Below are 72,089 nucleotides of genomic sequence, written 5' to 3' on the forward strand. Positions count from 1 at the left end.
AGGTGGATTCACAATGTTGAATCGCCCCTTAGGTCTGAAAATGTGTATGTGCATGGTGCCTTGTTATAGACTGGCATCCGATTGGGGTATTCCTGCCTGATGCCTAGTACTCCAGGGATAGGTTCCAGACCCACCACCACCATAACCAGGATCAGCAGTTACTGAAAACGAATGAATGAATAAATAAATAAATATTCATACGTCCAAAAAGTTCATTCTTTATCCTTCATTGTTCAGTGGTCTCTTTAAGCCTGTAGCATTTCCTTAGAATAAACACTTTTTTTTTATTCCAGAGGAAACGTTATTCTGTAATCTATATAGTCTATATTTTATTTATTTAGCACATTTTTATTTATCAAACACATTTAATAATAATAATAATGAAAACTGTGTTAATTAAATATTAAATATTCAGAGTTTTCCTCGAGCTTATCCACTTGGTTTGTGCCGCGCAATTACGCGTTTGACGGGTTATGAATTCAGGAAAAGTGATAGTAAAAAAAAAAATAATAAAAAATAAAAAATGATGAATACAAAGCAAAATAATGCTGAATAAGGATTGCTGTTTGTATTATTATTATTATTATTATTATTATTATTATTATTATTATTTACTTATGTCATTTTCATTTGAGTCTGACCTTAAGTGTTAAGTTAGTACTGAAGACTTTGCTGTGTACATCCGTGTGTACTACTTCAGATTCACGCGCCTCGTGCGTGACTGTATGTTAATATGATGCGGGGTGTGCGGGAGTGAGCGCGAGGCGGGGAGGTACGGCTGCAGCAGTGCGCTGCGCGTCTCTTGAACACACCGCTCACACCATCAGTCCTCTTCAGGAAAGCCACCCACTCTGCACACCACTGCTGTCACCGAGGGAGAATCCGGTGCTCGATTAATAATTAATCAGCGTAGACCCGAAATTATGTACCAGTGTGGACTGGTCGAATATTCTTAGACTAAGCATATATATGTTTATTCCTTTCTAAAGTCTCTCGACGCACACCTGAATGCTGAACATGACACTTTCTAGGAATTCGTTAACTTTCAGAGTCGTGCTGCTGACATGGTGGATCCACCACTGTACTTGGCAAACGGTAAGTAGAGTGAATGAACTGCTGGTTATAGTTTGGTGTGAACTGAGTTTACTGTGAGCTGCATGGGAGAGTGCGTTTTGTAAGCGGACTGGACGAGATGTCACTGTGGTCGTCTTCTCTTTAACACCCACTTCAAACTTCTGTTTGTTCAAGAGAAGCACAGGGTCAGTGAAAGAGCTGCACTCAGCTGTTTCTTTTGTGTTTCTACGTATTTTAAGGACTTTAAGGAATAGGAATAGAATAGAACAGAACAAAACAGAAGATAATAGAATACATTTAAAAAAAAAAACAGATTTGAACAGAATAGAGTGGAATCGAACAGAACTGAATAGAATATAACAAATTAGAACAGAAGAGGACAGAAACAAACAAAAATAAATAAATAAACAGAACAAATAGAACAAAATGGAACAGCATTTAATATGAAAGAACAGACTGAACTAGAGTGAAGTAGAATGGATTTGAACAGAACAGTATAGAGTAGATTAGAAAGGGACAGAATATACAGTAACAAAACGGAATAGAATAGAAGAGTGGAGTAGAATAGATATCTCTACTGCCATCGTACATGTATAGTGAAATTAGTTTTGCTAGAATAGAATAGAATATTGCAGAAAAAAAAAATCAAATGTAATTTAACAGAATAGAATGGAACAGAACTAAGTTGCATATAACAGGATAGAATAGAACAGAATGGAGTAAAACAGAAACAAAATATTTCATTGCCATAGTACAAATACAGTGAAATGAGGTTTGCTAGAACAGAACAGAAGAGAACAGAATATCTTTCTTGTCACTGTACAAATGGAAAAGTGAAATTAGGTTTTATAGAATAGAATAGTATAGACTTGAATAGAACTGGCACCCTGTCCAGGGTGTACCCTGCCTTGTGCCCGATGCTCCCTGGGATAGGCTCCAGGTTCCCCGCGACCCTGAAGAAGGAGTAAGCGGTAGAAGATGGATGGATGGATGGATGGATGGAGACTAGAATAGAATAGAATTGAGTTGAATATAACAGAATTAAAGAGAACAGAATGGAGTAAAACAGAAAATAACTAAATATTTGTATTATACATCAGTACAGTCAAATTTTGGTTGCTAGAATAGAATAGAATAAAGCAAAACAGAGCATAGCCTTTCTTGTGATTGTACCAGTTGTCATTCAACCAGTACAATAATTATGCTTGCATCTCCAATCATAATATGAATAGAGAATGTCTATGGAACAGAAATAATATAATCCATCCATCCATCCATCATCTACCGCTTACTCCCTCTTCAGGGTCACGGGGGAACCTGGAGCCAATCCCAGGGAGCATCGGGCACAAGGAGGGGTACACCCTAGACAGGGTACCAATCCATCGCAGGGCAAGAAATAATAGAATATTGTATAGAATAAAAAGAACTGTGCTATATACAGCTGTATGTACAGGCTTATAGCGGCATTGTAGGTTAGTAGTGTAGCGCACATGATGCTGCAGTGACACTATACTCAGAGGTGTAATAGTGCAATAAAACAGTAGCAGTGTTAAGTTTTCAGCTGACAGTGATATACAGTAATCGCCTGCTGCCATGTAAAATGTCAGAGTGTGTTAATGTGTGAATGTGTAAGAATAGTATGTAGTACAATCACAGGCAGGTAATTCAATAGTATTAATGACCGCAAAGAGAATAATTCATATTGTTTCAAGGACAGCAAAGCCACTGTGTACATGGGCATGCTGACAAGTATATACTGGTAGAGGAGAATTGCTTTGCTGATAGTACAGTGTGCTCACAGAGTGCCTTCTTGCATAAGTATTCACACCCTTTGAACTTTTTTCACATTTTGTATTGTTACAGCATGGAAGTGGAATTATATGTCATGACTCTACAAAAAATAGCCAATTGTATTGGAGTAGAGATTAAAATAATTAATGTGGTGCCAAGGAGACAAAATACTACATTACCCATCAGCCCCAGCTCTCACCTGTGTCTGGTTGCACCTTGATTAGCACCACTATATACAGTTGTAGTTTCTCAGTGTCTGGTTGTCAAGCTTTTGGTTGTAATGGTCTTGTGTTGTGTGCGCAACGGATTTGCCCATAGTCTGTATGTTCTTTGCTTTGTAACCACAGTTCATGTTTATGTCCTCGTTTTGAAGTCTTTTTCTGTTTGTTAGCACTTTACTTAATAAAATAATGTGTACCTGCATCCACCTTCACCTCCTTGACATTAATTCATTAGAATATCTCTTCTCTTCAGCCGTTCTCGGCCCACTGCAGGGCGTAGGCCTTTGTTGAATGCCGCCACCAACTACGATCCTGTGCCCTTTGTTGCCAATTGATTCCAGCGAACTTTCTGATGTCATCAGCCCACCTGGCCTTAGGTCGTCTTCTTGGGCGTTTGGCTTCCAGTGGAGTCCAATTTAGGACTGCAGACGTCCATTTTTGGTCTTTCATTCTTGCTACGTGTCCTGCCCACTTCCACTTTAATGTTTTCACCCTTTTGATTATGTCCATTACTTTGGTTTGACTTCGCACCCACACATTAGTCTTGTGGTCTAATAGCGATATGTTAAGCATGCAGCATTCCATGCTTCGTTGAGTGACCCTTAATTTTTGAATTATTTTAGTATTTGAGGTCCAGGTTTCACATGCATATGTAAGAGCAGGGAGAACACAATGATCTAATGAACATCTAATGAGATGAAAATATGCATTAGTTTAATTAGAACTTTGTCATACTAATTGCTTTGCTGTTGTATATTGTTTTTTTGTTGTTGTTGTTTTTTTAGAAGTGTACATTTTGCGTAGACGTATTTTCTGCTTGTTATGTTGCATAATGGCTTCTAAACTGAATTAATTCACTTGAAAAATGATTGGATTTGCTAATTATGTGCCAGCTCTATTGTTTTGTTAGCAGAAGAGTAGTTTATTATATACAGTAGTAAATAATTCAGTAATGCAGCTTTAATTTCCACTGCTAAGAAGAGTAAGATAAGTTTTATATCAGTACATAAGGCACATATAGGTGTATTTATTAATATAATTACAGTATATTACCTTATTATTGTTATATCGGACAGTTACACTGGCTGCCTGTGTAATCCACATTTAAGCACATACAACTTATTATTAACATTTAGACCACTGCAGGATGAATACAACACTTACTTTTCCAGTCTTTTGTTGTCCCACGTGTTGCAGCCATCACATCCAAAATTACCATATTTTTCCCTTAAAATGGTACATTTCCTCAGTTTAAACATTTGATATGTTTTCTAGGTTTGATTGTGAATAACATATGGGTTTATGAGATTTGCAAATCATTGCATTCTGTTTGCATTTATCTTTTACACAACGTCCCAAATGTTTTGGAATTGCTGTTGTATATATACTGTATACACAAGAGAGAAGGATAAAGACTAAGCAGTAACTGAACATTTACATTCATCAAATGCATGAGCTGCACATGCCATGCATGTTGAATATCTACCCCAGTCAGGGATTTTCTTGAACTCTGCAAAGATGCCATTGCTGCACAGAGTAAAATAGGTTCCAAGCAACAGCAGTGTGAAAGCATCATGAAAAATTTGTAATACATTTTCAAATCTTACCTCATGTTTAAATAATGCTGTAGGCATTCAATTCTGTTGCTATAGTGAAAAAAAAAAAATTAAATAAAGCGCCATGCTGACTTTTTGCCATTAAATGCTGTGGAGGACAGCCTTACCATGCGCTACCTCACATGTTAAAATAGTCATGTATAAAGAGATGGATGTTCTAATAAATTAAATTGGTTGTTTCTATCCTCCTGGCAATTGTTTACATGACTATTTCCAGTGAAAAGAACATTGGCTATTTAGCTGGGAAACCTGATTTCCTATTATACAATTAGTTCAACCCTGCAGTCCAAAATCAAGCCTTACTTTCAAATTATCGTATTTCTAAAAAACACATTAGGCAATCATGACCAGTTACTACCTCTGGCAAATGCAGGGGAGAAACCTGTCTTTATAAATTTGTCTGGATTATTCTTCACTACCATGCGTCACCAAGAACAGAAAGAAATCAATGCTATAATGAAATGTGTTGCTTAGTGAGCTCTCTAATGACCTGCCATTGTCTTTCCTGAATGGTGCTTCATTTCCTATGATAATGTTTTTCTGAGCCTCAGCCTTGGGACAGCTATACATTATCTAACCAGCAGCAGGATCCTTATCTGCCGGTTAGTTTTCTTCTTTGCTTGGTGCCACATATCAGTTTGCATTCTAGACAAGATTGTTGTGTGGTTACGTGCTAAGCAAAAGCCAACATACACTCGCCGTCTGCTTTAATAGGAACACTTGTACACCTGTTTCATTTATGCAGTTATTCAATCAGCTAATTATGTGGCGGCAGCACAATGCCGGTTGTTGGTGCCAGATGGGCTTGTTTGAGTATATCAGAGACTGTTGATCTCCTGGGATTTTCATACAAGACAGTCTATAGAGTTTACAAAGGATTGTGTGGAAAACAAAAAACATACTTAGTGCGTAGGGTCTGCAGCCTGAAACACCTTGTTTATGAGAGAGATCGGAGGATAATGACCGGACTGATCTGAGCTGACAGCGGGGGAAATAAGTATTGGACGCGTAAATATATTTCCAATGAGGCTATTCACATGAAATTTTCACCAGACATCAGTATTAACTCAATAAATCCGTAAATATAAAGAATTCCCAACATTAAAGTCCGTAAATGAAGTTATGTGTAATAAAGAGGAATGACACATACAACAGCAGAAGACCACATCAGGTTCCACTCCTGTCAGCTAAGAGCAAGAATCTGGGTTATCATGGGCACAGACTCACCGAAACTTGACATTTGAAGACTGGAGAAAGACCAGTCTTCTTATTTTCTGATGTTCAACTGTCCAGTTTGGGTTAGCCTGTGCCCATGATACCCTCAGATTCCTTTTCTTGGCTGACAGGAGTGGAGCCTGATGTGGTCTTCTGCTGTTGTAGCCCGTCCACCTCAAGATTCGATGTATTGTGTGTGTGGAGATGCTTTTCTTCTCACTACGGTTTTAAAGAGTGATCATATGAGTTACTATATCCTTCCTGGCAGCTCAAACCAATCTGGATTTTCCTTTGATCTCTCTTATCAACAAGGCGTTTCCATCCACAGAACTGTTGCTCAGTCAATATTTTTTTGTCTGTTGGTTTTTCACACCATTCTGGGTAAACTCTAGAGACTGTTGTGGGTGAAAATCCCAGGATATCAGCAGTTTCTCAAACTCAAACCAGTCCATTTGGCACCAACAACCATGCCATGGTTAAAGTCACAAAGATCACATTTTTTCCCCCATTCTGATGTTTGGTATGAACATTAACTGAAGCTCTTGACCTGCCACATGATTGGCTGATTAGATAACTAGGTGAATGTGTATAAGTGTTCCTGTTAAAGTGGATGGTGAGTGTGAATATCATTGTAATATATTATCATATCTATAGGAAAAACTCACACATGGTCTTGTAACAAGGATAATCTAAGCGTAGGGTAAAAATCTAATGAAGATTTCTGTATGGACACATTTTAAAGGACTCCCCATATCAGTTGCTATGTGACCGTCAGTTAGGGAAAGTCTGAGCACAGAACACTTTGGGGTTTCTTGGTAACATGACAACGATATCTTTTGTTATAATGCTCAGACAGAAGGAAGCCAGGAAGATTAATGATACAGAAAGCTGCTGCTAGGAATCTAAAGAATTCCCAAATGATTGAATTTTTTTTTTTTAAATTGCATAATACGTGCTGACCAAGCAGTGAACCACCACAATGCAAAATCATGAAGTTTGCTAAAAGACAGAGACACAGTTGCTCATTATATAACTAACATATTAAACGTTAGTTTTATGCACAAATGCTCCTTTAATAACAGACAAGGTGGCTGTTAAATTCAGGAATTATGGAGATGAATCTCTCCTCACCTTCGTGTTCACCTTTTGCAGGAATCTCCTTCCCTGTTGAGGTCAATGCCACCAACAGCTCTACCATCTGCTCAAGGGCATGACATGACAAGGAACTTACTCTGTTTCTTACTTACTCAAATACATATGCAGGTTCCCCACAGAGCCTTCTGCCCTTTGTGATTTCCACAAGCTGTAGACTGGAGCAGCATGTTCCCTATAATGACCGTGTAATGAAATGCCATCGGTAAATGTTTACCACTTTGTGTTAACACAACTATCAGAAATACTGTGAATAGGGCTATCGACATGAGACGAGAACTTTGTTTCACTACTTTAATACTTGGCACAACACACTGGTCAGCAAACTGGCTAGATGTTTCTTTTTAACCCCAGGCACATTTTTTTTCATTGCTATTCACCCACACCTGACTCATCACAGCTTTTTAATACAGTGTTGAGGTGAAATAGAGGCTATACACAATATAAATGCAACATTGCTCTTTGTTCCCTCTCTAATGAATAGCCAGAAAGGCAACCCATGCTAATTCCATTTATTCGAATGGATTCTCTCACTTTGTCTTTCTTGTGCTTTTTCTCTTTCTGTCTTTATCTAACTAACTGTTATACATATTACAGATATTAAGGGTAAAGCAGTTAGCATTAGGTTCATGGATTTCCTTGCAGATTATCTTTTGGTGTGTGTCTATTATAGACATTTTTGATGGATACATTCTGTTTAGAAAGTTAAAATTAGTTTAGAAAGGTTGTATCTCAATATAGAGGTCCTATTTTGGTTAGGCACAGGGGTATTTGACTAATATTTCTGAAGGTCCAGTTACATAAAAAAAAAACTGGTTAATGTTTAAAAGCCACTGAACGACAACTGCTCTGCTTTCATTTTTAATCTTCCTGTACTTTGCTGTGTCCGCATCCAGACTACGGTCCACCAGTTGATGACCCCTGCTTAATTATATACTTGTACACAAATTTCTGTACATTACCTGAATGCCCCATGTCTTTTGAGAGGTAATATAAGCTGTGTTTATATAACGTGTCAGCTTTATAGTAATACTAAATCACTTTTTACAGGGGGAAGCAATCCATCCAGTATGCACCATCGTGGTTCAGCATATGAAGGCTCAGGAGCAATGCAGATTCACACGTCGACAAGAGAACCACACCACAATGCCTGGTAATTTTCTTTTGATATCTATTTGAGATTGACTTTAGTTAATCCATCTCAGAGCACGGTTAGTACAGTTTGTCATATACACTTGCATATGAACGCTTAATTGAACACTTAATTGAACATAATTTACCATTCCAGTCATGCACATCAGTTATAAAGCTTAAGTGTGTGGGATCTTTCTACAAGTCAATCACTCTGGGGATGGCTTCATGAATGCCTAGTTTTGACACCACTCAGGACACCCTTTCTTGGTCATTCTGAAGTTTCCAGTAGAAATCAAAATTAATTACTTTCTTATGCTGTCAAGTACCATTACTGCCACCTGACTGGGGATTACATAACCATTTTATGAGTCTATCAAGACCAGGATATAGCAGTTACATCATTTGTTGGTTCAGTGTTTACTACCTCTCCTTAGATGCACTAGAATAAACCTGGCATAATTGTGCCCTTGACCACCACTACAGTCCAATTTCTTCTGTACACACATTGCACATTGGCATGGCAACAGTGCTGGCTGGTTTAATCAGCCACTCTTGAGCCTTTTATTGGAGTGACCAGCTGTTTGAAAGTCCAGGAAGTTCCTCAAGAAAATGTGCTTAATTCTTAGCAGCAAAAAAAAAGGTAGATTCATTTTGCTAATGCCAGGTGTGGTTGTATTATTATACAATAAGCCTGCTGCTATCAACTGGATCACTTCATTACCTTTAACATTTGTGATGGTAGATGAGTAGAGGTGTCCGCAGGACCGTTTTTAAGAGGGAATGGACCGATGCCATCCACTCCTACAGTTTTTATTTTTATATGCAGCTGTCTGCAATATTTTCTAACAAACCCGGTTAGTCCTATTTGACAAACTATTAACAAATTAGTCGTTTAAAAACACTGTGACACTGACTAAGATAAAGCAGTTCTTGAAGATGAATGAATAATCACAGTAAAATCACAGAACATTGCACAGTAAGTCATGCAGAACCATCCGATACACGCCCATGTTAATGAACATGACCTCTGTTTGTCCCGCCGGCTTTGTATGTTTGTACCCACTCCCATAACATTTTGTCATTCGTTTGCACAGATAAATGTGATGTTAAAACAAGAGAATGCATTTAACAATTTTCTGTGCCTCTTGGTGCAGCTTTCACCATCTTTTAGGCCTCTTTCACCATGTGGGCATTTTTCTGTGTCAGCTGCAAGCAGTATCCACACTAATCAAGTTTTCCCTATTTGCTTTAGTAAAACGTGTAACGTCCCAATTGCTGTCAATAGGAGTGTAAAATGCATGGCACACGTAAAATGCATGGCATCAAAGCGTCGATTTTTTTTTAACGTCGAGGGGTTCGTTTTTTTTTTCTTTTCACGTGTCGCGTTAGAAACTGGCCAACCAACAAGATTCACGCTTTTGTTCACGTGCCCTGAGCCACTGAAGTTACATAAAACTACGGCTGGGTCCAAAATCACATACTATGACAGTACATACTGCATTCATGGCAGTACCTACTGCATTGCAGTTGAAACAGAACGTACTAATCAGTATGCTTGTGTATTATGATTACAATCCCGGACATACTACATCCGCCATGTTAGCATTGTCATGTAACCTTCGATGTCATCATAAACTCTAAAATCTTAAACAAGTTAACAATTTATTCGGATATTGTTTAACAAGTCTTGTTTACCCAAGGTCGAATACTTAAAAGGAGCCGACACTGTCTTCCACGTTTTGTTTTTTTCCGCACCACTTCCGTTGCATTGTAGGGCTGTAGTGTCCATCGGTTGCATACTGAAAAATGTTGCCAGAAGCTGTACATCATCCAGGTGTTTCTCACCTACTGTTTCTCGCATACTTAGAATTCGGACATGCTACACCTTTTCTGATGCAGCCTGTGACTTGATGGCACTCAAGTACAAAACTTTCTTGCCGACGAAGAAGAGAAGCCAAAAAAGAAGCCATAGAAGAAGATGCAAGCAAGTAGCAAGATGAATGTTGGGCTGCTGGTGTCTTTGGTGTCTTTCTGAACGCCAAGTGCTTTATGAAAAACGCCACAGCGACTACAAGAATGTAGATAAGAGGGAATTGTTGTGGCAAGGATGGCTATTTTTTTGACGACACTGATATGCAAGCATATATTCTAAGTGATCCTACACTAGACTACACTTTCTACACTAAATAGCATTGTTTGTGTCTGTCTCTTCCTTGCAATTATACAAATGATAATCTGCTGATTGATAGACCATTGTATTTATTTTGCAACAGGCATATAGATGCATATAAGTATTCTTAACCTCTTATTCCAATAGCTAAGTGCCCCATTATTGAGTCGTTGTATTATCATATTGCCCATAAAAAAAGACTATTCATAGTCAACACTTCATCAATTTGCAGGAATATTACAGTTTTTGGGCAATAGTTGCCTTATACCCACTCCTTCCCAAAAATAATTTGGGTCTTCTCATAAGTACAGTATGTGAATGCTTTTGCTATGACTTTTAATTAATTCAAATCATTACTTATTTAAAAAGAGTGTATTGTTTAAAATGATATATTTTATTATTTAGTTTTAAAAAATGTATTTGTTGGCCAAATCACCAAATAAATACCTTACATTTCAGCAGAACACGTTATATCAAAAATATTATATGTTAGTTGCTGTATTGATTGCTGGTGCTTATAAATATTATGTATTAATCTATTAAAACTGGTTTCAGCACCAATATTTGGCTGATTTAGACCCAAGAATCACTGTTTTGACACTATGAGAACACACTGAACTACTCAAGGGATTTCTGTGACTACCAGTTAAATAGCAAGTTTTGGAAATGATTGTTAAATCTAGTAAATGCAATGAAAAATGCAATGAAAAAAACAGACAACACTAACACAAAATTAATGATAAAAAGATGTATTATTATATATTTACATATTTACATATACATACATTTATTATATATTGTTGGGGGGCATGGTGGTTAGCATGTTTGCCTCACACCTCCAGGGTTGGGGATTCAATTCCCACCCTCGTCCTGTGTGAGCAGAGTTTGCATGCTCTCCCTGTGCTTCGGGGTCAGAATTAAGAAGCTGTTATCCAACAATTTTTTTATGAATGGTACAGTTCAGGATGTCTTACGCATGAAAGGATCTGTAGTCGTCTCTGAAACTCCAAATCTTAAAGTATCTTTAAAATCAGTATTGAGATATAAAGGAAAATAATGCCTTTAAAATTCAATAACACATAAATGCATTTAAACAGAGATTATAATTTTATGTGCCTCAATTTATATTTGTTTTGTTTGAAATAATAATACATTATATTTTACAGTTCTATTTAAAGTATCTAGTCTAGTTTAATGATTAAAGTATACGCAGCAGAATCCTGACTTGGAGGTTTTATTTTTTATTATATATCTGCTTCAATTCATATAAGCTCTATATCATATTGGCCATATTTACCTTGATATTGCATTGATATTGCTTTTCAAGGAAGTGGTGTAGATTTATACTTGTTTATGTTTTATATATATATATATATATATATATATATATATATATATATATATATATATATATATATATATATATATATTAAAACACCTGTGATGGAATTAACATATTATATAGGCTAATGCCCTAGCCTGTATATATTCAGGCACTTATTAACCTCTAGAACAGTATTTTATGTGATAAACAGTTGAGGAAGTGTTGGATAGAATATGTTGACATATATTTTCCATATTTTACATTAAAAGCAAAAATATATGGGTAGTGCTATAGAGGTGTTATACAAGCACAAAAGTGGAGCATTAAAAAAGAAGAGCAGAGAGAACTGCTGAAGATTGATCAATTGTGTTCAGCTGAAATGATTGAGACTGTTGTTTATTCTGTTTAGGCTATACTTGTTTCACTGTTCAGTTGTTTTGGTAGTTTTGTTAACAGTGTAATCAATGGCACAGCAGGTAGTGCTCCTGCCTCACTTCTTCAGGGTTCCTGGTTCGATCCTGAACTTGTCTATGAGGAGTTTTATATGTTTTCCCTGTGGGTTTCCTCCCACCTCACGAAAGCATGCTGCTCAATTTCTCCTAGGTGTGTGTGTGTGTGTGTGTGTGTGTGTGTGCATGGGGCTTGGCGATGGACTGGCATCCCATCCAGTGTGTATTACAGCCATATGCCCAGTCTTGCCAAGATAAGCTCCTGATTCACCATGACAGGATAGACCAGGTTAAAGTGTTTAGTGAAGTTGAATGAATGCATGTTTAATTTGTATCAAATTGGGTAATCTAAAAATTCAACGGGGCCAATCATTTTGGCAGCAATCACTAAGACTAAAAGTATCAGATTTCCAGGTTTGTTATAAACACATCTGTTACAGGCTCTTGGTAATTGGGTCTGGCTCTTTACCTACTGAAATAACGAAGAGAAAATTCTTAATGTTATTTCCAATGTAGGCTCAGTCGGCCAAAAGTAATTATTGAAAGTAATCAAGTGTAAAGATTTTGGAGATTAAAGGCAGTTTCTCAAACAGAGGAGGTTTAATCATGGCTACTGATGAGGGAGGCGAGGGCCACCTGGGAGGACCAATATAACCCAGTTCTTTCACTGCAGCACTTTAATGACCAAACCAGTGACTCATACCAGCTCTACCGTGACTTGCAATAGTATTAACCCCCCTTGGTGTTTTCCTGTTTTGTTCCCTTACACCCTGGAATTAAAATGAATTTTGGGGGGTTTGTACCATTTGATTTACACAAATGCCTAACACTTTGAAGGTGCAAAATATATTTTTTTTGTGACACAAAAATTAAATCAAAAATCAGAAATCTTGAGTGTGCATAAATACTGCCCCCCCAACAGTCAATACTTTGTAGATTGACCTTTTGCTGTGGTTACAGCGGCAGTATATCTCTATTAGCACATCTAGACATTGGGATTTTTGTCCATTCTTCAAGGCAAAACTACTCCAGCTCCTTTGAGTTACATGGGTTGTGTTGGTTACAGTCATGCCAAAGATTCTTAATTGGATTGAGGTCTGGTCTTTGACTAGGTCATTCCAAGACATTTAAATGTTTCCCTTTAAACCACTTCAGTGTGGCTTTAGCAGTATGTTTAGGGTCATTGTCCTGCTGGAAGGTCAACTCCCATCCCAGTCTCAAATCTTTGGCAGACTGAAACAGGTTTTCCTCAAGCCCTGTATTTAGTGCCACCCATGTTCCTTCAATTTTGACCGGTTTTCCAGTCCCTGCCAATGAAAAAAACATCCCCACAGCATGATGCTCCACCACCATGCTTCACTGTGAGAATGGTGGTCTCAGGGTGAAGGGACGTGTTTGGTTTGCATCACACATAGTGTTTTCCATGATGGTCAAAAAGTTAAATTTTAGTCTCATTTGACCAGAGAACCTTCATCCATGTGTTTGCGGAGTCTGCCACATGATGTTTGGCGAACTCCAAAAGTGTTTTCTTTTTTTTCTTTAAGCAAATGTTCAAAGGGATGGTTGGGATATTTTTTATAACCCAATCCTGATGTATACTTCTCCACAACTGTGTCTATGACCTGTTTGGAGAGCTCCTTGGTCTTCATGTTGCATGCTTAGTGGTGTTGCAGACTCAGGGCAGGTATATTTATACTGACAGCATGTGACAGATCATGTGACACTTTGATTACACACAGGTGGACCTTAATCAATTAATTGTGTGACAATTTGGTGTATATTGGTTGGATAAGATCTTTTCAGTTTAATTTTTTTTTTAACAAGGTGTTTTGTTTTCATTCCCCTTCAACAATTTGGACTATTTTTTTAGGTCCACTGCATAAAATACAAATAAAAATCCATTTTAATTCCAGGTTGTAATGCAACAAAACAGGAAAAACACTAAGGGGGTGAATACTTTCGCAAGGCATGGACTATATCACATGATTGTCTATATCACAATTCTAATGGAAATGCTTTGCTGAGTCTAAAATCCTCTCTTTGAACTAATTTGCTTATGTGGATCTGCTTCAGCTTTTATGGCTAATTAAACTTTATATACAGCGGGGGAAATAAGTATTCAACACGTCAAAAACATTTTCAGTGAATATATTTCCAATGAGGTTATTCTCATTCCAAATATGTTTACTGAAAAAAATGTTGACGTGTTCAATACTAATTTCCTCCACTGTATGTCTGATATTTTAATTTATATCATATTTATAGCAGAAATTGGAACATTTCTTATAGGTCTGTATTATTTTTATTAAAGAACATGATACAATAATTATAATTGGGATTAACAGAAATTAGACTACATTCAATGTAACAAAATATTTGTTTAAAACTAGGGTTATATAATTTATAAAAAATTAATTTGTTCTAAATTGATTCTTTATTAAACACAATTACCAATTCTCAGTTTTGCACTGGGAAAAGTTTTTTTTTTTTTTTTTTAAAAATACAAAGTAGGGAAAAGCCTTTAATTTTGTTATTTATAAAAGCTGATATTTCATAGAGAGGGATAAAGAACACAAGCTAATGAAATGCATTTGCAATAACTACAGTTGGAGATACAGACCCTAAAATCTATTAAAGCTTGCAAGCAATTAAAATGGAATATGGGTTAATGTGTATTTCCCAGCTCTGCTCATAATATCAGTTAGCTTGATGAGCTTGATTGCAGTGAAATCATTTACACATTTTAAACATTTATGGTGCTAGGTGTTAAGGTTTAGCAAAGCAAAGATAGTAAAGAAAATAATCAGTGATGTGTGAAATTAAGTAAACAGCAAACACTGAAACAGTATCCCATTCTAGAGGCTTTCCATCTGAGCCTCATGAATATTCACAATGTGATAATATTAATAAACTTTTAATAAGCATTCATACTTTAACTCATGGGCCCTGTGCTTGTTCACCTGAGTAATTAAATTCCTCTCAGCTGTGTGGCTCTGAAAGCAAATGCTTTACAATGATGTCTGGACAGGAATGTGATCAGTCCACATTTATGCGCCTATGAAAATAAATCTCTTGAAATTTTGATGAGGTTTCATATGTAGTTTTTATATTGGTTTTCAACCATTTTAAAGACAGTCGGCCTCCGTTTTTACAGACATGAACAGATGTACCTGGTGTATCTCAGCACCAAGTGTGACTGGTATGCAGCCATACAGGCAAAACTGATGCTTAGACACCAATTATAAAACTAGTACTTCTGCGTTGTGTAGATGTGAAGCAGTGTCGGCGGTGAGTCATTCAAACATGACACATCAAGCATCGGATCATCTCGGTCTTTTAATCGCACCTGATACCACAAATAAGCAGCCTCTTTGAGTGAATTGCCCTTACCGTGTGCTCGATAAAATAAACATGATGTACGATGGTCACCATGTGCGCTCATTTCCACATTTTAAAACAAGATACAAAAAAAAAAAATTCAAAAAGTAGGGTAAAACAACAAAAATAATCGCACAGATAAGCAAAATAACATTATACACACAAATTAAAATGAGTATATATGTATATAAATGATGATTTAAATAAAGATGAAATAAGATTGAGAATTCAAAATTAAACCTACCTCTCCCCTTCAATTACAATGCAAAGCGAAGAGGAGGAGCCAGAACAGGAAATTACATATACCAATGACATCATGACAATTAAAGGGGAAAGTACTCACACAAGTAGACAGGTACTTCAGGTACCGATATGAGTAATTTTGTGTTAGTTCTACTTAATGAATATACTTAACAGTATAATTTCTATACCTGTTACACAGATTTATTAGTAGGTCACCCACAAGGCTATATTCATGATAATCCTCCTTAAAAAAAAAAACCTTTCTTATCCTACAAGAGTGCCTTAGTTTGGGCAAATTTTCAGCTTTTGTTGTCAGTTATACAGATTTTGTTGTCAAGTTTAAACGGTTGTAACTTTGTAATGGAGTAGAAAAAACATTTACACACAACTTTCCAAAAACATTGATAAATGAGGCCCATTTGGTTCATCAGCAGTGAAAGCTAAACGTAGTGACCGTTTTGCATGGCAATGAGATGATTTGATGGTTTTACATTCAAATCCTCTCATGGCCACTTTTCAACTGCTCAACATTGCCAAGACTCAACTGCTCAGCTCTGAGCTTGAACTGGATTCTGCCTCTTGGGATCAAGATAAGTCACTTGGGACCAAAGGGCCACCACATACATTTGGATTAGATTTGAGTATTTAATATGATTTTGTTAACTACTGAGAAGCAATAATGATGTTAACAAAGCAAATAAAGCTTCATATCATTTCTCTTCTGTTGATTCTTGCATCTGGAGCTCTGTGCTTGAGGAGATCAGGTTACCCAACATCCATTTGCTGGCTTTTATGGACAATCAAGCGAGAATGCTGTTGCTTTATATGATGAGAAATTGTGCATTTTTGCAGTTTTATAATGTATGAATGCTTTGCTAAACATCAGACAAGGTAAAATGAAATGCTGGTTTGTTTAAAAACAACAACAACAACAACAACAACAACAACAACAAAGAATAATCAACAATCCTTTCATTTGTTGACAGTGATGATCATGTAGGGAAAAATACTTTCAAAAGGTCTGTGATTTATTTTTCTTTTCAGTATCTGGATAGAAATTCCTATTTTCACTATCTATAGAGTAACTAGATATACAATACATGAGTATGCAGTGCTTACTACTGTATTTCCTCATCTTTTAGGTCATTTTGGATGTTTGATATGTAGATTCTCTATAGTTTATACAGTGGAAAGTAGAGAAAGAAGAACCTAATGAAAGCTAGAATCAAGGTGAAACCAATGAATCATAGTGAAAGGTAAAATTCCCCCCAAATTTAGCATTGGAGAGAGGATAGAATTAACAGTTGTGGATCTGCTGCTTGTAGTGCAAGACTTCACTGATTTAATAATAATGGATTTAGTCATGTAGTCACTGGAGTTTGGGAATTTTATGTATAAGAACATGTATATACAGTATGCTATTCATTTCATACAATAATGATGATATCTACATATATGAACACATATTGTTAAATTGAGCCATGTTTAGTGATCACATTTTTTAATATGATTATCATGACTCATGTTGATATGTCAATGCCGGAATCAGTGTTAAACTGTATTTCCCAAAACACAGCATGGCCTACAATCATCGCTGCCATGAACTACACCCAATACATATAAACTCTGTCACATTCACAATCACCAACATACAGATCACCTGCACCTGTACTCAGTCACAACCACATTATTTAAAGACTTCCTCACCACCACATCATTGTGAAGTATATGCTCTGTGCCTTTTATTACCAGTTGATATCCAGCTTGTGTATTTTGCTATTCTGATATTCTGGTTTTGATCCTTCTGGTTTTTGACTCTTGCCATGCCTAGTTTGCGTTGTTTGCCAATCACCTGACCATTGTCTGTTTCCTGTTCTTGATTTTTGCTCAGTGCATTGGATTTGTTGCAAGCTTTTCTAATAAAGTTTTGTGTACCTGCTCTTGCGTCCACCCCTGCCACTTGACATGTGTCCTATTCATGACAATCAAGCATTAATATGTGCACAATATACAATATTAGACAAATATCAGCTGTTTGTTTCAGTCTTGAATAATTCTCAATTGTATATATATATATATATATATATATATATATATATATATATATATATATATATATATTTGTCTCTTGTTTATGTTACTTTGGATTGCACTTGAGAGCAAAGAGGGGAAAATGCATTCTGCTACATCAGTCCACATTTTCCATGCCTCAGGCTTAAAGTCTTTAAAGCCGGTGGTGTAGACAGAGGTGAAAAGTAGTAATAAATAAAAATCTGAATGGGCTGTCAAGAATAGCCAAATTGATTAAGTCCAAGTCGATTTTAAAATATCTTGGGCGCTTGCCAAAATATCACTTGCAATGAGGTGACAGGGAAAAAAACATTTGAACTTCCACACGGACCATTTTCAGCCCAGATTAATTCTTCTTTAATAAGTTATAACAACAAATAACCTGTGTGGTTGAGGTAGAGCTAATCAGCATCCTGTCTACCAGGGAGAGCAGTGAGAGTGAGACTGGTCTGTATTCAGTGCAGCATTAAGTGCTGCTCTTGGATGTTTAATGAGAGCCCAAGCTGCTGTAATCCCTTCTCCATATAGACTTCAATTAACATTGAGCTTCTGGAGAGGGAATGGAAAGGAGTGGGGGTATTGTGTCTTCATGTGATTTATTACCCAACACCTCTGCAATGACACGGACAGAGACACTTAAAACAAAGAGTGGCAGAAAGACAATCTCCCAGAGATGCCTACTTCACTTTTTCAGGTGGATGTGCACAATGGTACAGTTTCTAAACCAAAATGATTATCTATGTAGCAACTTGAAGCACACAATGTATTAAATAAAAAAAAGTGGCACATTATAGATGTTCCCGTTGTAAGATCACTGTATTGACAAAAAATAATCATTATACAGTATTAAAATTCTCAAAAATCCTGTGCATGGATAAGGGTTCAACTGTTCTATAGTGAGCTTGAAAGAACATGGTAATACTGGTGTGCTTTACTAAAATTACCTACTTGGCTAACATTACATATTGTTTTTTATTGACTGTGATGCATTAAATAACAAATTCCCCATTCATTCAATCCTAGGAAAAAATGATTCAGTCTAAAACCATACCAAACCAATTTCACATTTCGATTCGTCTGAGCACAGAACAGTTTTCCACTTTGCCTCAGTCCATTTTAAATGAGCTTTGGCCCAGAGAAGACGGCTTCGTTTTTGGATCATGTTCACATATGGCTTCTTCTTTGCATGATAGAGCTTTAACCAGCATTTGTGGATGGTACGTTGAACTGTGTTCACAGACAATGAGTTCTGGAGGTGTTTCTGAGCCCACGCAGTGATTTCCATTACAGAATCATGTCCGTTTTTAATTCAGTGCCGCCTGAGGGCCCGAAGATCACGGGCATGCAATATTGATTTTCACCCTTGTCCCTTGCACACAGAGATTTCTCCACATTCTCAGAATCTTTTGATGATATTATGTACTGTAGACTATGAGATATTCATAGTTTTCATAATTTTACATTGAGGAACATTATTCTGAAATTGTTCCACAAATTGTAGACACAGTTCTTTGCAGATTGGTGAACCTCTGCCCAGCTTTACTTCTGAAAGACTCTGCCTCTCTAAGATACTCTTTTTATACCCAACAATGTTACTGACCTGTTGCCAATTAACCTCCTGCTGTTTCTTTTTAGTAACACTTACTTTTCCTGCTTTTTTGAGACATGCTGCGGCCATCAAATTCAAAATTGCCTTTTTTTTCTTCTTAAAATTTTAAATGTTTAAAATGTTTAAAAGTTTAAATGTTTAAACTTTTTTACTCAGTTTAAACATTTGATATGCTTTCTCTGTTCTATTGTGAATAACATATGGGTTTATGAGATTTGCAAATCATTGCATTCTGTTTTTATTTGCATTTATTTACATTTTACACAGCGTCCCAACTTTTCTGGAATTGGGGTTGTATTGATTGATTGATGTACACACTATCTGCACTCATAGTGGATTTACTGAAATCTTTAACCCTTAAGGATTCTTTGGTTTGTTCCTCTCAAGGAACAAATCTCATTATGGTTTTCTGGCTATCAGTTAATTGGTTGTCTAATTGTGTTTATACACAACATAACATGACTAAGGATCACTCTCATTTTGATTCACTTCTCCCTCTATCTCCCTCTTTCATATTCTTTCCTCATTTCTGTTCTCCTCTTCTCACTTTTTTCTCCCCTTTCTCCTCTACAACCCGAGTCTCCTTTTTGCTCAGATTTGGTACATGAATAGATATATAAAAAGAATGCCATTTTATAATGTATAATGAGGCCCATGCTGTCTTCTGTTCATTTTAAATGATACCAAGATAAACTGCAATAAAATATTTGTTCCTAAGTTGGCTAAATATTTGTAAAAATAATAATAAATAATAATAATAATAATAATAATAATAATTATTATTATTATTATTATTATTATTATTATTATTATTATTATTATTATTGAGCCATGTCATCAGCTGTAAATGCTAGAATTACATTATTTTTGACAGTCAGAAAGCAACACAATACCTGCGGTCATCTGCTCATCTTCCAACAACACCCCTGTCATTCCTTCTCTCCTACAGAGAAAAGAGCAAAAGTAAAAGAGAATCATTGATTGTCAAGGCGTTCTATTTATAGTATGCTAAGAGCTACTCAGCAGAGGAGCCCCACTGAATTTGAGATCAGAATCTTTCAAACACTGACTTGTGGGGAAAAAATACCTAATGAGTTTCCTGCTTCACCCTTGGCATTTAGACATGCCGCATTACTCACAATGTAGCACTTGCCCTTTCCACCTTCTCCCTTATGATGGTGATGAGTATCCTCCTCGTCCTCCTCATCATCATCATCATCATCCTCTCTCGGCAGAAACAGGAGACTATCTCCCTGTATGGGCTTGGATGAAGCTCAAAGGATTACTTCTGTATTAACAATTTATTGTAACACTTCGCAGCTATAGGCAGTGTATTTATTTATTTATTTCTGATTATCTTGGTCAGAATCCAAAGTGTGCTTAAAACATAAGCACACACAGTCATTGCATGCAAATCCATAATCATATCCACAAGCAGATAGGTAAAGGTCATCAGGAGAAATGAATGGATCTCAGAGACATACAGAGACGTAAGGTGATGGAACAACAAGAAATAGTGCAACCAATTAGACAGATACAGTGCTGTCCTTCTGTTTTTGTGTACATCTCATACTAAATTGTTTCAGAATTTAAAACAAAATCTAAGATAAAACAAAGGCAACCTGAGTAAACACAAAATACAGTTTGTAAATGATAATGTTATTTATTGAAGCAAAAAAGTTATCCAGTACCAACTGGGTCCGTGTGAATATATATTTGCCCCCTTTGTTACTAATTCCCCAAATCTATGAAACTGCATTCATAATGGAGTTCAGCTGGACTAGACACAACCAGGCCTGATTACTGCAAACCTTGTTCAATCAAATCAACACTTAAATAGAATTTTTTCAACAACATGAAGCTGGTTAAAAGGTCTTACCCAGTTACACACTGAAGGTGATTGAAATACATCAGTCTGGGAAGGGTTACAAAGCTATTTCAAAGGCTCTGGGACCCCAAAGAACCAAAGTGAGAGCCATTATCTCCAAATGGAAAAACTCAGCACTGTAGTGAACCTTCCCAGTAGTGGCTGACCTTCCAAAATTCCTCGAAGAACATAGCAACTATTCATCCAGCAAATCACAAAAAAAAAGCTAAGGATAACATCAAAGGACCTACAGGCATCTTTCGCATCAATATCCATGTGTCAGGGTCTTGGCAATCTTCTTATAGCCTAGGCCATCTTTATGTAGAGCAACAATTCTTTTTTTCAGATCCTCAGAGAGTTCTTTGCCATGAGGTGCCATGTTGAACTTCCAGTGACCAGTATGAGGGAGTGTGAGAGCGATGACACCAAATTTAACACACCTGCTCCCCATTCACACCTGAGACCTTGCAACACTAACAAGTCACATGACACCAGGGAGGGAAAATGGCTAATTGGGCCCAATTTGGACATTTTCACTTAGGGGTGTACTCGCTTTTGTTGCCAGCGGTTTAGACATTAATGACTGTGTGTTGAGTTATTTTGAGGGGAAGCAAATTTACACTGTTACACAAGCTGTACACTCACTACTTTACATTGTAGCAAAGTGTCTTCAGTGTTGTCACATGAAAAGATATAATCAAATATTTACAAAAATGTGAGGGGTGTACTCACTTTTGTGAGATACTGTATATGGCGGCATTATGCTGATATTTTAAATTGTGATGTAGACGTTTGGGGTAATAATATCTGGACTTCGATCGAAGCGTTTTAGGCAGGTCCGGAGCAGTGTTCTCTGTTATATAGAATAAATAAATCCCTTTCTGGGACACTGTGAGCTTTGTAACTTTGCAGATCTTCTACATGTACAAACAGATACATTACACACCAAAGGAAAACATTAAAAAGCATCATATGACCCCTTTAAGTTAAACAGCAAGGACCTGTGAAATTTCTGCTTTTTTATGTTTTAAGTTTTGTTACATACTGTGAAGTTTCATGTGTTTTCCATTTCATACATTTACACATACACATGAGCTTTGTCATTTTCCGGTGTAATCAGAAGACAGTTTCATTTCTACTGTATAAAAATAGTTGTAACAATCACATGATCATTTTGTGCTTGTGCCCTTTACATGGTAGCTTGACAGTAATGAAAGCCTATTACAAAACAAATAACATTATAGCTGTTCTGCTCCCTCACCGCTTATTCCGCTCGACTTTTGCTTCGCTCTGCTCACAGTGACACACACAGTCAGCTCACTGTTCAGTGTGTGTGTGTGTGTGTGAGAGAGAGAGAGAGAGAGAGAGAGAGAGAAAGAGAGAGAGAGAGATCATATAAATATACGTGAGACAACAGGTCTCAGGTGTGCTACGTTAATAATACCCCTCAAGCACATCCCCAAACACCTCTCTCGCAGTCCAGACCAGAGGCAATTGCTTTAAAATGTCATTAAAATGCAGGAATAAAATGTTTCTATATTAACTGTGAAACATTGCACTGTTTGTTCATTTAACACAAACTATTTGCAATGGTGAAATGCCTGTGTGAAAATCTCTGTAGCCCCTGACACACCATCCATAGAATTCTACGGGCTTCTACAGGCTCCTCTGCCAGATTAAATACATGGTTTAATGGGAGAATAGATATCTAGTTGTCACTACTTTCAATGAAACTGATATAGTTAGTTAGCAGCTTAGCTATCAAATACTAGTAATTGTGTTGACCTGATTTTGGAAAAGTTGTTTGATTCTCTTACTTGAAGAGCAGCTGAGAATTAAACAGGAAGCCAGACCAACAAATGAAACAGATAAAACATATGTAGACATATACTTCAATACAAACTTGCTACTCAACACCCACACCACCTACATTTATACACCTACACTGCTATTCATTCATCTTCAGTAACCACTTGATCATCACCCTGTATTTATATATATATATATATATATATATATATATATATATATATATATATATATATATATATATATATATATATATATATATATATGGGCAATTTCAATACAGCTTCAGCTTAATGTTGCACAGCATTATATTGCATTATATGCCCATCTTACAATATATTGTTTTAATACTTTCCCATAGTCTACTTCTGTGCAAATACTATTTTATGTCACGGACAGTCGTAAAAAGGATTTTTCTACATGTCATACTGTGTATGGTTGTGTGTGTGTCACAAATAAAACCTAGAACTTCCCACCATGTCCCCCAATCTAGAAGTTTAACGGTTTAACGGGTTAATAAGCAAAAGTATTTAAATATATATATATATATATATATATATATATATATATATATATATATATATATATATATATATATTAAAAAGAAAGATAGACAGAAAGACAGAAAAAAATAAAATCCTTTCCATTGTTTCAATGGATAACTCTCTAGTTGGGGCCAGGTTTGCCTTCAAAAAGTCCAAGGTTGAGCGCTGTAAGCACTTTCTTTCAACTGCAGACTAATTTGCATTTTTAGACTTAGTGCTGGTATTTGTTTTAGGAATGTAAATTACAAGGTGATTCCATCGTTTTTTTTTCTCTACTTGATCTGGAGAAAAAAAATCCATGAATTAAAATAATTTCATTTAACTTGTTTGAGGTATGTTTGATGAAGCCAGAATGTTCAGCTGTTGTTTGGGTTGTAGTAATTGTGGTCCAGTGATGAGGAATCAGTTAGTCATTTCCAACAAAGCAAAGATGACAATCTCTTTATGGAAAAATGAATAATAAAGAATAACAATGTTTAGAATTAATAACTATATTATATAAAAGTAACAAATGTCATTTGTAATGAATAAAGGTGATAAATTATTCATTATTTATGGCTTTTAATTTATTTATTTATGTAATTGGGCATTTAGCCTTCATCTGTGTTCTTTCACTTGTGGACTGTAACGCTATGATGTGGAGTAAGATGACAAAATCATTTATCATTGTTGTATAATTTTCTCTTGTCTTTTGGAACAGAAGAGAGTTAGGGAAGATAATACGTAGAGATTTTCGTACACCGCACAACCTCATCTGTCAAAGTGACAGCAAGGGAAGTTGAAGAGGAAGTCCTGTTTTAGTTATTTAAACACCTCTCTACACATGTCGTTGCTCACTTCTCAAGTCATTACTATGAATTATAGAAAATCTGTTAAAATCGTAGCTTTTTTTAATATATACAATATATTCAAATTTCCTGGACATTCTCACTTTACTTGACTCAGTCCCACGTTAATCCATGAGAGCATAAGAGACTAAAAGATTGTTTTTAAACAACAATATTCTGTAGATGGACAGTAGTATTTCATAGAACACAAACACACACACACACACACACACACACACATACACTCAAACCCACAGCAAAGCTGCAATTATATTACGACAGAGATGCGCCCTGGGATAGTAACGAAGATAAATATGGCAATAAGAATGTGATTCTTCAAGTGGTAAGACAAGCTTGAACCCAATGATGGAAGATTTTAGACATTTGAAAGAGATATAGCCTCATTTCCTGTTCGATAAACCTTATTAGAACTGAACACACAAAAGATGTTAGATAACCAATAGCACACAATGTCAATAAGGATGATTCAAAAGGTGCAAGAAGGGAAAATATGAGTTGTCATATAGCCATTGAAAAATAAAATCATATTAACACCTAACCAACCCTCATGCTGTGTGTTATCCAAAGCACCAGAGCAAGTATCTACCAAAAAGAAACAGTAAGACACTTATTAGCAGTAAACAGTAACAGAAACAGTAAGACACTTATTAGCACATTAGTATATTTTAATGATTTATTTTTCAAGAGTGTTTGTTAATTATGTGGGGATTTATTTACCATCATATCTTACTGATCACCAATTCCATTTCATATTTTCTTTTCTGTGAGCTGCTGGCCATCAATGGTATAGAAAACTAACAGTTGGTATTGTGTGTGCAAAATGATCACAATGTATACCAATCATCCAAACATCAGTGAACGTTTGCACCTTTTGTAATAGTTGTGTATGAGTCCCTCAGTTGTCCTCAGTGTGAAAAGATTGGTCTCAAATGATGCTGAATTATGATGAAGATGCCAGAAAAGCAAATCATGTGCAGGACCTGGAGGATTTTTCTGAAGAACATTGGGCAGTTTAACTGCTCAGGACAAACAATAGACTCATGAACAACTATCACAAAACATAAACACAGTCATTGATCATCCAGGTAACAACACACCGGATTAAGAATCAAGCGTATATAAACTTTTGAGCTTGTTTTCAGCTATTATTGTGTCTTGTGTACTTATGTAAAGATCCGTTGTGTGAAATAGCTTATTCTAAATAATACTAAATTAAAAACCCTCTTGTGTTTTTTTTTTTTTTTAATTATTAACATTTTGCAGATTCTGCAAGACACATGTAAACTTATGACCTCAAATGTAATGGGGAGAAAGTGTGCCATGTTGTTCTTTAATTAATACAAAATTGCACTTGTTTGCAAATTGCTGTTATATAAGAGGAATACAACACCGAGGCACATGCTGTTATTGGGAAAACAACACACCACCCCATTATGATTATTATTTATTATTATTATCTGATTATTTTTCTATGACAGTACATGCCATCATGCATTATTCCCTACATTACATGCTTGATGACTCTTAATAATTGCTGAATATTAATAATGTAAATCTTACTTTAGCTACACATTAAAGTCTCCATTATAATTATAGAGTTAGTCTTGATCTTGACACTAAGATCATTGTAATTTGAGCTTTCAGTCCTCATCGACTTTTATTCGTCACTTTTCCGCCTGATTAATGGAGCTCTGTGGGCTGCACAGTTCAGTTCAGCTGTGTGTGCTCAAGTGTTACACAATCTCAACCTTTGAAAGACATTACTTTCAGAGATGTTGACTTATATAAAGAATACTATTCATTGTTATACCCTTGCGTGTTGCATTCATAAAACATCCAGGTTTGGAGTCGAATTGTTGCATTCAAAAACCACTAACTGCACAAAAGTTACACAAGTAATATGCTTATAATATGCTTTGCAGAGAGCCTTAAAATAAGGCATACAATTTGGATTTTAATTTAAAAAGCATACGTAATAACCCTGTGCTTATCCCAGCTCTGACAGCAGAGACCAAGAGACAACTGAATAGCCTCGCCATGAAAAATAAATCTGCAGCTTTTTTTCACCAGCGCTTTGATAGCGGCTGTGCTAATGAAGCGACGTCAGGTCTTCAAAGTCTCTTGGTCCTGTGGGGGCCACTGCATGCTCACATGGATCACTGAGTGTGGGTCCTGCCACAGCACTGATTGAGATTTGCAAACGCACTCCTTTCAGCAGGATTTCCCAGCATTCCACACTGCTTTCTTCAGTCTTGTTGACACTCTTTATTCATGTCTCTGTTACTTGTATTGATTTCTCAAAGAACTGAGGATTGCACGTCACATTATTGGGTTGTTGAGCTCAGGTGTTGGGGTAGATTGACTGTAATCCAGTATGAAAGAAATTAATAAGGAGAATATGAATTATGGGAGAATGTGGAAATGGATTGATACATGCCCAGATGGTGGATTAAATAGAAAAGTAAGTAGATTTGTTTTTTTAGAAAACATACCTACCCTAGTGAATAATGATTTTAGATGCACTGGCACTGGTCTGTCATGGTGCCTCGTACCTGCATAAATCCCAGGTTATTACATTTTTGGAAACTGTTGGTGGTGGTTCTGGGGTGATGCATACTTTATATGTCAAACATACCCAGATTTACAAACATGTTCCGAGAACATTGCTTTGTGACAATCTCTACTGTAAAAACAACAACAACAACAACAACAAAAAAAACTATGTATATTTTTAAATTAAATTAAACATACAGTATTGGTGCATGAGCTTTGGCATCAATTGCAGAAAAAAACATGTTAGAAATGAATAAAATATAACAAGCCATGCTGTTACAGGAAAATAATCAAAGACTGCATTGTGTGATATCGCTCAACATGAAGCGATGTTACCAGCCTAAAGTTGATTCTTTTCCTATAACAATTGATCTCAAAAAGTTTTATTCCTCTTATACCAGAACAAGTTTCCAATAATTACAATGTTTTAATCTACTGTTAAATTTTGGATCATACAACACCATTTTGCAACTAATTAGCTTAATTATCAAAAGTTCAGTAACATGATTGGTATAAAAAGAGTATCTTAGAGAGGTAGAGTCTCTCGGAAGTAAAGATGGGATGGAAGCTGGAATTGGGGTTGTACTTTTAAACTGTTTATAGTTACATTTAATGTTGTGGAACGTCCATGAGGCAAGTTAGTTCTGTTATCAATTACATTGTAGCGGATATAAACGGTTGTTTCCTCACCAGCTTCTTTTTATTTCTCTCTCTAGACAAAATAAACAAAACAGAACTTATTATGTTACTGAGAAACGAGAAAACAGAAAGTCCCCTGCACTTAAGACTTTTCCATGGTTGAAAAAACATTTTTGCTCTTTCTAGTGTACAGTAATGGTTTTATGGATAAATATATTTATATGAACCTTGTTTCTCCAAATAAATCTAACAGTCTGTCCATGTGGAAACCGCTACCTGAGGCGAATTTAAACAGTCCACACTGATTTGATTTGACCCAAGGAGCTGGGCTGATGCGTCAGGGTGGGGGAGGGGTGCACTGATTCAACTGTCAGTGAAAATGGCCCAGCCACTAACCCAGCAGTTGGGTTACACAAAACTACCCAAAAACTACCTAAGACTGAAGAAAAAAAAACCTGATTAAATGACCCACAAGGCTCAACCCAGTATTTGGGTAGAAAAAATCACCCAGCATTTTTTAGAGTGTAGTATTGCAAGATGTAGAACAACGCAGAGATAAATATATTTTGCTTGTTTAATAGGAGAAAAATAACAGTGGTGTTATTAAATTGGTTTATATTCTTATATTTCTTGTTCTCCATAAGAATACCTTTGTTTAATAGGCTTCCGGCTTAGACAGTGCAAACTAGAGAGACCGATGCATACCTTTACACTAGCCTGTTTTCATGATTTTGCCAATTCTGAAGAGTTATTGATGAGGAACTCACAGCCATGCTGTTGTATAACCTGTACTCTTATCTATGTCTTTAAAGACTTGCTGTAAGAATATGTAGGAAGAATTACATGAAAGGGGTTAAAAGGTCTCTTATTTGGATTGTGCAAGGTATGACTCATAGTTTTAGACTTTTGTGTCATTGAATGAAATACAGTTTAACCGCACACTTTTATACCAAGTAGTTCATTCTGTACACAGCTGCCTTTTCATTAAAACCAATTAAAACGCATTAGTAATCAAATACTGTCAGTCTTCTTCTGACACAAGTCTTTATTCAATGAGTTACTTAATGACTTGCATTCCCTTTCTAAGCTTTTTAACAGCTCTGTGGTTGACCATTTCCGACACTTAACAAAGGCTTTTAAACTACAGTTTGCACTGCACACAGAGTGTATTTAGTATGCAGTCTCAGGCTCAGTTTGGATGATGAGCTGCATCCTTAGCAAACTGAATGTTAATTTCAGACCCAGTGCAAGCCCATTTTACTGACACATCAAGTTTTGTTTTGCACTGCGCCTCCTGACGTACAGTCTATACATCCTGCCCACAGTGTGTTAAAAGATGCATTTAATGTAGAAGAGTTTGTTTTTTTAAAAAATAATGGCACATAAAATAACGGTAACATTTTACAATTACAGTACATGAATTATAATGCGCGAATACCTGAATGAATACTTACTTAAATATGACCTAATGAGTTAAGGCGTGTACTAATCACAAACTAATGAAGAGCTAACTATGAGGTGAGTCTTATGAATTCATGCGCGAATAACGACACCCTTACATGTTAGTGCATGTACATGTTAGTACATGTTTGTTAGCTAATGTATTAATTAGCATGTAGTGGTGAACTAAATTAAATGTGCTCTATAAAAAAAGAATATCCATTAAATGTGCATTAATTCAGCTATTAGTGCATGATTATTCAGGTAATGTTATTGTAAAGTGTTACCAAAAATAAATTCCCATGGTTATCATAGTTCCAGTCAAGATGCAGTATATAGCTAAACAGACATTCTGTATTAAAGTATCTAAAAGATCCCAGGCCATTATAGATGCAAACTATGCATTATGCAATGCAGTAAGAATTATGGTATATTTTAGCCACTATCAAGCATGAAGCATGTGGCATAGAATTTGCCAAATATTAGCATAGGCTTTAACACACCAGAACGTCTATGAATAGCTCTTGCTTAAAGATTCCCTCATTCTGGCATCCTGTTGGGAATATCAATGTCTAACGTGTTTAGTGAGTGCTTTACATTTAACATTTTTTTCCATGACTGAGTTCCCAAAGCCATCAGAACCTCACCATGCTGTTGTCTCTCTCTCTCTCTGAGACCTGTGTCTTTTTTAAGAGAAGTGTACCAATATATGGATTAAGTCTCTGGATTATCAGGTTTAAGACATTTAGTTTTATAAACACTAAAGAGCTAAAGAGCTGTGCTCATTCCTGATTTTATGCAGCTTCTTTTATCTGTCTTCAGAGAACCCATTCCGTGTATATTTCAGCGCACATCCTGTCTGTCTTGTGTTCTCCTATCCTCAAAAGTTTTATTGCCATTTATTTGATGTTTCTGGGTGGTTTTTTTTATTTATTTTTTTTTTTTTTTTGCAGTCGTATTGTATTTCTGTGGTATACACTTTATTTAGAGCAATAACTGTTACTGCACCACAACACAAAAAAATATGGCTCAAAACAGTTATTGAAAAAGATGCATGTGTTTTTGTACTTTTTAGGCTGCCGAACAGAGTGGGATGAGGTTCACTGCTGGTACAGAGCTGAAGTTGGCCAAGTGGTTAATGTCTCTTGCATTGAAGTTTCCCAGCTCTTTGCCAACAACAACGGTAATCACTCAGTGCGCTCCTTTATCTCTGCTTACGCCACAACACTGTTGTCCATTTTGATTGGTCAGGAAGTGCTGATTAATTTTCTATAACAGCCGCTCTGACAGTAGTGCTGGCTGCATGGCTTATATTAATGCACTCATTCTAATATTAGTTATTGTTTCTACGGTAACAATTTACACAGCTACTTGTATGGTGGACACTCCACATAAACAGATTAAAACAAATGTAATTGTTGACATAGTCACCGTCACTCTCTAGAGTCTCCGTTGTCTTTAGTGTTCCCAAAGTTTTCAGGATGGAGGGCTTTACAGCTTCTCGATAACATGTAAAGCTGCGACTTTTCTGTCTTACGTATTAAATTGAAAGGACAAAAAAAAGAGGCTGGTGAGGGATCAACCATTTATAGCCGTTATAACACAACTGATAACAGAAACTATATCATCCCCTGTATAATATTGTGGATGTTCCACAATAATAAACATAACCATAAATGGATAAAATGTATGACATCGTTCCCTAATGAATAGTGTTAGCGTTAACAATTTGATGTGGAACAAGAGGAACAAAACACTTCAAAGTGTGCTGTTATGGAAAAATAATCAACTTTGGTGTGGTAACAGTATCTCCACTTTGTGTCGAGCTAATTATTTTCCTATAACACCATGCTCTTTTGTGTCTTATTCCATCCTTATTTAATGCAGTTTATAGCTTAGTATTGTTTAGTTTGTACAGATTACACACATGCAATGCATATCTGCTGATTATACACTGTGGAAGAACAGGAGAACTTGCTTTATCTAGACACTTGTGCTTTGCTCCTAGTGTATTTGTCAAACACTACAGCCACTTTAAACAGCTGTCAAATATCACTGCCATTTTCAGATTAGACTTGGATAAAATGACGCTTTGTCTGCAGCTCCATGTCCTTACAATCACAGAGCTTGAGTAACCAGAGGACTTTTACAGCCTTGCCCTATATACACAAAATTGTGGATTGGCCATAAATGTGCCAGGCCCAGGACACAGCTCTCGAGTGTTCTGTAAACATTTAAACAGTGTTCACCCAGATGCACATCCTGGAAAGATAGAAACACTGCTAGTTATTACAGCTCTTCTGTAATATGTTCTAATACGCAAAGCAACCTAGATGAATTGTGCAAGAGTGCACAGTACGTAAGTATGAAATATACAGTACTGTGTGGAAATATATAGTACTGCACAAAAGTCTTTATTTTAAGTCAGGAAAACTTTCAGACTTCCAAACATTACTTTTCCAACAAACAATTAAGTGTTGCAGAAAACTGTTCGTATGTCAGTAAAGAATGTAACATACTACCTAATAGAAAATTTCCTTATAAGTCTGCACAAAGTGTACCTGAGACTATTGATGCATTTTTAAAACACAAAAAGTTGTGAAACCAAATATGGACTTTGTTTAGTTTATTACTGTTTTCGGTTCATTATAGTAGTTTTTTTTTTAAGGTATAAAATGTTAGTTTAATTATTTTTGAAGACATCGTCACTTTACCACGTCTTTACATGTGCCTACGAAGTTTTAACAGATTTTTTTTCAATGTGTGAAAATAAACAAAATGTTAAAAATGCATAATACATGTCTTCTAAAACATTATAAAATTTCGTATCAGGGACATATCGCATAAAAATACAGTATTTTAAAATACTAAGATAATAACACGTTAATAAGTAATTCAGATGTTAAAAGAGTGATGACCAGTTAAAAATTTAAATACATGATAGATAGATAGATAGATAGATAGATAGATAGATAGATAGATAGATAGATAGATAGATAGATAAGCAGTTGTTCTTTCTGCTTGTCTCTAAAACCTTTTTTTTTTTTTTTTATTAAATGTGAGAATTACCAAAAGCTCAAAACAAGTCAAAAGTGTACCACAGCAAATCTTGGTGTTAAACACACGCACACACACACACACACACACACACACACACACACACACATAACACTATGACTTAGCAAGGACTTCCATTTCCCTGACTAAAAAAAAACAACAGCAACAAGCTGTATAAATGAGACAAATGTTGTAATATTGCTTTCTGCAGTGAAAACTGTTTGGTGCCAAGTAAATAATAAAATAATGAAAAATCAAAGGGGTCATGAAAGAAGGCAGAGCACTAGGAGCCAGAGGAGGTTAGTGCTGTTGCACTGCTTGTTAGCACTGTGATTCATTGCTAGCGAACGCTTCTTCATTCCTGTAGGACCTCACCTTAGACCTCTTACCACACAAGGCAACCGCATGCATTCAGCCAACTTTCAACCTACGTTAGCTTCAGGGTGATAGACCTGCCATGCTATGCTAATTCTAGTAACAACAGGCAAGAACAAAAACTCCCATTGGCAAGCTAACACCAAACCACCCACTTAGCATGACTTATACTGGTATACAGCTGAAAATGGCAGAATGGTACAATAAATATGAAATGCAACATACATAGATGAATCTAATACACATTCAGAAAAAAATAGCATATAGGTATTGTCTAAAAGCACTACACACATACTGGTGTACGATTGTTTTACATGATTTATACTGTGGGCTCTCAAACCTTTTTGTCCCCTGATACCATTTTACGGGCTTGTTCACACAATTCACATAACCCTAAAAAATGTTTAAAAAGCTTATTTTTGCTTCTCTGAGAGCTAAATAATATGCCATGGCTTTAAAGGCTTAACATGAACCAATTCACTTTTCAGAGTACTTACACATAACGTTCTGTAAATGATCTTTTTAAACCTGTATCTCTTAGTTCACTTTGCCTGACTACAGTATGTCCAGCTTGTTTTTTTCTTGTTTTTTTTTTTTTTTTTAACTGAATAATGTTTCATTGTCATGGGCAGATTGACATGTAGGCTGCACCAGGTTTACGTAAGGTTATAAGTGTGTTTGTGTGGGTCGCAGGTTGTCAGTGTTCAGTTTTATCTTTCGCCGCTGGATAAGGCATCAAGACGTCAGACGTCCTACCGCTCCAACATGCTGTCCACCCACAGCATCCAGTTTATTTCCTAATCAGGTTGAGTGCAGCTGCTTCTCGATAATGTTCACTGCTTTTATTAGCAGTTTTTCCATTTCCTGCAGTTACCCCTTCTGTTGTTTAAAGCTTCCTGGGAAAAACAATCATGTTCCAGGTCAAACTGATGGAATTTATGCACATTGATTTGCCAGTTTATTCGTTAAACAGGTGTACATGCTACATACGTGTATCATTGTTCCCAGGATTGGCTCTGGATCCATAGTAAACTTGACCAAAAAAACAGGTACTGCAGATGAGTAAGATATATTTACAAAGGTGCGAATATAATAATATAATAATTAAAACATAATACATTTTTCTCAAATTTATACTATAATTAATATCTAACAAAAGAAAACTTGATTAGTTGACAATACTTCTTAACTTTTTGAAATGACTTTTCGATTTCAATTTCACTTTTACATGCCTAAACCTCTAGGGAAATCAGTAACTATAAAGATAAGTCAAAGGGTCTTTAATGAAAATAATACGAACAGACGTGAGCTGCTGTGTGGGTGTCAGGGCAAGGTTGGCAGGGTTGATTGTGTGTGTGTTTCAACAATGCATTGTTTGGGCCCATGTGTTTGGAGACAAAGAGATGATAGACATGTACAGTATGTATTTGTGATGATTTGTGCAAATGTAGTCTTGAGGTCATTAATAAGGTAGGAGTTTATATTAGGACAGAAAGCTTCACTCCCCAATGATACTCAGTCTTTTTGCAAGAATAAACAGTTAACTATTTTCCTATTTTTTCCTTTAATGCTCAGCTCTGCACATACTTTTTTTTTTTTTATTAAAAAGGGTCATAAAAGGTTGTATTTTCCCACATAATAGGCTAAATAGATAATCAACTATCATCAGCATCACTGATTGATTGATTGATTGATTGATTGATTGATTGAAGAGTTAATATACAGGGTATTGTGTGATACTAAGACAGTGTAAACAATCGTTTTCCTCTCTCAACAGGAAGTGCAGTGACCAACATAATTTGGTGTGGTAGAAAAATGTGTTGGTAATGAGTCTGAAATTAGCGTTCAATTTACTACTCACATACAGTGATGTGAAAAAATAAATACACCCCATGGAAATTGTTCAGGGTTTTTTGGACAAGTAAACTTTTGATACTCTTTGAAATGACTTTTGGATTTCAATTTCACCTTTTTTTTCCCCTAAACCTTCCCCCGTGACCCTGTGTAGTATATAAGCGTAACTGTATGCACTATGGATGGATGGACTTATGAAGTAGCTGTTTATTCTCTACACCACTGTCTCTTCATGAAAACCACTGAGTAATCAAATGTCAGTATCATCTGTATTAAGTTCATCCAACCTGTCTTGCTCTGAACCGAGTATTTATTTAATAAGAACTTCTTATATGAACACATCACCTTCCTTCCTGAATATTTCCATTTCCATTTCCTCTGTAGTCCTGAGCATTTTGACAGCTCTGTGGTCCAACACTTAACAGAGGCTTTTAAACATTAACTTGCGCTTTTGATGCAGAGCACATTTAATATGTGGTCCCAGGCATAACTTACATGTACAGTTACAGTCAATTGAAAAAATAAGTACACCCCATGGAAATTGTTGGCTTTTTTGACATATTTGGACAAGCAAACATTTGATCATCTTTGAAACAGTGACTATTAATGAAGTTGATATATGTGAGCAAAACCACAAGGCTTTTTCGATTGTTTATTCAACAGAAATGTCAGTAGAGGTGATATACTTCTGTGGAAAAAGTAAGTACACCCTTGGCCTCAGAAGCTAGTATTGCCCCTTTAGCAGAAACAACTTTTAGCATAATTGTCCACCAGGCTTGCTGGAATGTTTTTTGACCACTCTTCCATGCAATATTCTCTCAGTTACAATATACCTTTATGGGTTTTCCTGCATGTGCTGCCCATTTCAAACCCATTTAACTTCAGCTTTGACAGATGGCCTCACATTATCTTCAAGCACGCTTTGATATGATGCAGAATTCATTTTTTAAACAATGAATGCAAGCTGTCCAGTCCCTGAGGCAGCAAAGCAACCCCAAACCATAACATTTCCACGTTTTCCTTACAGTAGTAAATCCCTTGCCAGACTCATAGGCATCCACAACCTTTTTTCTGATGGCCTTACAGAACTCTTTAGGTCTTGGCATGATGACACCACACACTTCAATAGCAATGGGAACACCAGACACTAGACATGAGAGGGGTATAAATAAGACCATTTCTATTTGTACTCCCTAAGCAGGTTCTGATCGCTGGCTCCCAGTCTTGAACACCCAATTCTAGTTTTATGGATTTGAAGATGGGTGTGATAAATGTAGGGGTGTACTTACTTTTTCCATGTGACTGATCTGTTTTTTGTTCATTTAAATTCTGAAAATTACTACAAAATGTCAATTTTATGTCATTTGACAAAGTATATCACCTTCATTAATAGGTACTGTTTCAAAAAGGCCCAAAAGTTTGTCAAAAAATCCAACAATTTCCATGGGGTGTACTTATTTTTTACATAGCTGTATTCTATTTTGTGAGATAGAATGTACATTATGCCACAAATTATTAGTAATTAATAATTACAGTGTACAATTATATTACATTGTGACATATATTATGCATGGATAATGAAATCAGCAAAGTTGGGGATGTTTTTCTGTAAACTGTTTCATTCTTTGGAAGTGAATCTTAAATTTACTGTTTCATATGCAGAGCTGACAGAACTCACGTCATCTGAGGCAAAAGTCAAGAATACATGAATTTTCTTTCTGCCTCTCCATCATTTTGTCACTTGCTTTTTTTCTTTTTTTTTCTGACCCTCTTTCAAAGTATGTGTTTGCTCTGTCACAGTTGAATAAAACATTACAGTAGTATCACTCATTCTCTCTCTCTTCTTTGCTCCATCTCTGTGTCCTTCACCGTTCTGATCTACCTTTTTTTATTTTCAGGTTCATATTATTCAAATTATACTGGTATTTCCTGCCGTAATTCCATTAATCCTCTCTGTAGCTCTCTCCATTAATCCATTTCTCCCCAGAGTGAAGGAAAAATCTTGTACTAGTGTGAGCTGTGCACAGAGGCCTTTAATCGAAAAGATAAAGGCAGAAACAGCACTTAGACCTCAGCGTGCCAGCCAGTGAACTCATCCGTAGTCCGATCTACACAACGGAAAACAAAAGCAACAGCGGAAACCATAATCAAATCAAAAGAAATGCTAATCTTATTCACAGCAGTGTGCTACAGCGAGAAGTGACCTTTGTCATTATGGAGCAAGTGTCCATAATTGAAGTGTCTTCTTAGAGATGGAGATTTAGTTTGTATTATGCAGTCTGTGGTTTTATGATTATACATGCTAATTATTCCATTATGATTTTGAATACTTTGTTTTAAAAATACAAATAGTGCTTCATGAACCTTTTTTTCTCTTTCAGGTTACATATACAGGAACTGCACAGAGAACGGCTGGAGTGAAATTTACCCATCATATGAGCATGCTTGTATATTACCAATGGTGGAAACAACTGAGGTGAAAACTACTTCTCTGTTAATGCACATATTTTTTTTGTGATCATGGGGCAAATGCAAAAATAAGCCACATCATACATTGCCATAAGAACTAATATAGCTAATAGTGTTGCATCCAAAAAGGGACATATATTACATAAGGAAACACAACAGGATGCGCTGTTATAGGAAAGCAATCAAGTGGTGAGATGCTGTTACAACCCCAAAGTTGATTTGATGAATTGAGATCTTGTTAATCTTTGACGCTGATGCTTTGAAAAATATGCACATAAGTAGTCTGCCATTAACAAATGCACCGATGTTACCAGCTTCAGGTCTTCAGTCTGCAGCTCAACCACCCCCTTGTTGCCACTGTGAGCTGCTACCATAATCAAATCAGCTCATTTTATTCCTTTTAAGTACCAAATGTAAAGCTCAGCTCATTTTTTTGAGGTGACATACAATTTCATTTCACTTACGGATTTTAGATATATTTGTAGATTATAGATAAAGTCTTTGGGGTTCACTCAATTACATGAGCCTCTAGGATATAGAATTTATATCGCCTCATTTGATGAGTTTTGGCTATTAACAAATGTCTTTTTGTGGACTTGCAGTCAAGCGTAACGGCACTACTAATGGTCATATGTAAATTATACAGATTGGTACAGAAGCCAGGCTGGGGCCTTCAGACTATAGATTCATGATGCCTATCAGTGACAGTCATGTCAGGTGATTACACTGAGTGAAACCTCACACCTCCAGGGTCGGGGGTTCGATTCCCACCACTGCCTTGTGTGTGCGGAGTTTGCATGTTCTCCCCGTGCTGTGGGGGTTTCCTGCGGGGGTACTCCGGTTTTCTCCCCCAGTCAAAAGACATGCATGGTAGGTTGATTCACATGTCCAAAGTGTCTGTAGTGTATGAATGCGATGGATTGGCACCCTGTCCAGGGTGTACCCCACCTCGTGCCCGATGCTCCCTGGATGGATGGAAACACCCCCTAGATTTGATCTCCATTTTGGCTGATATTTTCAGTCCAGTTGAAACATCCGTAACACATCAGCAGCAGTGTCTGAGAAGGCGCATGCGAAATATTGCAAGTGTAATAAACCTGCATAAGGTGGAAGATTAACTTTATTATTTACTCTATCATAGATTAAATATACATTGTCCAATTAGAGTACAAATTACACATCATTTGGAGTTGTTAACAGATGTAATATTTTAGCCCTCCTACAGTAGCTAACATCAGGACTTATCATGTCCTAACCAGACCGTTGGTTTGTATGCTGGGAAAGTTAGAACCTGTTATTGGATTGGAAACAATTCAATTTGGCAGCCCTGATTTCTACCCTGATTAGCACTGCCTCTGCAGGCATGCTCGTGCATTAAAACAATCCGAGATTTATTGGTTTGACGTGAAGTTTTTATTCATCCTTATGACATGGTGTGTAAATCTTAAATATACCGTATAATACATTAAATGCAATGATCAACAGTAGTGTTGTTGCATAAATACATTCATCCAAAGTGTATGGACAAGAGGAAGGCAGTTTTACAAGCGGCTGATTTGTGTTATGTTGTTGTTGTCGTTTTTTTTAATAGACTACGGCATCCCCACGTATTCCCCTTCAAACCAAGCCCTAGTAGATAATTCAGTGAAATGGATGACGAGACACCTCCAGAGACATTCTTTAGTGTGAGTGTGAGAGACAGAGAGTCTGAGCATATCTGGACTACAATGCTGTTGCATTTAATTTCAATGTAGCACGCAAACAAAGAAATGGAAACAGACTGAAAGAACGAGATTAATGACAAAGATAAAGCTGCACTTCCTGAGCTCTTGCCCCAACATTTGTTTTCCTTTGTACACTTTCACCATTTTTCCTCTCTCAAGCACTCTATCAATAGGCCTGGATATGCAATCAGATGCTAATGAGAGCTTAGAAACACTGCCTTGCATTAACACTAAGCCTTAACACACACAAACACACACACACACACACACACACAAACTTAACAAGGTCTTTATGCATGAATGAATGCACAGACACAGAAAATGATGAGGTGGTCAGGACTAACAGTGGAACATGGTCCTAATGCAATCAAACTGATTACTGCAGCCAAGAACACAATAAGACTTTCCTAGGAAGGTAGATTTAATTTTCACTGGTTAGGGGTTTTCCTTTAAGTGACTTGGATTTATCAATTCAGTTTTTACAAGCTTTATCAAGCAAAATTGTGTGCAAAGAAGAAAATAAAGTACAAATTGATGTACCTTATTTTGAAGGTGAAGGGGAAACTGCTGTACTTTATCACTCTTATTTCTCTTTTACAGGACTCGTATTTTTCTACGTTCAGACAGGTGTACACTGTAGGCTACGCTACCTCTCTCATCTCCCTCATATCAGCCATCATCGTCTTTACAGCCTTCAGGTATTCATAAAATCTAGACATTTCTGTATTTATCTACACAAATGTTATCCAAAATGCATTGTAGAACGTCACCAATTTAGTGAGTAGTTCAATGTAACACATATTAACATGTACGTATTGTTGGATTATTTTATATACAATTAAAAACAGATTCAATACATTTATCCATCCATTTATTCAATCACTCATCTTTATATGGAGCATCATCCTGATCATGGTTGTCCTATATACACATTCACACACTCATTCACTCCTAGGGGCAATTTAGTGTACTCAGACCACATACAGGTAGGTAGAAGGAAACTGGCAGCCTTACAGAAATGTCACAAATTTTACATGTGAACACGAGTCACATAAAATTTATATCTGGTTTATACACACTTTGTTTTGTTTCACACTTTCTCACATGTGAAGGCCATCAGTTTATATTTTTTATGGGTTTTATTACATGATTTATTTATTTATATTCACGTGTTTCCGTTTTAAATGTGATTTTTACACGATTCATTTATTTGTATTTTTTTATGTTTATTTCATTATCACGTGATTTATTGCTACATGATTAATTTTCACATGCAAGTTATTTTCACACATGATTTTCTGCACATGATTCCTTCACTGTCACGTGATTTTTCACATAATTCATAGATTCTTATCATAAAAATTTCATTCAATTCTTTCATGTGATTTTTTACTATTCATTCATTGTCGCGTGATTTATGTCCATATTATTTATTTATTGTGAAACGATTTTTTACATGATTCATATATTTGTTCTCGTGATTTTTTCATAAGCTTAATTTATTTTCAACATTTTTTTCACATATGATTTTTTTTTTACGTGTGAGTCTTTTTCATAGGTAAGTTTTGCCACAAGATTCATTTTCACATATGATTTTTTTTTACGTGTGAGTCTTTTTCATAGGTAAGTTTTGCCACAAGATTCATTTTCACATGTGATTTTTTTTTTTTCATTATTCATTTTTACATGTAGGACGTTATTTATTTATCACAGATTTTTTTTGTTATTTCTATGATGTCACACATGTTAATGTAATTTCACGTGTGCAGTTTCAGCATATAACGTGGTTAAATTCCATTTATTTTATATTTTACACATATATTTTCACATGTAATCACATATAGTGCCCTCCACTAATATTGTAAATTTGTCTTTATTGTTTAACGTTTTGATCTTTTAATGCTCTGATCTTGTGGATATCAAACAATTGCAAACAAAACACATTTTTATCAAAAAAAAAATCTTTTCCTGTTATCAATTCCCTGTTCCTAGTCAACCAGGTGTACAAAAGAAAATTAAAATATCAATGGGAATATTCTTCAAATATAATTTTCTCATATGAATCCATCAGGGTTCCAATAATTGTTGCACACCTGTGTTTAACAAAAATATATTTTTTTTATAAACCTGTCTTGTGTTTGCAATTGTTTGATATCCATGAGAGCAGAGAATTTTTGTGAATTCTTTTAACAAAAGATCAAAAGGTTAAACAATAAAGACAATTTTCCACAGCCTTCTTTGCTCATATTTACCAAGTGTGCCAATATGAGTGGAGGGCATTGTATTACTCATGTAATATAATAAACAAAAACATAATCAACTAAATAATACGATCATATGTTAAATGTTTGTGAAATAGCAAGTGTTCAAAAAAAAAAACCTTTTGTAAAAATTTGTTATTTTGTGTTTACAATTTTAAAACAGGAAGTTCCACTGTACAAGGAACTACATCCACATCAACCTGTTTTCCTCCTTCATCCTGAGAGCTAGTGCAGTCTTTATTAAAGATGGCATCCTCTTCATCGATGAAAACCAAGACCACTGTATCATGTCTACAGTAAGACCCTCCAACTCTGAACATGACAAACTCTCACCCACTCCATATGTTCATGTTACAATGTGTAATGCTGTACTCAGGGTTTACTTGCAACTGTTCCTTACCCTGGACTGTTCACATAGCATTCCATGTGTAAATAAGGTTGTTTACTATCAGTACTACAGCAATCAGGTTTCACAGTCATCTCTCTGTTTTTCCTACACAACATCTTACTCTCTAGGAATCATGTAAGGCTGCAGTTGCCTTTTTCCAGTTTTGCATCTTGGCTAACTACTTCTGGCTCCTGGTGGAGGGCATGTACTTACAGACCCTGCTGGCTCTCACATTTGTCTCACAAAAAAAGTATTTTTGGTGGTACATCCTTATTGGCTGGGGTAAGCCACAATCAGATACTTTTATCCAGGGGAATTTACAAATAAATGAATGAAATAGGGATGAAAAGTTAAACGCTCACCATAAGATATGGACACATCTCCATGTTAGCATGTTGCTGTATTTTAATTTTTTGAAACAATTTAGAATAGTAGTGAAAGTGTCCAAACCATAAAACAGTATATATGGAATTATGCAGCAACAACAAAAAAGAAAGGTCAAGCATCAATGACATTAGTAAATTCAGTAATACAGTGATAAATGTAGATTTTACAGTAATTTATTGGCAAGCTGGCTTGCCAAAAAGTACTGTAAAATTTACAGTAAACAACTTTACAAAACATTTTGTACAGTAAACTACTGTCAAATCATATATAGTAGAAAGAAACTCTGAATCTAGTATATTTGGAGTGTACAACTGAGCTGGGTATTATTGAAGGACCCAGTGAAGGCAGTTTAGTGGTGCTGGGATTTGAACAGCTGACCTTCTCATCTGTGACTCAGAGTCTTAACCTCTGAGCCACCACAACCACAGACCCTCTGAAAATATTGGAACAACAAGGCCAATTCTATTGTTTTCACAAAACATTGAAGACATTTGGGTTTGGGATCAAAAGATATATATGAGACAAAAAATGAAAATTTCAGCTTTCATTTCCTCATATTTACATCTAAATGTGTTAAACAATTTAGAACATGGCACCTTTTGTCTGAACCCACCCATTTTTTCAAGAAAAAAAAAATACTGGAACAAGTGACTGATTGGTGCTTCATGCTGAAATTGACTGTTTAAAGAATTAATAGCTCTGAATGTCTCGTCTTGGTTTAAGCCCTAGGTTTCACCAGTGAATACTGCATTTGTTGTTAAAAAAAAGATAAACCAACATGAAGATCAAAGGACTGTCTATGGGAAAAAAAAGTAAGTCATTCTGATGCTGAGAAAAGAGGGAAAATCTATCAGAACCATTACACAAACACTGGGAATAGCCTGTACAACAATTTGAAATGTCCTGAAAAAGAAAGAAACCACTGATGTACTAACAACCAGATATGGAACAGGTTGGCCGAGGAAAATAACAGCAGTTGATGACAGAAACACTATGAGAGCTATGAAGAAAAACCCCAAAACAACAGTTAGTGACATTACCAACAACCTCCACGGGGCAGGGGTGAAGGTATCACAATCCACTGTTCAAAGAAGACTTCATGTACAGAAATATAGAGGTCATAAAACAAGATGAAACCACTCATCAGCAGTAAGAATCAGAAAGCCAGTTTGCGATCCACAAAGATATACAGAGATGAGCCACAAAAGTTCTGGAACCAAGATTAACCTCTACCAAGTGATGGAAAGGCCAAAATGTGGAGAAAGAATGGATCTGCTCATGAGCCAAAAAATAGAATCTCATTAGTCAAGCATGGTTGAGGTAGTGTCATGGCTTGGCTTGGCTTGCATGGCTGCTTCTGTAACTCATGATGGTAGCAGCAGAATGAATTCAGAAGTCTACAGAAACAATCTGTCTTCCAATTTACAGGGAAATGTATCCAATCTAATTCAGAGGAACTTCATCATGCAGCAAAACAATGATCCAAAAAGCACTGCCAACCCAACAAAGAACTTCATCAGGGGGAAAACATTGAAGGTTTTAGACTGGCCAAGTCAATCACCAGACTTTAACCCAATTGAACAGCATTTCACCTCCTGAAGAGGAGACTGAAGGGAGAAACCCCACAAACAAACAACAACTGAAAGAAGCTGCCTGGAAACACAACACAAAAGACAAATTTTGCTGATGTCTGAGGGTCACGGGCTTGATGCAGTTATTGCAAGCAAGGGATATGCAACCAAATATTAGGTGTTATTTAATTTACTTTAAGACTATCTGTTCCTATACTTTTGCTCACCTACAAATAGGGTGTTCTGTCACCAAAGGTGCCATGTTTTAAGTTATTTAACTCATCTAGATGTAAATGTCATGAAATGAAAGCTGAAATTATGATCTATCATCTTGTGTTCATCTTTTGATCTCAAACACAAATGTCTTTGATGTATAGCGAAACCAATAGAATTGGCCTTGCCGTTTCAATGCTTTCAGAAGGGACTGTAGGTCAACGTGCTTGTATTGATTCAAAGCAATCTTTTAGTGGAGTTAATTCAGTGTGAGAAGTAGTCGAATCAATGCAAGATAGTTGCGTTGTTGTTGTGGTATAGTTGTGGTGGATCAATGGTTAAGGCTTTGAATCACAGCTAGGAAAGTTGTGTGTTCAATTCCCGGCACTGTTAAGCTGTCATGGTTGGGAAAGCACTTAATCTTCAGTTGTGTCCTGCATCAGCTGCGCATGTACTGGATTATATGTTCTTTTATACAACATTAATATATTAGAGTACTTTATTGTAAATATGTTTATATAGTTGTTTACTATAAATTTGACAGTTCATAACTGGCAACCTAAGTCACCAGTAAAGTACTGTAAAATTTACACCAATTTTTTTATAGTGTGCACATTAAGGATTAGCAGCAAAATATGGACTGTATTTGTAAAGTTGAAGGAAATACATGATAAAACATCTACTTTTCTATCATTTGTAAGAGTTTCTAAGAGTTTCAATGTACCACTTTTAGATATATTAGACATAAATGATATTTGGAAAGTTTTTTTTTTCCTGTTGTTCAGTTTGAGTTGTATCTTTCAGGTCTTCCAACAACAGTCTTGACTATTTGGGTTCTTGTCAGGCATTTCTATGATAACAGGGGGTAAGTTTGGTTTGGTGACTAGGCAGTTCAGTACATCAATCTCTCTGGTATTTGCTGTGTGTGTAGAGTAAGTTTTACAAAAAGAAGCTTGTGACGGCGTGTGAAGGACCAAATCTGATTATCATTGTGAAAAAACACATAGATCACAGAATACATTGATCTGATTGAGTCAGAGGACTTAGTAGGATGAGTCAGTAGACCTTACTGGCTAATTGGTTAATTATCGCTCTCATTGAGATCATAGATTTATTTGACATGTGGAAGGATCTTTACATGTCATAGTTTTTTGTGGTGAATTTTTTTGCCCTCACGTTTGTGAGACAACAATAAAGTGCACAATATACCACAAAAGATAGTCATAATGCGCAATAAATTACACACATGTATTCAATATGACACTAGTCAGGTGTACACAGTATGCAATATACTGTACAGTGCTGTGAAAAAGTATTTGCCCTGATTTCTTATGCTTTTGTGTATATCTCATACTAAATAGTTTTAGATCGTCAAACGAAATACAACACAAATACAAGGCAACCTAAGTAAACACACAATACAGTTCTAATTTTTTTTATTTTTTTTATTGAAGTAAAAAAAAAAAGGTTATCCAACACCTATCACCAATGTGAAAAACTAATTTCCCCCTTGAATTTAAAATCTGGCTGTGCCACCTTTAGCAGCAATGGCTGCAACCAAACACTTCTGATAACTGGAGATCAGTCTTTCACTTACTTCTAGGACTAGGACTTACTCCTATGCTTTGGATCATTGTTTTACTGCATAATCCAGTTGTGTTTGAGTTTTAATTTACGGACTGAAGACTGGACATTCTCCTTTAGAATTTTCGGGTAGAGAGCAGAATTCATGTTTTCCGCAATTATTGCAAGTTGCCCAGGCCCTGAAGCAGCAAAGCATCCCCACACCATCACATTTCCACCACCATGCTTGACCATAGGTATGATGTTCATTTTGTGGAATTCTTTGTTTGATTTACGCCAGATGTAACGGGACCCCTGTCTTCCAAACAGTTCCACTTTTGACTCACAAATCCACAGAACATTCTCCCAAAAGGTTTGAGGATCATCAAGGCGTGTTTCGGCAAAATTCAGATGAGTTCTTCTGGGTTGCTGTGGTTTTCACCTCGAAACTCTTCCACGGATACCGTTTGTGCCCAGTGTCTTTCTGATAGTGGAGTTATGAACAGTGACCTTTATTGATGCAAGAGAGGCGTGTAGTTCCTTTGATGTTCTTTTGTGACTTCCTGGATGAGGAGTTACTGTGCTCTTGGAGGAATTGTGGAAGGTCGGCCCCTTCTGGGAAGGTTCACTACTGTGCCGAGTTTTTCCATTTAAAGATAATGGCTCTAACTGCTGTCCTTTGGAGTCCCAGAGCCTTTGAAATAGCTTTATAACCCTCCCCAGACTGATGCATTTCAATCACCTTCTTCCTCATTGTTTCTAGAATTTCATTAAATTTTCACATACTGGTTAAGATCCTTTAACCAACTTTATGCTGTTGACAAAGTTCTATTTAAGAACAGGGTTTGCAGGGTTTGCAAGTAATCAGGCCTGGTTCTGTCTAGTCCAGCTGAACCCCATTATGGGTGCAGTTTCATAGAGTAACTATGGGGGCAAATGCATTGTCACAAAGGCCCAGTTGGTATTGTGTAACTTTTTTGCTTAAATAAATAACATTATCATTTAAAAACTGTTTTGTGTTTACTCAGGTTGCCTTTGTTTTTTCTTAGATTTTGTTTTAATTTCTTTAAAATAAAATTAGCATGAATAAAAGAATAAAAGAAATCAAGTACGTTTTCACAGCACTGTATTACAATAATAATACAATAAGCATCCCCAGACTATACACAGAAATCGCATGTCTATGAAAAAACATGTGTTCTTGAGAGTCTATATTGACAGTTGGCATCCTAAATTCAAAGGTTATATCAATATCTATGTGCAGGAAAGTTCCTGGTATTCCGAGTTGGTTTATGCAGGTACTTCAGTTGATTTTCTGGGCAACTCATTCAGATTATTAAAATGCCCCGCATATAGCTCACACCTCCAAGGTATTAAGTGCCACTGAACTTAATACTGCTCCTCAATAACATGCCAATATCATACAAAAAATAAAGCTGAGTAAATCATGCCTCTGTTTTTGGCAATCTCTGCCTCACACACACTATCCTCACACAAGATAAGTCTCTACTTATATTTTAGATCTGAAAATAGGTCTGATGTACACAGTTTCAGCATTGAATCCTCACTATGTGCTCATTACTCACCTGTGTATATGTCCTATTATGCCTTCAGATTTGAATCTGTGTGCATCTGATGAGAAGTTAGATAAGAAGTCAAATAAGAAAACGTTCATAATGTGCAATGCGTTTTCTCTGTTAAGAAAAATGTCAGTATAAATGGAAAATTTAGCAACTAGATTTTATCAGTGACCTGTTCAAGTTTGCAAAGTGGTTGTGGGAAATAACTCCTCCTGAATGGTTCTGTATTTGCTGTCATGCTATGTTAATGGTGAAGGTGCTGGGATGACGCAGATATCGCCTTCATTTGGTGGATTATAAAAGGACCGATTACAATATCTCTTCTGGTAAGTAAATTATTCACAGTACAACATATGACCAAAAAGGCACAGTTGTCTTTAAAAGTTATTATACACACCAAAGTTTCGCAAAGTTCCCTGTTTACTTTCTGTGATCCAGGTGAACTTTATCATCTTCATCAATGTGATCAGGATACTTGTGGAGAAGCTGAAGTCTCCTGGAGTTGGAGGCAATGACACCAGTCACTTTATGTAAGAGCTTAACTCTGTTATCACTACAAAGAAATGAATGCTCCCTTTGTCTTTTGATTTTATGTGAATGTAAGTGGTACATCAATGCAATGTTCTTAAAAAACACCCAATATGATGCACCAATCCAATTTTCCCCATTTTGATACAATATTCAAAACTGACATCCACAAAGTAGCAATCCTCTTTGCACTCTTTTTTTGCAAATGCACTCTTTACAAACCATTTGAACATTACAGCCATGATAGCAGCATGCTTTGAGTCCGTTTGTGTCCTATATATAGCACAAGATCTGTATCATCTTAGTCCACATCACACACATTAAAATCTTAAAATAAATCAGTGGATTTGATTAACACTGACCTGAACTATAATTCAATGATGTGTTTTCTTCCTTGTTATTCTTAGATATTAGCAATATTGTTCATATTTAGATGTGTGTGTGTGTGTGTGTGTGTGTGTGTGTGTGTGTGTGTGTGTGTGTGTGTGTGTGTGTGTGTGTGTGTGTGAACACTCATTTTTTTATAAAACAAGCACTTTTAATCTAGCTGGTACTGCTGGTGGCACAGCTGTAGGGTTGCACCTCCAGGTTCAATCCTTAGCTCAGGTTACTGTCTGTACGGAGTGTCACATGTTCATGTGGATTTCCTCTGGGTTATTATTATTATTATTATTATTATTATTATTATTATTATTATTATTATTATTATTATTATTATTATATCCTTTATTTAACCAGGCAGGTTCCATTGAGATAGTACAATCTCTTCTTCCAGGAAGTCCTGGAAAAGATGGCAGCACATTTAAATTTCACAGTAAAATTCAACAAAAATTACAAATACTACAAGTACACACATAAAAAAAAAAAGCATACAGTCAATGTATAAAAACCGATCAATAAAAACAATTACACGTTTTCTTTAAAGCAGTTTGCAGAAGACTTTTAAAAGTGCCCAATGAGGGATGTATATCAAAGTTGATTACATTTTGCAATTCATTCCATACCCAAGGAGCATAAAAAGAAAAAGATGCAGCTGAATGCATATATACTATTATAGATCACCATAGTCTAAAACAGATTTTTTTTTTTTTTTTTTAAAGCATCTTTTAAACAATAAAAGAATCCCAATTTTGGCCTAAGCTTTTTCAATAAAGTCAAGATCATAAAATCCACTATTTTAGCGCGTGCACTACTAAAAATCATATAGTTTGTCTTTTTTGGATTTCAGAAGTACTAATGAGTGCCGCCTTGTTTGAAACTCACTCTGCGATCTCTGTAAGGCTTGATTTAAGGATGGAGCAATAGTATAGATAATTGTATTATCAGCATACAAATGTATTTTAGCTAAATATATTCCAAGTACCTAAATCATTGAAAAAAAAAATAGATAATAAAAGAGGAGCTAAAACAGATAGTTGTGGAACACTTTATTAACTTTAAGAATCGGTGAGCTGTAATTTTCCACTGAGACACATTGGGTTCATTCAGAAAGATAGTTTTCAAACTTGTTTAAAGCAACCTCACTAAGACCTATATGCTTGAGTCTCTGTAATAATAAATGATGATCTACAGAATCAAATGCTATTGAAAGATCAACAAATAAAGATCGACAAGACTGTTTCCTATCTAAAGAACTGATAATATTATTTGTGTCTAACATGGCTACTGTAACGGTACTATGGCCCGATCTAAAGCCTGAGTGATAGTCATTAATGATATTATTATCAGATAAAAATTGTTTTAATTGATTGTTTACCAAAGATTCAAATACTTTAGCTAAGACTGGCAGTTTAGAGATCGGGCGATAATTATTTTGTCTGGTTGTCTGGGTTGTCTGGTTTCTTAACCACCCACCACCTTTGCCCCTAAATGCCAGTAGGTGGCTTGTTAACTCTAAGTTACCTTAAGTTGCACTATGTTACCCTAGACTGTTCCATCCATGGTATATTCGCACCTCATGCCCAATGTTCCTGGGATGTTCACCAGATCCACTGTGACCCTGTAAAGCCTTTACTGAAGATGAACAAATGAATGAATGAATGAATGAATGAATGAATGGGTTAATAAGTCCTACATAAGATAGATCTGCAGTATCCACACAGTTCCATGTATCATTCATTATGAGCATCATTCTTGATAATACTGCACTGTATTGTTTATTGATGACTGCACACTGTTATGTGTATAGGAGGCTGGCTAAGTCCACCCTGTTCCTGATCCCACTGTTTGGCATGCATTACATGGTGTTTGCCTTCCTGCCAGAGAGCACAGGGGAGGATGTTCGTCTCGTCATTGAACTTGGAGTGGGCTCATTTCAGGTTAACAGATACTGTCCTCTAGTGATCACATGTAGTATTAGCAGTTAGAACTCGAGCAGTTTTAATACCTGGTACACTAAAGTGGTCTATGGCATCTGTTGCCATTAGGCTACATTTGTTTAAATATGGTTTACACTACAGTATATTTATTATCAATGCTATGAAAGTTTTGATCTTATTAATGTTTCTTTTATTTCAGGGCTTCATTGTGGCTCTATTATACTGTTTTCTCAATGGCGAGGTAAGCCACAAAGTGCTAACTGACAAAATGGTTAACACAAAGATTGGTTAACTCTTTATTTAAGTGGCTTTTATTCATTAAATTCACATTCATAAGCATTTTAGAATTGTATATGTCTTTTATAAAGTAATGCTTGAGAATTTCTGAAAGATGCATGTCAAAACTTGTGGCAGTTTTTTTGTGCCTTTACATGTGAAAGAGAAGGGAAAACAACCCTGAATCATCATTATTGCGATTGTTGCAGTAGTTCTTAAAATGAATTGTTATATTGAAAGTAATTCATTTATTTTAACTAACAACGCATTGATAGCTCTATGAGAACGTTATAGAAAGTGTACATAACAAGGCAATAAATGCAAATGTGTGTTGCATTTATGCATTGTATGTCTTCAGTTAGAGGGTATTAAAATCATTCATTTAGCTGGTATGGGCTTTGTAAATATGTGAAGTTGCATTAAATGTGAATCAAGCACCAGCTCTGCAATTTAAGACCATTTAATTCCATGCACCTATAAGAAGTAGACAGAGTAGATGCATGTCTCAAAAATAGAAGATGACAGAAAGATACTTTATAGAGGATTTTGCAATATTTCATGAATGGTGTAATGAAATTGGTGTGTGTGTGTGTGTGTGTGTGTGTGTGTGTGTGTGTGTGTGTGTGTGTGTGTGTGTGTGTGTGTGTGTGTGTTAGGTACAAGCGGAGCTGAAGAAGAGGCTGTGGAAATGGCAAATGCAGGGTTACATGAGTTACAGTAAGAGGAGGCGAACACTGGTCACAGAGAGCAGTACTGTCACTCAGATTTCTGTTCTAGAAAAATACAGCCCTAAGGACCAGCCTTCAGTTGAGCTCAAAAACAGCATCTCACTGGTCTGAGAACACTGTCTTATCCTGTTTCTCTTGCTCTCATAGGATTGCCCAATCCCTATAATAGTTTAATAACAATATAAAGCACAGTCATTGAGACCAAGAGTGTTAGTTTTAAAGTTATATACCATTCTTATAAAAATATATAAGTACAAATACAAAAGTAGTATAATGTAATTTGGTGACATTTACACACAGTATAAGGGGTCACATATATTAGATATTTTTCCACAGTTCTGATTGTAAGGCAAATCACAGGTTTATATTAATGCGCTCATTCTAACGTCATCGTTTCTATAGTATAGTATAGGGACGTGTATGGTGGACACTCCGCATAAATTGATTAAAAACCACATGGAATTGTGTAATTGACATTTTGGAAGGGAAGTATTCAAGGAAGTAACTTGTTTTTGACTTGAGCAGTTTCCCATAACACTCTGAGGTGCACTGTGTCAGTACACTTTCAGATGGTTCAACTGTTGTCTGGCTTTGTTCACCTAAGCTTGCATGTGATGAGTCCAGTTCAGGTCCTCAGATATGTGTACTCCAAGGTGCCTGAAGCTGCTCACTCTTTCCACAGGGGTCCCACCAAAAAAGCCCTAAAAGTCCTAAGCCATTCTAGCAAAACTGTTCGTATCAATTGCAGTCAAAAGATATCTTCATGGTTTCTGAGTGTAATGTCATGCCATCCATGTGGGGCCATCCTGAGCAGCAGTGAGTGGTTTTCATGTGAGAACTCTAACCAGGGTGGATCAGGCAGGCCCGGAGAGCAGAAGGGGTCAGGATCTTGGATATCTCAGGAGTGCCATGTGTAGCGAGAGAGAGAGAGAGAGAGAGAGAGAGAGAGAGAGAGAGAGAGAGAGAGAGAGAGAGAGGGAGGAAGGGAGGGAGGAAGGGAGAGGGAGGGAGGGAGGGAGAAAGTGAGAGAGAGAAAGGAAAGGAGGAAGGGAGAGGGATGGAAATAGTGAGTGAGAGAGAGAGAGAGAGAGAGAGGAAGGGAGAGGGAGGGGGAGAGAGTGAGAGAAAGTGGAATGGATTGAGGGAGAGGGATCGAGCGAGTGAGTGAGGGGGGGAGAGAGAGAGAGGGAGGGAGGGAGGGAGGGAGAGAGTGAGAGAAAGAGGAAAGGAGGAAGGGAGAGGGATGGAGAGAGTGAGTGAGAGAGGGAGAGGGAGCTAGGGAGAGAGGTAGAGAAAGAGGAATGGAGGGAGGGAGAGGGAGGGAGAGAGTGAGTGAGAGAGGGAGAGGGAGCTAGGGAGAGAGGTAGAGAAAGAGGAATGGAGGGAGGGAGAGGGATGGAGAGAGTGAGTGAGGGAGAGAGGGGAGAGGGAGACAGTGAATGAGGGAGAGAGGGAGGGAGGGAGGGAGTGAGAGAGAGAGGGAGGAGGGAAAATGAGAGAGAAACAGATTATGAGGTAGATTACAGAGAAATTTCGTGATCTTTGAAAATGTAGTGAGTGGAAAATAACGTGGAAAGTAAAGATTTCTTTCGAAATGTAGAAAGGAAAAGTCAAGTAAAATACAAACACTTAAAAACCAGCATGAACTACATTAACAAAGTACTTCCCAGTTCTGCTCATATGTGATCCACTATACTGAAGTGTGACACTTAATTTACACCTACAGATATAATTAGCATGTTTTCTTGTTGCACAGAAGGAAACTGCTTTGATTAACATGCTGCTTACTTTGACTACATGCCAAATACCATTTCCAAAATATTCCAGACATCTTCAGTTTCTGAATCTCAAGTCTGATGTGTGCTAGTTCCAGAGGCAAGTTCTGAATGATTTTCATCATGTGTGCACTTTCATTTCTCATCAGTTAAAATATGTTCATTGGTAGATGTTTATCATCTTTGCTTCAGAAGTGTGTTATTCAATCTCTATACTATTAGCATTTTTAAGCTTGTAGTTGACACATATGAGCAGTTTACAGCCATTAGTATGGGATGTTGTTGCTTTAGTGCACTAGTCTTTTTTTCTGGCCAGTCTTGTTTTCTTCATCCGAAATAATTATTTAATTATTATCTACAAGGGGTGTGTTTTTATTTATTCAGCATCGGCAAAATATAGTTAACGTTTTGAGTCTCTAGCATATATGGGTCTGTTTGGAATGTTTTCCAAATGTCCTAATTAAAAATAAGACATATCGGCTCGTAACACATGCACTAAAGGTCATTTGTGCTGTGATTCACTCTTAGTTATTATGCTTTTAATCTAAAATGTACCCTGAACAAGTGCTGTTATTCTTCTATTAAACCGTGTGCAAATGTATGAACGTGCAAATGACTGCCATCTATACAGTAAAATCAGCGCTTTGCATGACTGCTCTACCAACTAAGAGCTTTTTTAAAATATTAAAGCTACTTTTAAAAAAGGCTTAATCACTGTAAATGCCATTGTTTATTTCTGTATTTATATAACTAACTGGTTCACTGTACAGTGAACCTCTTAAGTCATTTGTAAGTAAATATTGCATAGTGAACTGGTCCTGTGTGATAAAGCTATTCTTAGGCACTCGCATTGTTCATGAGCTTTATTCATGTTAAAGCTGCAGTACCAAACTTTTGCCATCTCTGTTTGAAACATAAAATTCCAAGTTACTTGCAGAGTAATTTTTTTACATGGGTTGTTGTCGGATGAATCTGATGGTTTGAGGTGTTCATATGGGTTGTATAGTAGCTCGGAGGCGGAGGTGGCGGCGGATCAGGTTTTCTTGGAGGGGAGGTGAGTTGTTCTCTCGCATAGCTAGCAGAAAATAATTGCAATTTCCACGCTGACCATAGCAAAATAAACAAAGTTAAAAAATAGAGGACACTCAATACCTAGCTGAATCAAGCAAACAGGTGTGCTAATGTTAGATAGCTACCTGTTGAGCCACTAAAATGTCTTACCTGTTCAGCAGGAAAAAAGCCATCTCTGCGTCAGTCTTCAATCCCTTCAGATCTCTGAGTTTACTCCACCTCTCAAAAGCCATGCTGATATTTATTCTCTGTCACGTCCCCTTTTTGACCGCAGGCTCTCCGCAGTTTGAGGTTTCTTGGTTTTGACAACAGGTGATTCCCCAGATGTCAACATTTAGAACTATTCAGATTAAAAGCAAATTTAAATTCTCAACAATTGTAAGAAGAAGCTATAAACACTCCACCATCCTCAGCACCAACACACGAGATATAGTAGCCGGATCTTCTTCTGTTTACGGACGTGACGTAACCACACAATGACGAATGACGTCAAACTGACATTTCCCATGAAATCCGACCTGACAGCTCAAATTATAATTCATTATTTTTAAGCTTACCGTTGCGAATCAGGGTAAGGTAAGGAGACAGGAGTAAGGAGTTTTGAACACTGATCTTTTTATTTACTCGCTCATTAATTGATCTTTTGTTCATTTTTAACCAAAAAAAAGTTTGATACTGCAGCTTTAAATAAAATACTAAGTGATTTATTTAATTTAGTAAAAGTTAATGTTGTTATTTAATGAATATTGGTATTAGTATTATTAAAGGAGAATGTTAAAATTTTTCATTTAAGATTTAGATTTTAAAAAATTTCTGGTCAACTTAAATAACACAGTGTTACATTTCACAATGTGGAGCACTAAACTGTAAAAGTTGTTTTTTAATACTGTTTCCTTCAGAAAGTTCTAATACTATTGAATGTGTCTGTAAATAAGATTATCGTAGTGTAAATATGTAAATATTGCTGATATGGCATATGGCTATTATTTTAATAATATATTAGAACTATATACTGCTATACATATAGTATCAAGGAATACAGAATTTCTCTTATGTTTATTGTTTACATGTATGATTAATTTGTGCATTACTGTGTGTGTTATTTCTTAATAAAATTACACTATTATTTGATCTTGTTTAGATTTATAATACCACTGAGGCCATGTACAGCCTCAAAAAGTATTTAGACACTTAAGCCACACTTACAAATGTATTAATTTCGCTGCATTAAAAAAAACTACAAACCAAATAAACCAAAATTTATTTTAAATTTAAGCATACCTTTCAAGCAAAATATTTCCCCCCCAAAAAATAGATTATGTTTAAAAATATATATTAAAAAAAAAAAAATACAATAAACATAGACAAAAAGTATTTGGATATTCAGTAGTAGCTTCATTAAAGATCACATATACAGTGTTTCATTGTTTAGTTTGCCATCCTTCGTTTCACAGAACTTCTTGACTACCTCCAGGCATGAAATTAACTAGTTTCTGTAACAGTTGTGGTGGAAGTTTCCTCCAAGTTCTTCCACACTAGAGCATCAACAAGTTGGTAATGTTTTCTCCATTGCGTCCCATAGGTGCTCTATACACTTTACTGTAGGTCAGGGCTCTGGGAATTATTCTTTCAAAAGGGCAGCTGCTATGCTTCGGATCATTATCCTGCTGAAAAATCCACTTGAAAAAAAAAATGTTTTCGCTGATTACTGCAAGTTTGCATCCAAAATGCCACTGTACACTACTGAGTCCACAATGCCATCAATGAACATGCTGTAAATTCACCATCAACACTGTAGGAAAAACAGCCCCAGCCATCTCCATGATTTTGAATGGAATTCTTCTCCTGGCTTTCTCAACACAAACACTTTACCATCAGATCCATCCAAATTCAGTTTGTATTCATCTAAAAATAAAATTTTCCAGAAGCTGCTATCTTTCTGTGCATGTTCTCTTACTAATTTCACCCTTGCTTTCTTATTCTTGAGGATGATGAATGGTTTCCACTGCATTGCTCTCCCTTTGTACTCATGCTTGTTCATCCTGTTTTAAATATTTTTAAAATTTATTTGTGTACTATATTGTATTTGTAATTCTCGATGATGTGTGAAGGAATCTTTGCTGCTGTTCTCATCTATTTATTATTATTTTTTCACAATTATCCTGCCCAGTCTGGTATTCTTTCGGGGTTTGCCTGTATTTGTCTGTTTTTATCTTTGCTGATCCTTGTTTGTGCGAACAGATGATACTTGACCTTTTCTTTGAACTTACTTTTCTCTTCTTAGCCATTTGCGCAGTTACTTTTTACCAGCTGGTCCTAAAGTAATTTATAGTAGATGTATGGAGTCAATTACGTACAATTTCATACAGGTCACCCTAGCAGAGGAACCACCTGGTGTAGTTTATCACATTAACTATGGATTAGCTGTGACAATTAGAATAATCTTAAATGTCCGATTTGTCTCATTTCGGCAGTATATCTATTATTTCTATATTTTTACATTATCTATTTTCTATTTGCTTGAAAAGTGTGCTTGTGGTAATTTTATTTAAAATGAAAGCTACTTGGTTTGATGTTTTCTAATGCAGTGAAATTCATATATATGTAAGTGTGGCTAAAGTGTCCCATGCTTTTTGTGGCCAGTGTATATACAAATGTTTGAATACACCTGCTGACCTATTTCTTTACCAGAATACTGAAGATATTTTAATTATGAAATAATTCATAATTCATATTTGGGATTATGAGAGTGTGAGTGTGTGTATGACGCCTTGTGATGACCTGGTGTCCCATCCAGGGTGTATTCTCACATCATACAGTGTGAATGAATATTTGGAATTATGAAGTGCCGAAAATGTCGGACAAAACTAAAAATTTCACATTAGCCTTGAGGGATATTCACACATAAGGAACAACTTCACTATTTGAATTTGTTGTTTCCAGTCTGTCTTTAAGGTCATGAACAGATAATGTCCTGTACTATTGTACTTTTGCGATTGTTTTGTTTTGCTGGTAATTTATATTACATATACTAATTCTATGACAGTATGTTTTTTAATTGAAAATGTTATAGGTCACCCTAGAACAGATTTTACCAACTCTAGTCACAGTGGTCTAACTTGTTTAAATGGTGTGAAACTTGGTATTAATCAGTAGGACTCCTGGACAGGAGATGAGAAACCCTGATATAATATTATTTTCCACCTCTAAAGCTGAGATTAATTCTTATACTGTTCCTGGAAGTTTTTGTTGTATGGTTGTTTTCATCTTTTCCATCCAATAACTTTAACCTTTTGTATCTTAATGATGAGATGAAGTCTCTTTGCTTCTTTCATCAACTTGCCTTAATGTATAATTCCATTAACTGTGTAAACTACATAGCAATGTTTTTACCTCAGAGCGTTAATCACTTCATATGACTTTTTTTATATATATATTGGATCAAAGTTGTAAAGATAATTTTCAGACATGCTGTACTTGGGAATCCTTCATTTATAAGGCACAATAACCAGAAGAAGAATTAGTGATTTAACTTTTTTCCCTTCCATTGTGATATATCTTCTTGGGCCTTCTGTGTTGTTTATAAAACAGATACTGTTAGGCAGTTTTAGAGACATTTAATGCAATTTAAAAGTCATAATTTACAAAAAGTCTAACATAAGAGAACTAAAGGACATTATACAGGAAATGTGACATAAGATGAAATAAAAAATAATAATAAGCAAGCTTTCCATCACAAAAGCAACATGAATATCAACTGTGGGTTTGTCATGCATTCACACTCAGTAATTATTGGTCAGTCATTGTTGTCATAAAAATTGCTGTCTTAGCTCATTCAGGAATTATTTCTGCATTCCAATAATAGACATGAACTGTTTTACTGTAGCTTATGTGTGCTGTACTGTTAATGTTCAATTAAAACGGGAAAAAAGAAATTATGACATTTTTTCGATGATACAGTATTTTCAGTATTGGCTCTTATTTTACAGGTTTCTGTTATCAACCTTCCATGTTTAATTAGGCTGGTATTGTGGAATATAAAAGTAGATTTGAAATGTCTTCACACATAATACATCTGTTATCATATAATTAGCAGTCTGCTTCATCACTTAGTAATGGAGATTCAATCCTATTGCTCAATAATTAGTGAAATACTACTGTGAGTGTAAATGTAAGTGAATCCTGCAATTATGCGTGCAGACAAAAGGCAACAGAGCTAACAGAGATTTTGCAATGAAAAGGTAAGTTACTGCCTGAATAATTGAAGCAGTGTATGGCATCGTCATGCTCATAAAAACAGACATCAGTGCTATGAAAAGAACTCTTTGCAGTCATATCCAACTAAACACTATTTCTTGCGAATTTGAATGTGGCAGCTGCATTTTCAGCTAACACATTTGGTTAAACATCAACACACCCAGTTTGAGAAGAAACCATCAAACCACAGAATATACATGCATCTGTTTCACGATTACAATAATGCAGGCTATACCTAACAAACGCCATCTTCAAAAAATTCACAGAAAAAAAAAAAATCAAACTAACTACCCATGTTGAACACATATTAGATACAGCTCCAGAAGCATAATACTCAATACTGCATGGTACAGATGCAACAATTCAGCAAGTTTCATAATCAGAGAGCATGTCCACTACGGTACACTTCTCATCAACACTGATGCTATAACTACTTTTCTAGAACAGTAGGTTCATATGTATTAATAGAACAATGTTGTTATTTTGCACAATAACACCAAGAGTAAATAGTTAGTTACCTGTGGCACAACCTCATATCAAAACATAACATAGCTAATGAGACTTGCCCTTAAAATAGAATAGCATATTGCTTAATATGTACTGTAACCTGTTGTGACTGATCCACAATGACATACATTTTGGCACTGATCTGATCCAGATACATCCGCTAGGTTGTTTGGAAACTGCTGGAAAAAGAGTTTTATGGATAGTGATGGATATATATGAAGCTGTATTCAGTTCTGAAAAGGCCACAGAGACTACACTTAGTGTCTTAGTCATGTACAACACCACAAGATTTGACTAATCCTCTTACAACTAGTATCAGTTGCCTTTTTAAGACAACACATGCGTTGTATTTTGCTTTCTAACATACAGTATATGTTAGGCTGCAATGTGCTGAACTAAAATATATTTCCAACACATCTACAGTATGCTTTACTAATGCTGACAGAACCAGAGCAAAGTATTCTTTTATATTGTAACTTTACACAGAAATATGTAAATAGCAATTTTCTAAAAAAAAAAAAAAAAAAAATTAATTAAAAAAAAAAATTAAATGTGGACTTTGTTTGTTTCATCTCCTGTTTAAACACACATTCTGTCTTTCTGCAGTTTCTGTTTGCATACAAGGCATTGCACTGTCATTGAACAAAGTGAAAAAACAAGGCTGAACATACTGTAATACACGAGGGTGAAATATAGTTATGTCTAATAATATAAAAGGAAAAAAAAACATTTTTTTAATGTTGTGATTCAATTTGGAAATATCAGCGACAGCTACAATTCAAATAAAAACAAGGTTCTCAAAATTATTTACAAAGGAAATATCTGAAGAGGTCAAATGTCTAACTGAAGGCTGAGAAACAAAATCAGAATCGCGTTTTCTGAAGGCCTCTTGGTTTTTAACACAGACATAGTTATGTACAATAAAAGCAGTTCGCCAGAGCCACACAGCTTCATGCATTTGCAGTTGAATAATATTGAATTATCTTATCTATCTTTTAAACTGTTCTATTCTTACCCAGCGTTTGTGCAAAAAGGCACTTTCATGATAAACGTTCTGAGCAACACTGTTAAAGAATATCTTTCTCAGTATCCCCATTTGAGGAGATCTGAATTGACATCAGCTGCAAAGCTTCCACAGCCTTTGCAAACAAGTACGGCAATACCAGCTGTGTAAAGTCAAATGTTGATCTTTGGAGTACCAAAGTGCCGTGTGATACACTGATTTTGCTTTCTATTTGGGTAAAATCATAAAGTATTCTATTGTGGTATTAGGTCCAAAAACCAACAACCAAATCAGATATTAATATGATATTACTATTAAAAAGAGTGTTACTAAAATATGCCCAAAATAGCCACTTTGTATTTATGAAGCTGTTGACTTTTCATAAGACTATATATTTACAATATAATGATCTTAGTAATGAAGCATTAACAAAAAAAATCATGCAAACAACAAGAATGAGCTAAACAAGTTATACAAAATCATGAGGTGCTTTGCTTGTTGTTCGCATTAGTGACATTTTCAGTACTAACGGCTGTTTAGAAAATTCCTAAAAAGACCAAAAAAAGGCATCCAGTCAAAATCACAACTCTACTATTTAAAGTACATGATGTATTAGTTTAGTAGGTATTAGTTTTGCGTTTGTTCATCTAAAATAATAAGAGGTCAATGTTTTTACCCAACTATTCAGTTAACAAAAATGGTCCCAGATTGACTAACCATGTACATTCACAGTTCTAAACTGATAGTCAAACTCCAGTTGGAAAAAAGCTTCTATTCGTTTAAAAAAAAAATTCCACAGATTTAATCCTTACTTTCCATTACTGAAATACAATATAATAAATATTCACCCTGGCAGGGACACCACAGCATGGTTTCGAGCAAGTCCAAGATCATATTTTCCAGAACATGGAGAAAGAGGTTCAGGAAAACTCTGAACAATTTCTAAATAAAATACATTTGGCAGATTAGTAGCTCTTTTACTGGTTATTATTCTACTATATTAAATTTAAAAAAATTAGTGTTAACATTTCAGTATTGAAATATCCTTTTACTTAAAAGGAACCCTGACTATGAAGACTTGTAGGCCTTAACACGCAATAATTGCCCTCTTCTTCTATAATACATTGTTAGAAACACGTTAAATATTTTAATTCTTTTTAAAATCCTTAATATTTAATACATATTTTAACCTACGGAGGCCGCCATTGCGTTACATTCGCAATGCACTCTGAGTCGATGATGTAAAATGGTTGCACTTGAGCACTCAAAAGAATTAGCTCCTAGCCCCCGCAGCAGGAAAAGAATGCCACACTGTGCTGCTTTTGGCTGTGGTTTTCTAGGTCTTGTGTGCTGTGATCTGTAAATATAATCAAACCCGTAAGCATCTTGTTAGTGCGTTTTTCTGTATATTCTGGACTAAATATTTTTACATAATTTGAGTGTTTGGACCTTTGCCAGTGTAATAAGACTGTTTTTGTCACAACGTTATGGATCACTGGACTGCTATGAGACTTCATAGGTGAGTTGCCGCCGTTTCATAAGTGTTTGTTTGTATGTTGGTGGTCTGGCAGAGACGTTCATTGTAGCTGCTGTTGTGATTGTATCTGGAAACAGTTTATATCAATCGAATCACAAGAATCTTAGATTTACAAAGGTATATCGCTGTGTACATAGCATAGATTTGCTCATAACATGGCCATGACACGCAGGCGGGCCGGCGGAATTTTAACAGGATAACGTATACGATGGTGATGGCTCATAATCTCTAAAATTATTGATATTAGAATACATTTTATCATAAAACGATAGTTTAATCCATATGCTTACCTTGAACAGTTGCTGACAGAAGGGGGAGCTCTTTACAAAAACACTCTCACTATCGGTTGGCATAGACGTGCAGTTGCTGCACAGACACCATGGATTTTGCCCCACTCTCACCGCCTCACCTCTCTGATCGTCTTCATTTTGATGTACATTTTGAGTAATGTCTTCTATGTTAGCCTCCTTGTTTATGCAACTCTCAGGTTCAAATTGAAAAGGCTGAATGGAAGACATGTTTATAGAGCTGTAGGGTCAGTGGAGAATGAAGACCACTGCAACCATTTGACGTCACTACCCAGAATGCATTGCGACGTAAACAGCAATGGCGGCCTATAAGTGAAAGGTTTTGTTTTTTTAAACTGACATTTAGAGTGTTTTTGTATATCAAATATATATAGCGGATGTCAACGTTAATCTAATGAGCCATGCAAGTCTTCATAGTCGTGGTTCCCTTTAAAGATTGATGTGATAATCATCTACAGAAGGTCATGTCAGTGTGTTTCCCTTTGTATCATCCAAGTATTTTTTCTAAGCTAATGGATAAAACCATTTCTATCTGGCCAAGGGAACCGTTCACATTTTCTGGATCATCAATATGGGCAAGAGTTCTATGGCAGGTCATCGATATTTAGCCTTTGTGTTCAAGATCATCACCATGAACAGATGAAAAATATTTCTTTCATTTGGCATGACAATGCCAATGAGATTGTCATGGCTATAGAAATTCCATCATTTATATAAAGGATGAGCCAAATATTTGTCTCCTTGACCATGTGATCGTTAAAGGTGTTGAATTCTTGTGTGTTCAGGAGCAGATTGCTCTGATGGATGGCCCCCAGCATCAGTTTGCCCCACACAATGCAAGCTCATACAAGTCTCTGAGGTGACACTGGACTACTATAGCGCTAGGTGTGAGAAGTTCAGTGCGTGTCTGCGGATCTGAGAGACTGCAGCTCATGTGGCTGGAGTCTCAGCCTGCAGGCTAGACATGCGGATCTGTGAACTGCTTTTGCTGAGGATGGAGAGCTGAGTGCCTCCATTTACGCCACTGCTAGCCAAGGATGGGTGCCTGTGCTTCATGTCCACCGCAAAGTAACGGTTCACCGTCCAGCTCCTCCACTTCCTCTTCACCTCCGACTGCACCTTTAAGGAGAAATTTAGCAAGATAACTCATGTAGCATCGTGAAGGGGCAGGGAGAAATCAGCTGGTCGAGGTCTTGTGTAATCTCTGCACCGGTGATGAATTATTTAAATACCACTAATGCAAATCTGACTAGAAATGGCAAAAAATTAAATTCTCCATACGTTTTGGTATACAATTAATTACTAGCTCGCAATCAGTCTGTTAGCACGTCTGTCAGGATGTTCTCTCTTGGTTTATATTAGGTTACTTCTGCTTATTCTTCTCTGCTCTCTCATTTCTCTCTGTCTCCTTTCCCCAATGCATGACCCCAATCTTGGCAGAAAAAAAGTACTTGGCTGGTCATTAATATACCTGCTGGGCCCTGGGAAAGAGGAGTAAGCTTCAAGTAAAATGTTACCATGGCAACACATCCCAATCCTAACAATAGTACAAGACACAGTTGTTTCTGTTCTGACCAACACTTGATACTGAAAAAAAAGTAGTATAGTTCCTCATATAGTGCTGTAACTTTACCCGTCATTCAATTAATAAGAACCATTTTTACTTATACTGGTGCAGGATTTTGGACTTTTGTTTTAAAAAATTGTATTTTGTATTTTTCAAAGCTGATGAAAGTGGACTCAGACGTTTTGAGCCTAGATTATATTGCATATAAGAGTACAATAGTACAGCAAGCATTTTTATGCTCCATAAATTCATCATAGGCAGACTTCATCACATAGATTTAGGTCATATTTATACATTTCACGTTCCTAATTATGTGTGTCTTCCTGACTCATGCCTTTGTATGTCACTGCTGCTTTCAAAATCAGAACTGAAATCCGAACACAAAGACTTACCTCTCCATTGAGAAAGCAGTAAAGGACAGCAACCACAAAGCCCTGACAAAAGACAAGATTATTTTTCAATAACAGCACATCCTGAAGTGTTTTATTCCTCTTATACCACAGCAACCTCCTGACGATTACAATTTATTTTTATTTATGAATGAACACATCATGCTTTTTTTTTTACTGTTTTAGTTACATTTAATGTTGTTGAATTGAATGTTTTTGATCTTAGTTCCTGTTATCACTTATGTTATAGCAGCTTTAAATAATCGTTCATTTTTCTCTCTCTTGTAGTTAAAAAATACAAAAAAAATGAAGCATGTCATGTTACTGAGAAAGCGGAAAGTGCTAAACTTACTGACCTTTACAAAGCACTAAAGACTCCTTCCATAAATGTTAAATAAACATCTCCTTCACTATATCAACGATTATATGTTTAATACTTTTTTCAGAAATATATATGTTTATTATTAGCATAAGTTTATATGGAGTGTCTCTGTGGCAGATAACAAAATAATAACATATTTGAACGAGTGGATTAATATAACTCTGCAGTTTGAATTAGAGCCAGGACTACTGTTAGAACTATGCTATTAAAGAAAACTTACCAATACCTTCTGAATAGAGATGCACCGATGTATCGGCTGATAATCGGTATCAGCCAATAAAGGCTATTTTTCTATCGGCCGATAATTTAAAAACATCCGATGATCAGGGCCGATTACAACCTGTCAATCAAAAGAGGGCGGGAAAACACATCGATTTCGTGCTGTGTGTAAAGATGTCTCTTGTGTGGAATGACGACAAAACCGCAGTTTGTAATCTCTGTAATCTCGGCACTGATCAAATATTACACCAGACGCTGCAGCAGTGAAGCGGGAGTTTCAGTGTCAAGTCAAAAAAACTTTTTGCTGCGCTACTCGAGCTGCTCGAACTGAATTAAAGCGCCAGTACACCGTTGAAAGATTTAAATGAAGATGAGTTGACAAAAAAGTATATATTGCATAGAAAAATATATTTGTAGAGTAGTGTATTTCATATCCAGTTAATGTTAATATATAAAAAGTTGATATTATATATTAGCAGTTTGATGTCAGTGATGAAGTAGAAATGCTTTTGTTAGTGGAGAGTGAATGTGAGACTAACAGGAGGATTTTAGAATTCAGTCAATGGTAATATGAATTAATAACATTCAATAAGTTAAGAAATCTTACTTTAATCTTCAGACTTGAGTTCATGTGCTCATGTTAATTAGAGTCATGTGTGTTCTGTTCATGAGACCAGTTACTGTGAAACAACTTGTTGAAATGGAGAGAATAAAGTTTTTATTTGCATTTCCTTCATTATTGTTGAATGAATTATTATTCATTTAAAAGAAAGCATAAAAGGCAGAACTATCGGTATCGGCTGAGAAATTTAGTATCGGTGCATCTCTACTTCTGACCATTCAGCAAAGCTTTCAGCATTGCTGTGCTATAATACAATATATTTAACAATATATCTATTTACTTTGGAGTAAATATAATACATAGCATTTCCCAGTACTTCATAAGATACTGAAAGCCATCCAGTTTTGAAACTCCACACAAATATTGTGCAATCAATGGAACAAGTAATGTGCTGAACAAGGTGCAACTGAAAGGCACTTCAAATAGAGCAGGCACATTAAGCAAATTCCTGTGTAACTAAGCAAATAGTAAAAGCTCAGGTCTGTGTAAACACAAGAGGTTTGGCTTTAGTACCTGGAAAGAGCCAAGACCAAGTTCAAACACGAGCCGTTCTCTCTTACTGACATCCTCAGGAGTAAAAGCAAACACAGTGTAGTGGATACCAAAGAGAGGGATGAGCAGGAGAGTGGAGCGAGCAAGGCGTCTGTCGATTACACAATATTTCCATAATGTTAGCAAACTAAAGCACAAGCACTATGCAAAGACACTCTGAGTGAAAAGTGAAATACTAACGTAACACTTACAAGTAAATGCTGGATTCATTGCCTCCTATATCAGGAGACTGCAACTTCTGGACAAGGATTATAATGATACCGATAAAGAGGATGAAGTTGATCTGAAATGTTAGAAAGATAAGGTATTATTTTGGGAAAGAGAATTTATTATCATAAAGGAAAGAAAACAGAAAAATTCCTATGAAGCCCATATTCATAAATCACTATAAACTGTATTTATAATTCTTTGTAAGCTGGTAATGGGAATTAATGCAATGTTTATAATGTGCTCATAATTGTTCATAAATATTATATTTACTTTCTAATTATGCACAGGTCATTATTAGTTCAAAACAGTTGTGCAGTACAGAACATGGCCTTATCATAAATAGTGACACTTGAGGTACAACATGATGCAGAAATAGCACTTGTATTAGCACTTTATGAGGCATTAAAAGAGTTTTTCAAAAATCCCCAAGGAATCATTACCAACTTACAAAAAATTATAAACACAGCAATAATGATTTATGAATACAGGCTTCATAGAAAGTGTTACAAAAATCTTTGTATAATAAGTACCATGATGGAAGCAAGCACGGGTCCCTTTATCACCCACCAGATGGCAGCATTGGTATTTATGTCCCAACATCTAAAATATTTATTCACATAAAAGAACATTAAAAAGACAGTCCATTGGTGATTAATGTTCATCTTCAACAATACCATTTTCTATATGGTTAAGAACTGTCGTATATCTTACCCAATGTTATCAAAATGGATACGGAGCATTGCCCAGACTATCACACACACTGTTGGGGTTCCTGGTTCAAATATATTACAAAATGAGACACGCATATTTTTATTATTGAATGAGCATCAGCGTGCTGTCATAGTGTTTTAGCTCACCCCAGCCGATGATGGTGTACCAGTAGAAATATCTCCTCTCAGGGAAGAAGGTCTCTACCAGCAGAGTAAAGAGGTAGAGTCCCTCAATGAACAGCCAGAAGTAGTTTGACAAAACACAGTAGTGAAAAAACACCATCACTGCCTTACATTCCACCTGCGACAGAATAAAAACATGCTGCAGTGTTTATAGTGAGATTTTCAAAGGTCTTTATTAAAATCAGCAAAAAACAAAACAAAACAAGAAGTCACCCATTTCATGCATTCTTACTTCCTTAGTTGAACCGTCACTACTGCTTACAGAACAGTAAACTTTTGCAATCGATGATTCAACACCAATCAGATAGTCCTTTTAGGTTTTATCAATTCTTTTCAAAACTACTTACTATTATTGTTTGTTCTTGCCCTAATGTGATATGTATATTTAGTTTTAATTAAATATCAATGTAAACAATACAATACAATGTACTGATATGTATTTGTTCAATCATTCATGCTCTGTAACCATTTTATCCTGGTCAGGATTGTGGTGGATTCGAAGCCTTAGGATGATGTTCAGATTTTTTTCTTTTTTTAAAAAAAAAAAAAAAAAAAAAAAAAAAACTTGAACTGGATTATGGGCAGCAACCACAAAGCCATCCGTCTCTCATAATCATATTCCTCACAATTAAAATTGAATCGCAAAGCAGCAATGATCTAATCATGAAAGCACTGCACATCGTTTGGTTTCTTATTGGGATCTCAGGGACACATTTCACATTTTATTTGACACATTAAAAGAGCCCGTGAATAAAAGTGCATGTGTGTGTACTGTGTAACTCACAGTATGTATAAAGCAGTGGCTGCTGTCCTCCTCAGCATACAGAACGCCATCTTTAATAAAAACTGAAATGGCTCTCAAGATGAAAGACACAAAGAGATTCATGTGGATGAAGTTCCTGGTGCAGTGAAGCTTCCTGTTGGGAAAATCACAAATTAGTCATGTGTGGAGAATGTTAAATTAATTTAACCACCACCTTCATTACAGATTCAGGATAACATCTTTCATTTTACTCATTTGATCTGTATTGCTGTGAATGACAATAAATGTTGAGATGCTTCACTGGGGCATTGTGCTGCTGCTGATGGCAATTTGCTAATAAAAACAAAGAGGAGTGATTTGAAAAAGTACTTTGACTTGTATTTAAACAAAAAAAAACATATAAAGACAAGGTGTTTGATGTTTTACCTAATCAACTGCATAGTTTTTAGAAGGTAAATGTTGACTTTGAAATTGATGCATGCAACATGTTCCAAAAAAGTTGGGACAGTAGCAATTCAGGATTAATAGCGATGTGACAAGTTGAAATAAGACGCTGATGTGAAACAGGTGAGGCAATCAGGTCTAGTCCTTCAAGAGCAAGGATGGGTCGAGGCTCGCCAATCTGACAATAGATGCATCAGTGAATAAGCCAACACTTTGAGAACAACATTCCCCACAGACAAATCAGTAGGATTTTGGCCATTTCAGCTTCTACAGTGCACAATATAATTAAAAGATTCAATGAATCCGGTGAAATCTCGGTGCATAAAGGGCAAGGCCGAAAATCACTTCTGAATGAGCGTGATCTCCGATCCCTCAGACGTAACTGTCTTAAAAAACGTTATGAGTCTGAAATGGATATCCTGACATGAGTTCGGGAATACTTTGGTAAACCTTTGTTAGTCAACACCATTCGCCACTGCATCCACAGATGTAAGTTAAGACTTTACTATGTAAAGCAGAAGCCATACATCAACACTGTCCAGAAGCACTGCCGACTTCTCTGGACTCGGTCTCATCTGAGATGGAATCGTGTTTTGTGGTCCGATGAGTCGACATTTCAAATAGTTTTTGGACAAGACAGCCGTCATGTTTTCTGGGCCAAAGAGGAAAAGACCTATCCAAGCTGTTATAAGCATCAGGTCTAAAAACCACCGTCTGTCATGGTATGGGGTGAGTCAGTGCACATGGCATGGGTAACTTGCCGGCACTATTATTGCAGAAAGATATGGACACTTTTTGGAGCAACATATGCTGGCATCCAGAGCAGGACAACGCCAAACCCCATTCTGCCCAGATTACAAGTGCGTGGTTGCGTAAGCAGAGAGTCCGGGTGCTAGCATGGCCTGCCTGCAGTCCTGACCTGTCTCTGATTGAGATTGTGTGGCGCATTATGAAGCGCAAAATAAGGCAACGAAGACCCCGTACAGTTGCACAGCTGAACAAATGCATAATGGATAAATGGGGGATAACTCCGCTAGCTAAATCTAACACTTAGCGCCCAAAGGCTTAATAAGTGATGTTACACAGTGGGACAGTGGGACAGTTGACCGTCACAACTTTTTTGGAGTATGTTGAAGTCATCAGATTTGAAATGAGTGTATATTTTCAAAAATACATTAAATTCACAAAGTAAAACATCAAATAACGTGTTAATAATGAGTTTTCAATATAGTACAGGGTGAAGAGAATTTTCAAATGACTCTTTTTGGTGTTTTTTGCATTTTCCATACTGTCCCAACTTTTTCGGAATTGGGGTTTTATTAAGCATAGTATTAGTAAAGGTTAGTATTAATAGTATAGTGTTTATAGTAACAGTAGTAGTATTAATAGGAGTTAATACAATTCATAGTATATTTATCCTCTTGTATTAACAGGATACTTTATTGAACTCTCACCTGAACCAGCAGAGGATCACCATGGCAGTGGTGAGAGACACCAGAGACGTGCTGTAGCCTACTGTGTACAGAGCTTTTACAGACACATAGTACTTCTCCTGAAGGAAAGACCATTTCAAAGCAGATTACAATGACAAGCTCAAATTTTGTGTATAAATCTGCAGTCACAAATGCCATTTTGTTTTAAAAAATGTACCCACATTTTTAGAAGTAAAATTATTTTAGAAGTGTAGTGAAGGTGAATGATTTGAATGTAAAGTTGGGTATTTTTATTTAAGCGAAGTGCGGTGATTTTTTTTGGATGTATAGAAGGAAATGGTTTAGAAGTAAACTGTGGTACTTTTTTTAAAAGTGGGTAAGTAAAATAAAATAATAAAATAATTACTCATTTTAAGTAAAAATTAGAAATGATTTTACGTAAAGTGGGGTAACGTTTCAGAAATAAAGTGAGTTTTTGATTAGAAGCAATGGGGTGTAAATATTTTATAAATGAAGGTTAATTAATTCAATTAAAGTTTCAATCATTAGAAAGCAGGGTATTTTTAAAGTAAGGAGAGGTTCATAAAAGGTGGGGGAAAAATTTTTTTTTTAGAAAGTGTTAAATTGTGTATAAGTAAAGTATTTTAAAAGCAGATGGGGTTAATTAGTTTAGAAGCAAATTTTAGCAGATTTATTAGAAGTAGAGTACTTTTTAGAATGGGTTAAACTGAAAGTAAGTAAATTGGGGTCATTTTAATAAATTTAATAATTGGGGTAAATTGGGGGATTTATTTCTAAACAAAGGGGATACATTTTCTAAGTCACTGCCCTTATTCATCCATTGCAGAGAAACAAGTGTAGGTTTGAGGACCAAATTATGTAAGAACAAATCAGCAAGTTTTTATTATTATTATTATTATTATTATTATTATTATTATTATTATTATTAGAGTAGCAAACAGTATGATCAGAGCAGCATTGTACTTTTTTCTTCTTCTTCAGGTTGTCGTTTAGGGATAGCCACAGGATTTGTTTAACCACTATGGCATAATTACAATGGTTCTGCTGTATGATATGATAAGATCGCTTCTCCTCTTGTTTCCCACTAGAAATCCTCCCAAATGTGTACATTTTAAGTAGGATTTTAAGCTACTAGTCAAAAGGCTACACACTTGTTTCAACACATCCAGCCATAATACTGACTGATTTCCTGATCAGCTCTTTTACTGGTGATTATGTATAATTATAAAAAATCAATGTTTCTAGCATTGATATTAAGTGAAAATGACTTTTAAGGGAAATCATTTGAAGTGTTTTGTACAGAATGTAAGAAAAAGTGGTGTTGAATATAACAAGACATTTTTGTACACAGAATTTACGTTACACGAGGTCACAAATAAGACCTGATTGTCAACAACTAGTACAACTACCCAACACCGTTGATTTTATTATATTCTATCTTATAACAAAGTGCGGTTGAACGCTCAAATCTGATCTAGAAGATCAGAAGGTGTGCATTATTTTCCTATAACAGCATTGCTCAGTCAGTAAGCTGTAACAAGACTGATCGGTTAAAATTAATGCATTCACTCTAATGCATCATTGTTTCTATAGTAACAGCTCATACACAGGGATTTGTACAGAGAACACTCCACATACTCTAAGACAAATAAGAAACAGATTTTAAAAACATGTTGTTGTTTAACACAGTAAAACCTATTATTGTTCATGTGGTGATGGTTTTTGTTAGGAGGTATTTGTTTAACATTCATGGAAGAAGTCTCGGTTGTAAAAACTTTGTTTTACAGTCACAGTACTGCAAAGTTCACCAGAACAGGAAAGTCTCCAGGACAGGGGAGTTTAACGTTTTCCATTTCTCTGGCTGCATTTGTTGTTGTTGTTGTTGTTGTTGTTGTTGTTTTGTTTGTTTGTGTTTTTTTTTGGGGGGGGGGGCTTAGGGGGTTGAGACAGAGAGACTTTAATAAAACATTTATTTAGTACTCCATTAATATCTAAGAGTAAGCAGTAAATAAGTTCCACAAAGATCTATTGCTGTTCATTGCTATTCTGTATCATTCTGTATCATTGGCCTGTTTGTTTAAACAATAGTCATTAAACTGTAATAAACATAACCATCTCCTGAATATGTTATAATGCTTACCATAGGACTAGTTTGTCTAGTTTGATTGTCATCAAAAGGACACACATCCACATAATGAGGGAACATCTCTGACCAGCCATCCTCAGTACAGTTACGGCTCACCTTCCCAAACTCTACAACACATAACACACTGAACAGTTTCCTTGGCAAACAAATGTTCATTGTTTTCACATGTCAACTGGCCATTTTAGCAGACAGAGGTGATTAACAACTGTCACATACCATCAATTTTTTCAGTCATAACCTCAAAAAGCTCAGGGCAGGGCATCCACACCATATCACCTATTCTCGCTGGCTGCCAGCATGTCAGATTGTCCCACATCCATCGACAGACTGGAGGAGAAAGAAACACACTCATCATTGCTAAATATAGACAGACAAATGGAAAAGTGTGATTTGTGACACTAAGATACTAAGATGGATAAGAACTGATAGTGGAGATGTATGTCTTTAAATCAAAAATATGAGGAATAAAAAAAGAGTTTGTTTATACATACAGTACTGTGCAGAAGTCTTAGGTACATACAAAGAAATGCTGAAGAGCAAAGATGCCTTCAAAAATAATGAAATAAAATGTTTCTACATTTTTAAAAAATACAGTAACCAAGCAGTAAACAGTAGTACATGAAACAAAGTCAATATATGGTGTGACAAAAAAATAAAAAATAAAAATAAAAATTGTAGTCTCAGGTAGAGTTGGTGCAGTTTTATAATGAAATGAGCTGTAAGTGTTATTGAGCATCTTGCAGAACCAGCCACGGTTCTTCTGGAGACTTTGACTGTCGCACTCGCTTCTTATTTTTGCAGCACAATCCAACAGCTTTCATTATGTTTTCTGTCTGAAAAGTGTCTCTTACGTAATACTCTGCTTCCTTTACCGACATACAAACATTTTACTATAACATTTCATTTAGTACTAAAAAACTAATGTTCGGGAATCTAAAATGTTTTTGTACTGACTCGATAATATAGGCCATAAAATAAAAAATCTATAACAAAGTTTGTACTAAAAAAAAAAATAGAGTGCCATAATTTTTGGTTGTTGAATAATAACACTTGATTTATCTGTTTTATTAGGCTTAGATTATGCGATACAAGTCTCTGTGTAAGTTATTACTAGTGAAATAACAACGTATTAGAACAGTACTGTGGTGTAATTCCCAGTGCTTATACTCACTGACAGCATAATCACAAGAAACCAACTTTGATGGATAGTGTGTGAGCTAAAAGGAGAACTGCAGAATGTGGTGGTGTGTAAAAAAGTTTATCAATATATGGCGGATAAAGTACCTGATGTGTTCCATCATGTCCATTCTGAGGAAAATGTTAGATACCATGAGATTTCAGGTCTTTAAATAAAGTATATTTCTCTGTAACATCTCCCTGACATCTATTCTGTCCTGTTGTTTTAACACTGATATGTACTTACAATCCAGTGAGCATTAAATTATGTTATTTCAGTTTTAGACCTGTGAATGTTTACACATTGCTTAAACTAATAAATGCATACATTTATGTCTAGGACAGCTGAATTTCCCATTTTCAACTGTCAAATAT

The 72,089-nt window shown here is 36.0% G+C and overlaps 2 protein-coding genes across 2 annotated transcripts in view; one reads left to right on the plus strand and one right to left on the minus strand.

Moving 5' to 3' along the window:
- The first annotated feature begins 815 nt into the window (after positions 1-815).
- ghrhrb (growth hormone releasing hormone receptor b) lies at positions 816-51,398 on the plus strand. Its single transcript, XM_017479223.3, has 13 exons — positions 816-1,095; positions 8,120-8,222; positions 30,223-30,330; positions 36,815-36,909; positions 39,227-39,324; positions 41,051-41,183; positions 41,404-41,557; positions 44,251-44,311; positions 46,846-46,915; positions 47,028-47,119; positions 49,306-49,435; positions 49,635-49,676; positions 50,368-51,398. The coding sequence occupies exons 1-13, from the start codon at positions 1,009-1,011 to the stop codon at positions 50,548-50,550; spliced, it is 1,356 nt and encodes a 451-aa protein (XP_017334712.1). The 5' UTR covers positions 816-1,008; the 3' UTR covers positions 50,551-51,398.
- Positions 51,399-56,886: 5,488 nt separating this feature from the next.
- adcyap1r1b (adenylate cyclase activating polypeptide 1b (pituitary) receptor type I) overlaps positions 56,887-72,089 on the minus strand; it is a 35,486-nt gene continuing 20,283 nt past the window's right edge. The window contains exons 4-14 of the mRNA XM_017479181.3: positions 70,755-70,865; positions 70,533-70,645; positions 68,393-68,490; positions 66,516-66,648; positions 65,696-65,849; positions 65,550-65,610; positions 65,369-65,438; positions 64,820-64,911; positions 64,590-64,719; positions 62,857-62,898; positions 56,887-62,016 (exon numbers count right to left, since the gene is read on the minus strand). Of these exons, the coding sequence (XP_017334670.1) occupies positions 61,828-62,016; positions 62,857-62,898; positions 64,590-64,719; positions 64,820-64,911; positions 65,369-65,438; positions 65,550-65,610; positions 65,696-65,849; positions 66,516-66,648; positions 68,393-68,490; positions 70,533-70,645; positions 70,755-70,865 (1,193 nt within the window). The 3' untranslated portion in view covers positions 56,887-61,827. The remainder of the gene's footprint in view (positions 62,017-62,856; positions 62,899-64,589; positions 64,720-64,819; positions 64,912-65,368; positions 65,439-65,549; positions 65,611-65,695; positions 65,850-66,515; positions 66,649-68,392; positions 68,491-70,532; positions 70,646-70,754; positions 70,866-72,089) is intronic.

This window comes from Ictalurus punctatus, chromosome 11, assembly GCF_001660625.3.
Source record: "Ictalurus punctatus breed USDA103 chromosome 11, Coco_2.0, whole genome shotgun sequence".
NCBI lineage: Eukaryota > Metazoa > Chordata > Actinopteri > Siluriformes > Ictaluridae > Ictalurus > Ictalurus punctatus.

Excerpts from the sequence above, each read along its gene's own strand:
- ghrhrb (XM_017479223.3), top strand. The coding sequence starts at position 1,009 with ATGCTGAACATGACACTTTCTAGGAATTCGTTAACTTTCAGAGTCGTG. Across the intron at positions 30,331-36,814 it reads GCTCTTTGCCAACAACAACG|GTTACATATACAGGAACTGC; the intron begins GTAATCACTCAG and ends TTTCTCTTTCAG. Across the intron at positions 44,312-46,845 it reads CATTTCTATGATAACAGGGG|GTGCTGGGATGACGCAGATA; the intron begins GTAAGTTTGGTT and ends TTAATGGTGAAG.